Source organism: Euleptes europaea, chromosome 18, assembly GCF_029931775.1.
Source record: "Euleptes europaea isolate rEulEur1 chromosome 18, rEulEur1.hap1, whole genome shotgun sequence".
Lineage (NCBI taxonomy): Eukaryota > Metazoa > Chordata > Lepidosauria > Squamata > Sphaerodactylidae > Euleptes > Euleptes europaea.
Window position 1 is genome coordinate 5,478,331 of NC_079329.1, and position 71,185 is coordinate 5,549,515.

A 71,185-nucleotide genomic window follows, 5' to 3' on the forward strand; every position below is an offset into this window, starting at 1 on the left:
ACTTCTATTGGCCCAAGTTTTATAGAGAGCTAAGATTCCCCGCTTGAAAGAGTTGACACAATTTGAAACATCAGGAATTTTCTGGGGTTATAATCAAGGGAGCCTTTGGCCTTTACATATATGCAGGAAAGGAGAAAATACTATGAGGTGCCGCCAATGCTGCTAATTTGAGGGCTTGTGATTGTTTTGGGAGACAAGCTCAATGTGCTATTTTTTCCTGACTATTTTCACCTCTCAGCAAAAGAACAGCTAGGTAAGTATCCTTATGACCTCATTTGTTTTAAAGGAGCAATCCAATGTCATTATAGAACAAGCATTCAGTGAATGTTTATGTTTCTGATAAGGGCAGCTTTGATATCAGTGAGTTTGGCTAAATCCAAATGGATATAAAAATCTGCTAACCTATTTTTATGCCGAGAGCCAGTGTGGTGTCATGGTTAAGAGTGGTGGACTCTAATCTGTAGAAATGGGTTTGATTCCCCACTCCTCCACATGAAGCCTGCTGGGTGAGTTTGGGCCAGTCATGGTTCTCTCAGAACTCTCTCAGCCCATGGGGAGGTAGGCAATGGCAAACCCTGTCTGAAGGTCTCTTGCCTCGAAAATCCTACGGAGTCGCCATAAGTTAGCTGTGACTAGATGGCACACACAAACCATTTTATGCTAGACTTTACCAGTAAACTCAAATCAAAACAGTGTTTTTTCCCAAACCTATAGCAGAGCACTCTAGATTGACTACCAATTGATCCTGGAAACAGTTCATGAAGTTTGCCATGCAACAAGGATTAAATTTTCAACCCAAAGTTTAATTAAATGAAATGTAACCTTATTTTGACATTCAAGGCTAACTACGTACATAGTTACGTGCCTTCAAGTTGCAACTGATTTATGGTGACCCCAGCAAGGATCTTTCAAGGCAAGTGAGAAGAGAGGTGGGTTCTCAATGCCTTCCTTTTCATACTCTTCCTGGGTGATCTCTCATCCAAGCACCAACCCTACTTAGCTTCTAAGTCATGACAAGATCAGTCTGCACCATTCCACGGCCCCATACAAATCCCGCTAGACAATTTGAGCCACTGTGGTGTAGTGGAGAACTGGGTTTCATTCTCCTCTCCTACTCATGGAGCCTGCTGGGTGACCTTGGGCTAGTCATAGTTCTCTCAAAACTCACTCAACCTCACCTGCCTCACAAGGTGCCTGTTGTGAGGGGGAAGGGAAGGCGATTGTAAGCTGCTTTGAGACTCCTTATGGTACAGAAAAGCAGGGTCTAAAAAGCAACTCTTTTTGTTCTTGTCCTTCTTCTTCTTGTTCTTCTTCCTCTTGATAAATATTTAAAAAACCCAACTGATCAGCCCTGTATTTTGAAACTTCAACACATTAAATCCTCGAGACAACAATACCATGAGGGTTGGACCAGGAGATTCACTAGTCATGATTTGGGCATCTCTTGGATTGTGTTGATTGACATAATGAAATGATTGATAGTGCTGACTGACATAATGAAATCCTATGAACAGGGTCATGCAAATTATCAGGTTTCCATACTCTCAAAGAAGTTTATGGTCATAACCTAGCTTTTTGCATTGCTTTGGCTTATTATTCCCCTTCTTTTTCAAGTCCTGAGGATGACCAATGAAACATCGGTGAGCAACTTCATCCTTCTGGGATTCCCAACTCTTCGGAGATGGCGTCTGTCCCTGTTTATACTCATCCTTGTCATCTACATCCTCACAGTGGCAGAAAACAGCTTCATCATCATCATTGTGAGGGTCAGCCAGCAGCTCCAGACCCCAATGTATTTCTTCCTTAGCAACCTGTCATTCCTTGAGATCTGGTACACAACTGCTGTCATCCCTAAGATGTTGGAGACCTTTCTGACAACCAGGACAACCATTTGTCTTCACTGTTGCCTGGTGCAATCCTTCTTTCACTTCTTCCTTGGCATCACTGAATTCCTGATCCTCACTGCCATGTCCTTCGACAGATACATTGCCATCTGCAAACCTTTGCATTACACAACCATTATGACCAGGAAACTCTGCTCTTTACTGGCTTTAGGATCTTGGTCACTGGGGTTTGTTGTTATCTTCACCCAGACTGTTTTGCTCTTGAAGCTGCCATTTTGTGCTGGTAACATCATCGACCATTACTACTGTGACATAGGACCCATTTTGAAATTGGCTTGCTCTGACACCAACCTAGTTGAATTCCTGGGCTTGCTTGGAACAGTCACCATAATTCCCAGTTCTTTTCTCCTCACAGTGGTTTCTTATATCTATATAATCTCAACCATCCTGAGAATCCCCTCCAGCAAGGGACGACAAAAAGCTTTCTCCACTTGCGCTTCCCATCTCACGGTGGTCACCCTTTTTTACGGAGCCGTTCTCTTCATGTATTCGAAACCCACCGCCCACTCCTCCTTCAGCCTCAACAAAGTTGTCTCGGTTCTCAACACTGTGGTGACCCCACTGCTGAACCCTTTCATTTATACGATACGGAACAAAGAAGTGAAAGCAGCTCTGAAGAAAGCTATAACCAAGTGAAGTGGTGTTAAGAGACGTTCGTGCGGCAACAGGAAAGCAGAAGGGGAGCTCATCTCGCTTCTGTTTCCACCCACATTGCAGTGGGGATTGTGCTAACCCTTTTTCTGTGCTGAGAAGATTACTGTGGCTCTCCTATATTCTCTATGTTCTCCTATGTTCAAGGCAGTGCTTGGCTCACATGGCCCTTTCTTACATGCCCAGAATAATGCCAATCACCACTTTGGGGTCAGGAAGCAATTTTCCTCCCCCCCGAACTGGCCAGGGATCCTGGAGGGTTTTTTTATTATTATTTCATTTATTTATTTTTGCCATTTTTGGGGCATAGAGTAGGGGCCACCAGGGGCGTGGGGGGCAAGGCAGGTAGTTGTGAACTTCCTACATTGTGCAGGGGGTTGGACTTGATGGCTCTGGTGGTCCCTTCCCACTCTATGATTCCATGATTCTTCCCTGAGCAGCCTACTGACTTGGAACTGACTGTTCTACCAAACTGTAGAACTCCTGAACCAATAGCACAGCTCCCTTTGTTACAACTGTAGCTGGGCTGGATGTTCTACTATCAAACTATAATAGTAGAATCCGTTCCAGTTATACATGATGGGGGCCCCATAAGAACTTGTGAGACTCATTTCCCTCTCCTTCCAGTTGCCTATGGCTTCTTCCCTTTTCTCACAACCTAACTTCCTGGTTTGCCATTTGTTGATGGTTGTGCTTTAATGGGTTGGTTTAATTGTTTTAATTGTAAGCCATCTAATGCAGGTTTCCAGAAGTGACATATACATTTTCCAAAGGAAGGAAGGAAGGAAGGAAGGAAGGAAGGAAGGAAGGAAGGAAGGAAGGAAGGAAGGAAGGAAGGAAGGAAGGAAGGAAGGAAGGAAGGAAATTTGAAAACTGTAACAATTTAATCCAATTTCAAAACAAATAAAACACCCATAACTGCTGGAAAAGCTCAACCCAGCTAACTAGGACCCACTTTAGAATTTCAGTCTTATACTGCTTCCAAAAACTTGAGAGCAAGAATGCCTTCCTGACACATTCATGAAAGCCATTGAAGCCTGCGGCATTTACAACTAAATAGTAAGCAATGGAAGATTCCCTGGAAGGGGGAAGAATAAGATGATGTGCATATTTTAATAAACTGGTTTTGATTTGATATGTAAGACGTGTGTACTTGTTCTGTAATTTCTCCTACGGATGCCACAATTTTCATATCGGACACATTTGACCATTCAAATTATACACACATTATTCCACGTTCAAAAGTGTCAGTCAGACATGAGAAGACCATCTCCTCTTTTTGGTTGCAGAATGGCTGTGGATGCCTGCCAAACAAATTAACTCCCCAAACTGTGCCTGTATGAAAACTGTGCTGATTTAAAGAAAACAGCTATTTTGGGTTTATGTGAATTTAAGAGACCCATGATAATTTAAAGAACTTGTATCTGATCAAATAAATTACATAAAATAAAATAATTTTATAAATTCTGCCCAGCAGTTCAGCATGGTTAGCTCACGGCTTATTGGCCAGGAGCTGTATCATTAAAGAAAGGAAAGAAAACAGCAGCCGTTAACATAGGACTATGTATTTATTTGCGTATGTATGTATGTTTCTATATTTATGTATGTATGTTTTATGTAAGTTGGGTATGATTCATCTTTAATCCTTTATGGCTGAATCCACACAGTAAGCCACCATTTTCTGTGGCTGAGTTATAAGGGAAAACGTACTGCCTGATGATTCGAGTAGATGGGATATGCAATATGATGGCATTGATGGAAATTATCAATACAAAGTCAGAGGCCAACATAAACCTGGTAATGAGTTTATTGTTATAGGAAGCTTCAGTTCTGTAAAATGTCAACAATCTGACAAAAAAATAGGTAAATATGGCTTTACAGGGTAAATATGTTTTTTTTTCCATATTTTACCATACCAACTCATAATTAATATCTGGGATTCATTTAGGGGTGCCCCCCCCCAGCTCCTGCAGCCCACAACCATACCAAGAGCTGGAGGGATTGGCGGAAAACACATTAGTGTTGCAGACAGGATGGTAAAATCATAGAGCTACCCACTGTCACTTCTGTTTCTCCCAAGAAGTGACATCATCACATCTAAGACACTGCTGCCCCCCACCCCTCCTGCCAATTACAAAGTTTGGCCTGGCAACCCTAGATTCATTGCACAACACAAAACTGAGTGGAAACATAAAACATCTCAAAAGAGTCTAAGGCCACAGTTACATTACGATGTGGCCTACTCGGATGGACAGCACAAACACCCCTATGAAAGTGAGCATGCTGTGGTACATAGTAGCACGCATTCCCCCCCCCCCCATAGAGCTGAGCATTTATATATGACCAAGTAAGGTAATAAACAGTTATTTCGTATAATCTGCCTCTGGTTACAAACATGTCAAGATACATAGATTGCAGTGAACTACACAAGGGATAGGGGTCACTGGAGGTCACTGCGGGTGTGCGGGGGTTGGACCAGATGACCCTGGTGGTCCCTTCCAACTCTATGATTCTAAGCTGGCTGCTTGAAGAGTTAAACCATGTCTTGAATGCTCTTTTTTTTTTCTTAATTGGTATTGGGAGAGTGATGAAATCTTTCGAGGAATTCCTCAGAGAAGCCCTTAAGTGGATGGCAATAAAAATATGGTAATGAAGGGAAGATGACTGGGAAGGCACTGGCAAACAACCCGGTAAACAAAGTCTGTCTAGTAAATGTTGGGATGTGACGTCACCCCATGGGTCAGGAATGACCCGGTGCTTGCACAGGGGACCTTTACCTTTTTAGTGAAAAGAAAAAGTCTGAAATAGAAGAGAATTAATATATAGGACTTTTGCAAGCCAGCATTATATCCAGAATATAATTGAAAGCTGCTAAGAAGGTATGCGGACATTTACTTAATTATGAATGGCTTGTGTTGATGAACAACGAATGCCTTTAGCTAAGTTCTCAAGATCCTATGATGCTACAGCTATGTTTAAAATCCCATTTCCTCAGCCATGTCTAACTCAATGTGACCCTCCACTTTTAAGAATGAGGGAGACATTTGGATTAAGGACATGGAACTCTCCTTCTTCCTCCACTATACTTGCCCCTTTCCTCTCAGCCCAGATCCAACACCAGAAGAGAATGAAGATGGAAGAAAAAAAATGCCTCAAACAACAGAAACCATGAAGGACGTGCAGGAGAGAGTGGAGAGATCGGCTCCCCTTAGTGGATTCAATCATGCTTTCTGAAGAGAAGTAAGCCAGTGCAGCATGGAAAGGTTGGTGAACTTTAGTGAGAGAGGGGGGAAGGTTGACATCCCAATCAGCACCGAGATATGCCTGACATGGCATCCCAGACTATGTAAGATAATTGTCTTTACTTAAGACAATGGCTGATTGTCTAGCTAAAAGGCACTCCCATTCCCACTGTTATACAATATAACATTTCATTGTTGCTGAATACCCATACTGGTAAAGGGGCATTTTGGCTTTATTTCTGGGTTTACCCCCCGCCCCCAAAAAATCAGTGCATTATACTGTATGGAATTTATTTTCAAGGTTCGGGAGGGGTTTCAAGGCAGAAACACCAAATTTGCACCGTAGCTGCAATCAGCTCTCCTTAGATGGACAGCAAAGTCTAGTGACGTCTGGGAGACAGGGTCCAATTTTATGGGCCCGCAAAGAGGTCGCTCCCATCCTCCAGGCATTTGTGAGCCTAGCTATCAATTGGTTTTCAGGTTCAGAAAGTCAGCATTGCTGAGGACTGGTGAAAACAGCCGATAGGAAGGCTGGTGCCTCAAAATCAGGGGCTGCCCTCATATCTGGGGCTCATAGCATGATGTCCATGCAAATTAGATTCATACTGAGGGAAATGGCTTAAATGCAAGAAAAATGAGGCACAGAAAACATTTCTTTGGGTGGCAAATGTGTGAACAGTCCTTTATTACAGTCATCAAAAATATGATTTCAAGAGATGGTTACGGTGTGAGGAAATGAAGCCACTACTCGGGGTGACCTTCAGTTTGACAGCAGGTTTTCATGGGGGTGGGGGGTGATATTGGAGCCAGCCGAAGTCATGACCAAGGCAGCTCTTCTGAAGGAGATTGCTCATCTGCGTGGGTGAGGAGTCTTTTTCAGAAGCCGGATCAGCAGCTGTTGAAGTTGCTGCTTCTTAGTTGGAGGGTATATCCTTCCCAACAGACTGGATGAGCCCCATCTTTTAAAATGACCTCTGTCATCCAGGTTAATCCACTGAAGGATGATGAATACTTTGGTCTGACCAAGTTGGCACCAATTACACAACCCCTACCTCAAAAGGCCCCCAACCATGGATAGAACTATATCTATTCGGCTTTTCAGGAATTGCCTGTTCTGCTTTGAGCAGATCCCCAGGTTTGGGTATTTGGCTGAAACTAAACCTTAATATTGTTGAAATGGCTAATTTCAGGTTTATTTTTGGGTTTGGTTTTATCGATATGCACAGCCCTTATCAGCATATCTCAAATTGTTAATTTTCTAAATCTAATCCAGCTTTTAAAAAGGTGTATTGCTAGTTTTTTTTTTTTTCTTAATTGGCATGGGAAGAGCTCCTGGGAATGCATGGAGCTGTTAACACTGAAACACAAAAGAGATAGATATAGATACAGATATAGATTTAGTCACACACACACACACACACAGAGAGAGAGAGAGAGAGAGAGAGAGAGAGGGAGGGAGGGAGGGAGGGGGGGAAATTTGGAAAATTTTTATAGAAGGTTATGTGTAGGCCAGCCACAATTGTCACATTTTTACCTCTATTCTAGATGAGGCTTTAATGTTGAATTTAAATAAATAAACAAATTATTCTTCCCTCACCTGTTACTGCCTCTCATGAGCAGTTCTGTTGACATATACTATTGCTTCGGTTTCAGAAAAGAAGAAAGTAAGGAGATGGCCAATGTTACATCAGTCACAGAGTTCATTCTTCTGGGATTTCCTGAACTTCATGAAAGGAAGACAGCATTTTTCACCATATTTCTGTTGATGTATCTATTATCCCTGACAGGACATAGCATGATCATCATAGTTGTCCTCAAAGAACCCATGCTCCATACGCCAATGTACTTCTTCCTCGTTAATTTCTCCATGGCTGAGATCTGTTCCACAACAGCTGAGGTTCCCAAGATGTTGGACAATGTACTGTCTGGAAAAAAGACCATCTGCTTTGCCTGTTGCATGACACAAGGTTTCATTGTCTTCTCAATGGGGGCTGTTGAATTCATCACCCTTACGGTCATGTCTTTTGACCGCTATGTGGCCATTTGCAAACCTTTGTTTTATAATACCATAATGACCAATGAACTATGCCTCCGCCTGGCCTTCCTGGCTTGGGTTGGAGGGTTTGTGATCATCATTTCACAATCAGCAGTGGTATGGAGCTATCCGTACTGTGGGCAGAATGTAATCGACCACTTCTTCTGTGATGTTGGACCTGTCTTGAGATTGGCTTGTGCTGACACAGCTTTGATGGAGTTGATCGGTCTCTTATATGGTGCTACCATAATGTGGGGTTCATTTGGCTTTTCGCTGATTTCTTATGCATGCATTATAGCCACAATCATGGGGATCCCCTCTGCTGATGGCCGATCCAAAGCCTTTTTAACGTGCGCCTCCCATCTTACAGTTGTTATCATCTTTTATCTAGCAGATATGTTTATGTACTTGAGGCCTTCAACCCAAGGAGATACACGAGTCAACAAAGTGGTGTCTCTTGTGCGCACAAGTTTCATACCCATGTTAAACCCTTTCATCTACACCATCCGCAACAAAGACTTCAAAGCAGCTGTGCGGAAAATATTGAGAAGGAAGTTTCTCAATATTTGACTGATGAAAGGAGCTTTGACTCACAAAATATTATGTCCTGAAACTCTTGTTGGTCTCTATGTTGCATCTAGACTCAAATGTCATTGAAAAGACAGTTGCTTTTCTAGCATTTCCTCCAGTTCTCCCACAGAAGATTGCTATTTACTATATGACATCACTAACTTCTCCCATTAATTCAAAGTCATTCAAGAGGCCTCCATAATTACAGACTTTTAGTACCAAATTGAAAGTTTTGATATACTTTAAAGCTTCTGCCCTTTCTACATGGTATGGTATAGTTCAACAGTTGTGCTTGGTTATTGCCTCTTCGAAGTACCATGTGTGAATCTGTCAATTTTAACAGAACCTTGGGAAAATACTTTGAACATGTATATAATGGTACCATCACTGTGCCAAATCAGGATTGCAACTAAACATCAAGATGGCAAAAATAATTGCGATTGAGAAATTACACAACTTTAAGATTGGCAACTAAGAAGTTGATTTTTTTCATTTATTTACATTATTGAGAGTCTGTCTTTCTTGTTAGGACTCGAGGGTGGTTGTTGGTGGAAAAGGCTTTCGAGTCATAGCCGATTTATGGTGACCTACTAGGGTTCTCAAAACGAGAGTCAAACAGAGGTGGTTTGCCATTCCATGTCTCGGTATGAGAGCAAGAATGCTTTCCTGGCGCATTCAGGAAAGCCTGTGGCATTTACAGCTAAAGAGTAAGCAATGGAAGATTCCCTGGGAGTGGGAAGAATGAGATGACGTGCATATTTTCATAAACTGGTTTTTGTGGAATATGTAAGACGTGTGTACTTGTTCTGCAATTTCTTCTAGGGATGTCACAAATTTCGTATCGGATATATTTGACAGTCATAGTTATACCATTTTCAAAAGTGTCATTCAGACACTAGATGATCACCTGGTCTTTTTGGTTGGTGCAGAATGGCTGTGGATTCCTGCCGAACAGATCTACCCCCAAACTGTACCTGCACCAAAACATTGCTTTTTTTAAGAAAACAGCAGCCATTACCTAAGGACTGTGTATTTATTTATTTACGCATGTTTGTATATGTATGCATGTATGTATGCTTGTTTGTTTTACCTAATTTGGGACCGATTCATCTTTAATCTATAGCTGAATATACACAGCAAGCCACCATTTTCTGTTGCAGAGTTATAAGGGGAAATGTGCTGCCTGAACATTTGACTATGCAATATGGTGGCATTGATAAAAACATATTAGTGTTGCAGACATGATGGTAAAACTATAGAACTACCCATTATCAGTTTTGGTCTTTCCCCAGAAGGGATGTAGAATCATAGACCTTGAAGGGACCACCAGGGTCATCTAGTCCAACCCCCTGCACAATGCAGGAAATTCACAACTACTCCCCCCACACACACCCAGTGACTTTTATTACATGCCCAGAAGATGGCCAAGATGACCTCCCTCTCATGATCTGCTTAAGGTCATAGAATCAGCATTGCTGACAGATGGCCATCTAACCTCTTCTTTAAAACCTCCAGGGAAGGAGAGCTCACCGCCTCCCGAGGAAGCCTGTTCCACTGAGGAACTGCTTTGTTAGAAAATGCTTCCTAATGTCTAGACATCATTACATCTGAGACACTACCACCCCCCACACACACACACACACACCTCCTGCCAATTACCAGGCTTGGCCTGGCAACCCTAGATTCATTTCATAACACAAAATTGAGTGAACACTCAAATGAGTCTGAGGCCACCATTACATTATTGTGTGGTCTACACTGATGGACAGCACAAACACCCCTATGAAAGCGAGCATACTATGGTACATAGTAGCACACATTTTCCCCCATTGAGCTGAGCATTTACATATGATCAAGTAAGGTAATGAACAGGTATTTCAGGTATCCTGGATCTGATTACAAATGTATCAGGAGACATTTCCTAGATTACAATGAATTATATGAGTTGGCTGCTTGAAGAGTTAAGCCATGTCTTGGGAAAAAACAAAACACTCGATGTTGTTGTTTTTTAATTGGCATGGGGAGAGTGATGAAATTTTTTGAGGAATTCCTCAGAGAAGCCCTTAAGTGAATGGCAATAAAGATATGGAAATGGAAAGAAAAAGGCTGACATAGAAGAGAATTAAGATCTAGGAAGTTTGCAAGCCAGTGTTAACCCCAGAAAACATTTGAAAGCTGCTAAGAAGGTATGGGGATATTTACTTTTTATGAATGGCTTGCGTTGATGAACAGCAAATGTGTTAGCTAAGTTCTCAGGATCCTGTGATGATACCAGCCATGTTTATAGTTACCTCTCGTCGGCCATGTCTAAAGCAATGAGGGGCTCCACATTTAAGAATGAGACATTTGGATTAAGGACTTGGAACTCTCCTTCCTTCCTCACCATACTTTTCCATTTGCTCTCAGCCCAGCTCCAACACGAGAAGCGAATGAAGCTGAGCCTGGGAGAAAAATGCCTCAAACAACAGAAACTATGAAGGTTATGCAGGAGAGTTTGGAGAGATTGGCTCCCCTTAGTGGATTCAGTCATGTTTTGGGAGAGAATTAAGCTGGCATCACATGGAAAGGTTGGTGAACTTTAGTGAGGTGTGTGTGTGGGGGGGTTCATATTCTGATCAGTACCATGATATGTCTGACTTGGCATCCCAGAGTATGTAAGATAATTGTCTTTACTTAAGACAATGGCTGATTGTCTAGCCAAGAGGCTCTCCCATTCCCATAAAGGAAAGTTTCAGGTGGGTAGCCCTGTCAGTCTGTAGTAGAAGAGCAAGGCTTGAGTCTAGTGGCACAAGATTTCCAGGGTATACTCTTGCAAGAGTCAAAGCTGCCCTCATCCCCGGAGGCTCAGAGATCTCCCAAGTATTATAGCCTCAAAATATTGTCGAAGGCTTTCACGGTCAGAGTTCATTGGTTCTTGTAGGTTATCCGGGTTGTGTAACCGTGGTCTTGGAATTTTCTTTCCTGACGTTTCGCCAGCAACTGTGGCAGGCATCTTCAGAGGATTAACACTGAAGGACAGTGTCTCTTAGTGTCAAGTGTGTAGGAAGAGTAATATATAGTCAGAAAGGGGTTGGGTTTGAGCTGAGTCAGGAAAGAAAATTCCAAGACCACGGTTACACAGCCCGGATAACCTACAAGAACCAATTATAGCCTCAGTTTAGTCATTTTAGCTTCTAGGGACAGTTCAGGCTTGAATTGATCTAGAACCCAATTATTTGTCTTTTTGGGGGTCCATGGCACCCATAAATCTCTCCTCCAACACCACAGTTCAAAGGAATCTGTTTTCTTCCTGTCAGCTTTCTTCATTTTCCAAATTTCACACCCATACATAGTAATATGGAATACAATAGCATGAATTAACTTGATCTTTGTTGCCAGTGACATATACTTAAGACTCTTTTCTATCTCCTTCATGGCTGCCCTTCTCAGTCCTTCACGGCATAGTGTGTTACCAACAATCTCAATCTCTTTCTGATTGGTTGCAGTATTCTTGTTGGTTGATGATGGCACCAAGGAATAGAAAGTCTTGAACAATTTCTATTTCCTCATAGTCAACCTTAAAGTTGAGTAATTCCCCAGTAGTCATTACAGTGAGGGGAAAAGTATTTGATCCCCTGTTAAATTTACCCATTTGCCCTCTGACAAAGAAATGACCAGTCCATAATTTTAATGGTAGGTTTATTGGAGCTGTGAGAGACAAAATAACAACAAGAAAAACCCCAGAAACCCAGAAGGCAAAAGTCAGAGATTGATGTGCGCCTCCCCGTGCGCCTTCAGGGAAGCCCGTGAAGGCGTGGGGGGGGGGAGGGGTTTAAAGACCCCACCCCTCTTCCCGGGACTCCTGGGAAGAGGGGCAGTGGGTTGTCAAGCCCCTCTGCACTGTCTGCGCAGGCAGGGCAGAGGGGTTTAAAGACCCCCACCCCTCTTCCCAGGACTTCCCTGAAGGCGCACGGGGGGCCCTTTAAATAGATTTGTGCCTCCCAGCCGGGAGGCACAGATCTCCCCCCCCCCACCATACGCGTTCAGGGGAGTCCCCTGAAGGTGCGCGGGCGGTCTTTAAACAGATCTGCTCCTCCTGGCGGGAGGCGCAGATCTGTTTAAAGGGCCCGAATTCACCAAATTTATTCGGGAACACCCCAAACTCGCTGAATTTGGCTCCCCGTTTCCCCCTTTTTTTAGTTCGGTTCAATCCAAACCGAAAAACTGCCAAATCGGGGAAAATTCGGCTGTTTTTCGGTTCAGGCTGAACCGAATCGACAGCCCTACTAATGTGTGCCAACCCTAGTTAGCTTCTGAGATCTGATGAGATTGGGCTAGCCTGGGCCATCCAGGTCAGGTTCAAACTAGAAAACACAGAATAAATCAATTTGATAACCAGAGTGGAACATCCAATAGACAATGCAATAGGATTTGGCTTGTAGAAATCTGGAAACTGATCAGCACAATGTTTAACATGTCGCATTGAACAAAAGTAAAAATTACATAGTAGGAACCTACTTACAGCAACAGACACTAAGAACAATGCATAGTCTCCATCCCTAACCCTTTACCCCTATCATACTATATGAAACTTGTGAGCCACAATTCATGTTCTTTCCATATGCCCATCATCTGACACAAGGTACAGAATTGTGCCTTTGAGCCAGTGAAATGATAGGACATTTCGGAAGTCAGAAATTCACAGGGTCACCATACGTTGGAAATGACTTGATGGCCCATAACACATACTGTACATCCAATGAAATTAAATCCAATAATTTGTGCTGCAGTTTTAAATTTGCCACAGTAGCTCCTTTTCCATATTACGCAGACAGGATGATCTGAACATAAATCAGGACCTCAGAGGGACCATGGCTCAGTGTTAGAGCATCTGCTTCGCATCCCAGGTTCAATCTCTGGCATCTCCAATAAAAAAACATAAGGTGACATGAAAGACTTTAAGCTGAGACCATGGAGAGCCAATGCCAGTCTGTGTAGACAATACTGACCTTGATGGTCTGATTTGGTATAAGGCGGCTTCATGTGTGTCTTTCTTTAAAACATGTACAGTAGGAGAATTGAGTGTCTTTGAGTTACCATTTAGCTTGAATGTACTGTACATCTTCAAATGACTTGGGCTTGAAGCTATTTGTCTTGCAACTTTTAGTTCCATTTCATTTGCTTTATGAAATGTGACATCTCCATCAAAACTTGTGACCACCCCAGGGTTTCATCCGGTCCTACTTGGGTGTTGTGCTGGTGGATGGATGCGGAAGGGTACCCATAATTTGTCTGCAACCTGACGACACTTTCCACCGAAGGAGAAAGCGTGGTATACGATTTCCCAGTCAACTAGTTAATATCTTTATCCAAAAGAGCTCTCTATTTTATTTAGAGAATATCCAGAATATCTCTACTGTATGCCAACAGGGCACCGCAATAAACAGGAGAGTTTGGCTTTACAGCTCATTGTCACCACTGAAATAGATGAGAAGCGACAGCAAGGACACCATGACACACCAAGACACACCATGACACTGCTGAGTTACAAAAGCCCAGGGCTTCACCAGCTGCTCTCATCTAAACTCTGTTCAAATTAGGAACTGAAAGAACTGAAAGGAAGAAGAAGAAAAATAGGGAAGTACAGTGACTGAGATGGTTCTGATACCCTGGAGGATATTGTACGGAGAAGACCCCATCTTATCTCAACGTGTACCCATCTAGCACAGTAGTACATGGAAGTATCTTCAGCTCTCAGAGAGTCTATTTTCAGCTTGGCTGTGAAGCCACTAGTGGAGGGGGTCACACGGCCCTTAAATTCGTTGGCAATGTATGTGGCTTGTCCAGTCCTGAAAGCTGCTATGAAAACCAGGCCTTTCTGCTTGGCTTCCCGGACCCAGCTCATGTGGTGATCATTGATATTGTAACCCGCTACCACACAGTCCAGAGTCACGGAGCTTCCAGGCAAAGTTGTGACCATTGCAGACTGAATCAACATGACTGATCCAGAAGAACCTGGTTCTAAAAAGAAAAAGAGCAGTATTAGAACTCTGGATGGGAAGCGTTTGAAGCAGAACCATACGCCACATATCCTTCCCCATTCACAATTAGAATTTTTATCAATTTTTAAAAATTATTTATTGGATTTTATTCTGCCCTTTCCCAACCAAGGTTGGATTCAGGATGGCTCACATCCAAAACAACAATATTCCAATTAAAATACAGTACATCATAATAACACAATAACTGTAGTCACAACATGACCCAGAATTTGATCTTTGGGTCATGGAAAACAATGAATGTTGCAATATCAAAGCCTGCCATTACTCACCTAGGAACGACAGCCAGAGAACCAAGCAAAAGTTATTGAAAAGCCACATGACACCAACTTGATCTTTGCCTTAGGTTCAACAGAATTTGTTTTTGATATTTGCAGTGGACTAGGATGCCAATAAGCTGCAAGTCCTTATATAATCCAAGACAAGCATATTCGTTTGCATTTCAGTAGTGCCCCTTCTCCCGTCATTTGTTTCTTCTCATCTACTTCTGACAGCCAGTCGGGTTATTGAAGCAACGCCTTGGGTTTTCTTTGTGATTCGAAAAAGTCCAGTTTCTAATATCCGTCGTCTCTGATCAGGGTGAATCTACCTTCGTCTTTTGTCCAATCACGCTTACAAAATTTGCTAGAAAAAAACAACAGAATGTCGTTTTTTAAAGGCAGGGAGTTGCTGGTGGTGTTTGCAACATGGAACAAAGGGATGCAATGGCCTTGCTCTCTCCTGCACGGAGCACCTGATGGGGGTTTCATTTCATTCCCACATCCAAAGCCTCCCTAGTATAGCACCATGGCTCCAATAGTACTTCCCATACAATGCATATAGAAGGTTTTTAAGTTAGATCTTTAATATTTCCAGCTAGAAGAGCCAGTGATAGCAGAGTGGGGACAAATCTCCATCCAAAACCTTAGACTGTCACGGATAGACTGCATAGACAATCCTGGAATGGATGGACCAATAATTCTGAGAGCCAGTGTAGTATTTGAGGTCAGAGCACTGGACTGGGAGAACAAGGTTAAAACGCGTAGGGCTGTTTAGCTTGGAAAGAAAGCGGTTAAGGGGATACATGATAGAGGTCTATAAAATTATGCATGGTATGGAGAGAGTGGACAGGGAGAAGCTTTTCTCCCTCATATAAGTAGAATGTGGGGTCATCTGCTCAAGTTGGAGGCTGAGAGATTAAAAACAGTTAAAAGGAAGCATTTCTTCATACAACACATAGTTCAATTGTGGATCTCCTTGCCCCAGGATGTTGCTGCCAACTTGGAAATCTTTAAGAGGGGAGTGGATTTGTTCATGGAGGATAGGGCTATCCATTGCTACTAGTAAAAATGGATACTAGTCATGATGCAGACCTCTTCTCTCCAGGATCATAAAACCCTGCCTGTTATATTAGGTGCTGTGGAACACAGACAGGACAACGCTGATGCAGTTGTCTTGTTTGTGGGCTTCTAAGAGGCCCCTGGTTGGCCACTCTGTGAACAGACTGCTGGACTTGATGGGCCTCGGTCTGATCCAGCATGGCCTTTCTTATGTTCTTATGAGGTCTGAATCCCTACTCTTCCATGGAAGCTTGCTGGGTGACCTTGGGCCAGACACATGTTCAGCCTAACCTACCTTACAGAGTTGTTGCGAGGATAAAATGGCGGACAGGCACAAATAATGCAACCTGCTTTGCAGCACCATTGGGGAGAAAGGTGAGGCATAACTGGGTTAGGCAGAGACAGACAGACAGACAGATAGATAGATTTTTGATGGTTTTTAATTGGGTTTTATTGCTTAATTTTAGAATTATTACTTTTACTGTTAATATTATATGTGTGATGTTTCCCGCCCTGAGCCTGGTCTTGGGCGGGGGGAGGGGGGTTATAAATTTAATAGATAGATAGATAGACAGACAGACAGACAGACAGACAGACAGACAGACAGACAGACAGACAGACAGACAGACAGACAGACAGACAGATAGATAGATAGATAGATAGATAGATAGATAGATAGATAGATAGATAGATAGATAGATAGATAGATAGATAGATAATTTGACTCAAGGTCAAAATACACATCACATTTTTGGGTTTGTTGGGCCTAGGCTCCCCTGAACTTGCTTTCCTTACAGCAGGGGTGGGAAACATTTTTCCTGCCAAGGGCAATTTGCACATTTATAACATCATTCGGGGGCCATACCAGGTGTAGATCTCCCCGTGGGGGGGGAGAGGCTAGGGTTGCCAGGTCTCTGGCCACCACCTGGAGGTTGGCAACCCCAGGGGAGGCCACACAGAGAAGGCCTGGAGGGCTCCCCCGGTCCTCCCCCCCTCCCAGGCAGGCAGGCAGCCAGCGGTGGGCCTGAGCAAACAAGGCGCCAGGGAGGCGCAGCCCGTGGTCGATTGGCAAGGAAGGAAGGAAGGAAAACAGAGAAAGAGGAAAAGGGAGAGAGGGAGAAAGAAATGGAAAGAGGGGGAGAAAGAAAAGGACGGAGGGAGACAGACAAAGAAAGAGACAGAAAGAGAGGGGGAGAGAAAAGCCTTCCCCCACACACACACACACACCCGCCGGCCCCAAGCGACCTGGACCCAGGCTCCATGCCCTCTCCGCCCCAGAGTCCACAAAAGGCCCCCTGAAGCCCGATCGGCTCCTGCGTGCATGCTCTGCCACCGGGCCTCTTCCCCCCCTCGCTGCTCAACAGCCGACAGACAGCAAGAGGGGCTTACAGTGTGCCCCTGCGTTCCTGCACGCTGCAGCTATAGGGGGCAACCTTGGGGGAAGCGTCCCTCTCCCTCCTCTCTCCGGCCAACAGCCATCAGTCGGTGAGAGGAGGTCCAAAGGGCACCACAGCACCCCTGCAAGCCATGGCCCCAGGAACACCCTCAGGGAGGACCGCCCTATGCCAAGCCTCCGCGGCGGGGCCCCGGAGCTCCCGAGGGCCACAAAAATGTCCTTGGGGGACGCATACAGCCCCCAGGCCTGAGGTTCCCCATCCCGGCCTTACAGTCATACAACAGATGCAGGAATGTCATTTTAAAGATCAGGAGGAGCATATTTTTGGTTGGGAATTGCACCAAGGGGAGGAGGGGTTCATACTGTAAACATTTTCCCCTAATATCCAGCCGGTACCTTTCCACTCATAATTTAACCCATTCTTGTGAGTCCTATCCTCTTCTACCAACAGGAACAGCCCCCTGACCTCCTCTAAGTGACAGCCCTTCAAATGCATCATGTCCCCCCTCAACCCCCTCTTCTCCAGATTAAACAATCCCAAATCCCTCAGCCTTTCCTCATGCGATTTGGTCTCCAGGCCCCTGATCAGCCATGTTGCTCTCCTGTGTTCCTGCTCCATTCTGTCCACATCCTTTCTGAAGTGAAGCCAGCTAAAAAGGATCAGGTTATAGGTGATGTGAAAGATCTCAGCCTGAGACCCTGGAGAGCTGCTGCCAGTATGAGCAGACAATACTAAACTGGTGGGCCAAGAGTCTGATTCAGTATAAGACAGCTTCCTGGGACCCTACATTCTCAGTGCCCTGACCTGAATGGCCCAGGCTAGCCTGATCTTGTTAGAACTCAGTACAGATAGGAGGCCACCAAGGATTACCACGGTCACTATGAAGAGGCAGGCAGTGGCAACCACCTCTGTTAACCTAGAAAACCCTACAGGGTCGCCATAAGTAATCTGTGGCTAGAGGGCACTTTACATACACACAGTCTCAGTACAATATGAACTGAACTTCAACAAAGGGGGTCTGGAGGTATTCAGTTCAGGAGATCTGAAACCCAAATCTACCTTTTAAAATGTCGAATAATGGACTTTCAATCCACTTTGCAGTTGAACTTTACTGTGTGAAATGGCAAAGTCCACTCACAAACCATCATTAAAGTGCATTGAAAGTGCACTATGCAGTAGGTGTGAAAGTGCCCTCAGTGTGCTTGCCATGGTACCACAGCACCACCTGCAGCATAGCACACAAGTGACATGCCCATCCCCATAAAAATAACAGAAAACCACTTCTTGTTTATCAGCGTCAAGACCACAGCTGCAACAATAGAAGTTTAATTTCAGCCAGCAGTGCAATAATGAAATTTCCTGTGGTTTTCACAGAGTGACTGGGGAAGAAAATTGCTTCTTCTTCTGGGATGCATAGATCTTTCCTGCCACCACACGATGAGCAGTCATAAAAACATAAGAAAAACCATGCTGGATCAGACCAAGGCTTGTCGAGTCCAGCAGTCTGTTCACACAGTGGCCAACAGGTGCCTCTAGGAAGCCCACAAACAAGACGACTGCAGCAGCATTGTCCTGCCTGTGTTCCACAGCACCTGATATAATAGGCATGCTCCTCTGATCCCTGAGAGAACAGGTCTGCATCATGAATAGTATCAATTTTTACTAGTGGCCATGAACATGTCCACTCCCCTCTTAAAGCCTTCCAAGTTGGCAGCCATCACCACAATGTGATCCTCCTTCTTTGTTACCTTTCTCTCATTATTATTTTTTCCAATGCACATTTAAAAAAAAAATTCTTTGCAAAGGCAGCTGATCCTTCATGAGAAATAACAGTAGGGCAGAGCAAATGCATGAACCGGACTCCATAGAAGAAGCCTAACCTGACGCTGTACTTAGTGTTTTTACTTTTTCCACTTTCCCCTGCATTCAGAGTGTTTCTCTACTGATCAATCACAACTCTAGAACCACTGATGCTAAGCCCCTTCACAGGGGGACTCATTCAGACCACAGATTTTGACTGTTATGCATCACTGTTGAATATCTCTGACGGTATGAGATGACAAAGATATGGACCAGGTTCTCTTGGAGCTTTGCACGACAGAGAAGGACATTTTCAGTTGTGTTGTCTGTCAATGATTATAGCCTCCCCCCCAAAAAAAATCACAGGTGCATCCTAGATTTTCTCCAAAGATCATAGGGGTGGCTTGTGTGACTTGCAAAAGCCCAGGGCTGCCCCAGCTGCTCTCATCTAAACTATCTTCAAATCAGGAACTGAAAGAACTGAAAGGAAGAAGAAGGAAAAAATCAGTGAAGTACAGTGGCTGAGATGTTCCTGGTCCCCTGGAGGATATTGTATGGAGAAGAGCCCATCTTGTGTCAATGTGCCCCCCTCTAGCACAGTAGTACATGGAAGTATCTTCAGCTCTCAGAGAGTCTATTTTCAGCTTGGCCGTGGAACCACTCGTGGAGGGGGTCACACGGCCCTTAAATTCGTTGGCAATGTACGTGGTGTCTCCAGTCTTGAAGGCTGCTATGAAAACCAGGCCTTTCTGCTTGGCTTCCCGGATCCAGTGGATGTGGTGATCATTGATGTTGTATCCCGTTACCACACAGTCCAGAGTCACAGAGCTTCCAGGCAAAGCTATAACCTTTGCAGGCTGAGTCAAAGTGATTGATCCAGAACCTGGTTCTAAAAAGAAAAAGAGCAGTATTAGAACTGTGGATGGGAAGCGTTCGAAGCAGAACCATGTGCCACATATCCTTCCACATTCACAATTAGAATTTTTATCAATTTTAAAACAATATTGATTAGATTTTATTCTGCCCTTTCCTAACCAAGGTCTGGTTCAGGACGGCTCACATCCAAAACAACAACAGCAACAACATTCCAATTAAAATACAGTACATCATAATAACAGAATAACTGTAGTCACAAATGACCCAGTATTTAATCTCACATGAACGAACCCCATTCTGTGACCTGGAAATTAGTGACCCTGAAGCAAGATGGCAATCTCTCATTGACCATATAGTTAATATGGGGAAAGATCTTTGGGTCATGGAAAACAATGAAGTTAAAGACATGATGCCACCATTAAATCAGACACCAAAGGAGAACAATTTGAATTTAGAAACTGTGAGTTCGAACTATAATTTTCACTTGGTTGCTGTAAATGCACATCAATTCATTTAAAAATATTTATATTTTCCAATGTTATTTGAAAACCCAGATTTCAGTTGTCCAAGTGGATGTACATATATATTGAAACCTTCTCATTTCATTGCAGAAGCTTGAAAATAAGTTAAAATAAGCTTCTAAAAATTATTTTCATTTAAAACTTTTTAACAGAGTGCTTTGCATGATGCTATTACTCACCTAGGAATGACAGCCAGAGAACCAAGCAAAGGTTATTGAAAAACCACATGACACCAACTTGATCTTTGCCTTAAGTTCAGCAGAATGTGTTTTTGATATTTGCAGTGGACTAGGATGCCAATAAGCCACAAGTCCTTATATAATCCAAGACAAGCACATTACTTTGCATTTCAGTAGTGCCCCTTCTCCCGTCATTTGTTTCTTCTCCTTCTGACAGCCAGTCGGGTTATTAAAGCAATGCCTTGGGTTTTCCAGTTTTCTTTCATGTTCCAGGAGGGGAGGAGGAGAATTTCACGAACACACCCTTTTGATTAGAAAAAGTCCACTTTCTAATATCAGTCATCTCTGATCAGGGTGAATCTGCCTTTGTCCTTTGTCCAATAATACTTACAAAAATTGCTAGAAAGAAACAGAATGTCATTTTTTAAAGGCAGGGAGTCGCTGGTGGTGTTTGGAACATGGAACAAAGGGATGTGATGGCCTTTGCTCTCTCCTGCATGGAGTACCTGATGGGGGTTGCCCAAAGCAGCTTGCTTCTTCTCATTTCCACATCCATAGCCTCCCTAGTATGGCACCATGGCTCCAATGGTACTTCCCAGACAATGCATATAGAAGGTTTTTTTAAGTTAAATCCTTAGTATTTCCAGCTAGATAGCAGAGTGGGGAGAGATGTCTGTCCAGCACCTTGGACTGTCACTGATAGATTGCGTAGACAATCCTGGAATGGATGGACCAATAATTCTGAGAGACAGTGTAGTACTTGAGGTTAGAGCATTGGTTTAGGATCTGGGGGAATGAGGTATGAACCTGTACTCTTCCATGGAAGCTTGCTGAGTGACCTTGGGCCAGTTAGCCTAACCTACCTCACAGTATTGTTGTGAGGATAAAATGGCAGACAGGCACAAATGATGCAATCAGCTTTGCAGCACCATTGGGGAGAAAGATGAGGCATAACTGAGGTAGACAGACAGAGACAGAGACAGAGACAGAGACAGAGAGAGAGAAAGAGAGAGAGAGAGAGAGAGAGAGAGAGAGAGAGAGAGAGAGAGAGAGAGAGAGAGAGAGAACTACACATTACATTTTTGGGTTAGTTGGGCCTAGGCTCCCCTGACCTAACTTGCTTTCCTTACAGTCATACATCACATGCAGGAATGTCCTTTTAAAGATCAGGAGGGCCATATTTTGGGCTGGAAATTACACCAAGTGGAGGAGGGATACGTACTGTACTTTTCCTAATATCCAGCCGGTACCTTTCCATTCATAATTTCAACCCATTCTTGCCAACAGGAACAGCCCCCTGACCTCCTCTAAGTGACAGCCCTTCAAATTAGGGCTGTCGATTCAGTTCATCCTGAACCGAAAAACAGCCGAATTTCTCCCGATTAGGCGGTTTTTAGTTCAGATGGAGCCGAATTCAAAAAAGGCGGGAAGTTCGGGGAGCCGAATTCAGTGAGTTCAGGTGTTCGGTGAATAAATTCAGCAAATTTGGGGTTCGGCACAGCAGCATAACCGTCAGTTAGTAAGCAGCATTCTCCTGCAGCCAATCAGTGGCCAAGCAGGGTCTTCTTCTGGCCAATCAGTCGCGATTGAGCACGTGAGCCCAGCTGCTGCGCGGCCTGGGGAGAGAAAGAGAGAGTATCTGTATGTGTGAGAGAGAAATCCCCGTGGGGGGGGGTTCGTGTGCACATTCGCTCCTTTCCATGACTGCAGGTGCACGTTTTTGGGGGTAGAAGTCTCAAACTTTCAGGGTAGCTTCAGAGGAGCCTTCTTGGAGGAACCCCCAAGTTTTGTAAAGATGGGATCAGGGGATCCCGAGATATGGGGTCCCCCCTTTTCCCTATTGGGATGAATGGGATCAGCAGATCCTGTGTGCATCTCAAGAGCAGCAAATCCAAGGCAAAACCTCCTGTGCTTAAATGGAATCATATTGGATTACCCAGTCCTCCCAGACCCTCCTGATGGAACAGAAGACATCCACAGTAAGACCCCTTTTGGGGCTTTAATCTATAATTTTTTCCCGTGTGTATATGGGGGGGGGATGCAGAGTCTGTGGAGGGCAGTTTCTGTGGGGGGGGGAGCCAAAGGAGGCTTTCGCCCATTCTGCTGAGGGGTGTGTGACCGCTCACCTCTGTGGGAGTGTGTGTACTGCTTTTAAAGTTTTAAAGTTTAAAGTTGAGTCTGTGCGGCAGCTAGTGAGTCTCTCTCCGCTCGGCACCCAGGCCGTGCCTCCTCCTTGGTGTTTTTCCCTGTTTTTGTCCCTAGCCTGGGGTTGAATGCAATGGGGCAGCTTGCGTGAGATCCCCTGCGTCTTGGATTTTTTCCCCGTTTGGGGGGTGCACCGTGGCACCGTATTGGTTGGAGAGGTGGGGGTGGTGGTGCTGGTGAGACTTGCTTGAGTTTGGTGGGGTCGTTTGCATAAGGGGGGAGTGTCCCTCCACTATGAGAAGAAGGAGCAGGGCAGAAAACACAAACTCTGGGGGTTTTTTTGCACGGTGTGTTTTGCTGCTCACTCAAAAATGTTTTTGCAAAATCTGACTTTCACAATACATTTGCACGGTCCAAGTCACCTTCTCCTTTTTTCCTTTTTACTATAGCTAGCCTAGTACACCTCTGTTCCTTTCCATGGTCGCTCGCGTGTTGCTTTGCATTGCAATGGTTAGCACGGGAGCTTTTGCCTTGGATTTGCTGCTCTTGAGAGGCACAGGATCGGTTGATCCCATTCATCCCAATAGGGAAAAGGGGGGAGCCCATATCTCGGGACCCCCTGATCCCATCTTTACAAAACTTGGGGGTTCTTCCAAGAAGGCTCCTCTGAAGCTACCCTGAAAGTTTGAGACCTCTACCCCCAGAAATGCCCCCCCCCGGAGCCACAGAAAAGCGCCAATGTGCTTTAAGTGGCTTTATTCCTGTGGGCGATTTGGGGGGGCAACCTCTTCCAGGCCCCACATCTCGTGATCCCCTGACCCTATCTTTACAAAACTTGGGGGTTCTTGCAAGAAGCATCCACTCAAGCTACCCTGAATGTTTGAGACCTCTACCCCCCAAAATGCCCCCCTGGAGCTGCGGAAAGGCGCAAATGCATTTTTAATGACTTTATTCGGCCAAATTTTTCCTCGAACTAGGCACCGAATTTCACAGATCAGAAGCGGGGGGAGTTCGGACTTTGGCACATCCCGAATTAAAAAGGGCCGAATTTCGCCGAAGCCGAACTTTACCGATTTTTTTTCAACAGCCCTACTTCAAATACATCATCTCCCCTCTCAACCTCCTCTTCTCCAGATTAAACATTCCCAAGTCCCTCAGCCTTTCCTCGTAGGATTTGGTCTCCAGGTCCCTGATCAGCCATGTTGCTCTCCTGTGTACCTGCTCCATTCTGTCCACATCCTTTTTGAAGTGAGGGCAGCTAAAAAGGATCCGGTTATAGGTGATGTGAAAGATCTCAGCCTGAAACCCTGGAGAGCTGCTGCCAGTCTGAGTAAACAATAGTAAACTTGGTGAGCCAAGAGTCTGATTCAGTATAAGACAGCTTCCTGAGACCCTAGTGCCCTGACCAGGATGGGCCGGGCTAGCCTGCAACAATAGAAGTTTAATTACAGCTAGAGGTGCAATAATGACATTTCCTGTGGTTTTCACAGAGTGACTGGGGAAGAAAGCTACTTCTTCTCCTGGGATGTGTAGATCTTTGCTGCAACCACATGATGGGCAGTCAGTGTGATCCTCTTTGCTTTGTTTCCTTCCTCTCATTATTTTTTCCCTATGCACCTTTAAAATTATGTTTTTCTGTGCAAAGACATCTGATCCTTCATGAGAAAGGACAGTAGAGCAGAGCAAATGCGTGAACCGGATTCTGCAGAAGAAACCTAACCTAACGCTGTACTTAGTATTTTATTTTTTTCTGCTTTCCCCTGCATTCAGAGTGTCTCTCTACTGATCAGTCGTAACTCTTTTCCCATGCCTCTAGAACCACTGATGCTAAGCCTCTTCACAGTGGGACTCATTCAGACCACAGATTTTGACTGTTATGCATCACTGCTGAATATCTCCGAAGGTATTTGATGACAAGCCCTGACCTGGATGGCCCAGGCTAGCCTGATCTCGTCAGATCTCAGAAGCTAAGCAGGGTCAGCCCTGGTTAGTATTTGGATGGGAGACCACCAAGGAATACCAGGGTTGCTGTGCAGAGGAAGGCACTGGCAAACCACCTCTGTTAGTCTCTTGCCATGAAAACCCCAAAAGGGGTCGCCATAAGTCGACTTGAAGGCACTTTACACACACACACACACACACACACACACATGAGATGACAAAGAGATAGACCAAGTTCTCTTGGAGCTTTGCATGACAGAGAAGGACATTTTCAGTTGTGTTGTCTGTCAATGACTATAGCAATATATATACGTATATATATCTCACAGGTGCATCCTAGATTTTCTCCAAAGATCTTAGGGGTGGCTCATGTGAGTTCCAAAAGCCCAGGGCTGCCCCAGTTGCTCTCATCTAAACTCTGTTTAAATCAGGAACTTAAAGAACTGAAAGGAAGAAGAAGGGGAGGAAATCAGGAAGTACAGTGGCTAAGATGTTCCTGGTCCCCTGGAGGATATTGTATGGAGAAGACCCCATCTTGGGTCAATGTGGGTTCTCGAGCACAGTAGTACGTGGAAGTATCTTCAGCTCTCAGAGAGTCTATTTTCAGCTTGGCTGTGGAGCCACTTGTGGAGGGGGTCACACGGCCCTTAAATTCATTGCCAATGGGTGTGGTGTATCCAGTCCTGAAACCTGCTATGTATACCAAGCTTTTCTGCTTGGCTTCCCGGACCCAGTGCATGTGGTGATCATTGATATTGAATCCCGATACCACACAGTCCAGAGTCACGGAGCTTCCAGGTGAAGCTTCAGCTTTTGCAGGCTGAGTCAAAGTGACTGATTCAGAAGAACCTGATTTTAAAAAGAAAAAGAGCAGTATTAGAATTGCGGATGGGAAGCGTTCGAAGCAGAACCATATGCCACATATCCTCAAATTCACAATTAGAATGTTGATCCATTCATTTATTCAATTTATTTATTAGATTTTTATCCTGCCCTTTCCCAACCAAAGTCGGGCTCAGGGCAGCTCACGTCCAAAACAACAAAATCAACAATATTCCAAATAAAACACAGTACATCATAAAAACACAATATCTGTAGTCACAAGATGATCCCGTATTTGATCTCACATGAACAAACCCCATTCTGTGACCTGAAAATTAGTGACCCTGAAGCAGGATGGCAATCTCTCATTGACCATATAGTTAATATGGGGAAAGATCTTTGGGTCATGGAAGACAATGACGGCATCATTAAATCTGATACCAAACTAGAACAATTTGAATTTTAAAAATGTGAGTTTGAATTCTACTTTTCACTTGGTTGCTGTAAATGCACATTAATTCGTTAAAAAATGCTGAATGTTATTAAAAAACCCAGATTCCAGTTTTCAGTGTGGATTTACATTTACTGACACCTTCACACTTCATCAAGGAAGCTTAAAAATAAGTTAAAATAAGCTTTAGAAATATTTTCATTAAAAAAAATTAAATAGTTTTGTATGATGCTGGGGAATTGAACTCGTAACATCCGGGAATCAGATCCATCAATCAATGTAATGTCAGAACCTGTGCTGCTGTTACTCACCTAAGAATGACAGCCAGAGAACCAAGCAAAAGTTATTGAAAAACCGCATGACACCACTAGATCTTTGCCTTAGGTTCAGCAGAATTCGTTTTTGATATTTGCAGCGGACAAGGCAGTTAATAAGCCACAAGTTCTTAAATAATCCAAGACAAGCACTCTAGTTTGCATTTCAGTATTGCCCCTTCTCCCATCATTTGTTTCTTCCCATCTGTCCTTCTGACAGCTAGTTGGGTTATTTCTGCAATACCTTTGGCTTTCCAGTAGTAGAAAAGAGCAAGAGTCCAGTAGCACCTTAAAGACTAACAAAAATATTTTCTGGCAGGGTATGAGCTTTCGTGAGCCACAGCTCACTTCTTCAGATACAGATACCAGCTACCCACTGTGAATTATTTGGCTTTCCAGTTTTGTTTCATGTTCCAGGTTGGGAACAGGAGAATTTAATGAACACACTCTTTTGATTTGAAAAGTCCTGTTTCTAATATAAATTGTCTCTGGTCAAGGTGAATCTGCATTTGTCCTTTGTCCAATCCTACTTTAAATATGCTAGAAAAAAGCCATAATGTTGAATTATATCATCAAAGGTCTTGACTAGGGGTGTGAATATTAGAAACCCTGAACCAAAAATGAACCCCAAAAAGCCCTTTTTGGGTTTTTTCGGGTTTAATTTAAACCAAATATTGAAGCTGGGAATCAAGTCTAAGCTGGATAGCGGGTCACTAAAAAGCTGTATAGGTATTCGGCTTTTTTTGGCTTTGGCTTTCCCCAGGCTTTTCCCTATGGAAATTTTTTGATGAGCTCTTGGGGGGGGGGGCATTTTTCGAGGTAGAGTCACCAAATTAACAGCATAACTGCAAGGGAATCTCTTTGCATGAACCCCAAAGTTTTGGAAAGTTTAGGACAGGGGGTCCAATTTTGTGGTCCCCCAAATGGGTCGCCCCCTCTTCCATCGAAAAGCATGGTAAAGCCTGAGACCCTGGACAGCTGCTGTGAGTCTAAGCAGACAATACAAAACTTATATTTAGTATAAGGCAGCTTCATGGGACCCTACACTCTCAATTTCCTTACCTGGATGGGCCAGGCTAGCCTGTTCTTATCAGAACTCAGAAGCTAAGCAGGGTCGCCCCTGGTTAGTACAGATGGGAGACCACCAAGGAGTACCAGGGTCGCTATGAAGAGGCAGGCAATGGCAACCACCTCTGTTAGTCTCTTGCCTTGAAAATCCTACTGGGTCATGATAAATCGGCTGTGGCTTAAGGGCACTTTACATACACAGTCTCAGTACAATATGAACTGAACTTCAGCATTGGGGGTCTGGAGGTATTCAGCTCACAAGATCTGAAACCCAGATCCACCTTCTCCTGAAACAACCTGATTTTATTCCTCTCCCCCATTCTCCCCATTAAGATAAGGTCACCCACACTGAACCCAGCATTTGATTAAATGAATCAAGGTGCTCTCACACATGCTGAATCATGCACTTTCAATCCACTTTGCAGCTGGATTTTACTGTGTGAAAAAGCAACTCGCAAACAATCATTATTAAACTGCATGGAAAGTGCATTGAAAGTGCGCTATTCAGTATGTGCGAAAGCGCCCTCAATGTGCTTGCCATGGTACCACATTGCCACCTGCAGCATAGCACACAAGTAATATTCCCATCCTCATAAAAAATAACAGAAAACCACTTTATCAAACTCGAGACCACAGAGGCAACAATAGAAGTTCAATTTCAGCCAACAGTGCAATAATGAAACTTCCTGTGGGTTTTCACAGTGACTGGAGAAGAAAACTTCTTCTTCTGGGATGCGTAGACCTTTGCTGCCACCCCATGGTGGGCAGTCAACGTGATCCTCCTTGCTTTGTTTCCTTTCGCTCATTATTTTTCCAGTCTCTATTTAATTTTTTTTTTGAATTTGCAAAGGCAGTGGCCAGGATTGCTTTTTCTAGGAGGAGAATGCTGGTGTGTGTGTGAGTGTGTGTGTAATCTTTTCTTCTCTCTCTCTCCCCCACCCCCAACTTCTACAAGAGGAAATATGCACTTTATAGGTTATGGGCGGGATCCAACCAACTTTTTTACTGGTACAAAAAGAAGGACCAGTCGAAAGGTTTCTCCTGGGAAGCATGGGCCTTGGAGGTAAACAAACTGCGGAATGGGGGCTGTAGTCGGTAATAGAATTGGACAAGATGAATGAAAAAAAATCAGCTAGATCTAACCCAGGGTTTGGATAACATGATATCATTTTTATTGGTAAACAGCACCACTGTTTGGCCTGCCAAGGAATGGAGCTTTTGATAGATTATTTGTAGTGAAATGAAATAAAATAAAACTGGGAAAGAACTAAGAACATACCACCACTACCCCATACTGGCCATACACATTAGCCTGTGGTCTGTGCTAGGGTTGCCAATCTCCAAATGAGGGCTGGAGATCTCCCAGAATTACAGCTATTCTCCAGACTGCAGAGATCAGTTCACCTGGAGAAAAATGGGTGATTTGGAAGGCGGGGTCTATTGCATTACACCATGCTGAGGTCCCTGTCCTTCCCAAATCCTGCCGTTCTGAGGCCCACCTTCAAATATCCACAAATTACCCAACCCAGGTTGATAACCCTAGTGGCTTCACCTATGTGTGAGTGTCGTGACTACATTTTCCAAGACCTGCTATCATCTTGATGTCCTGTACTCTAAAGTCCATTCACCACTGTACTTTAGTTACCAACCCAAAGGAGCCCCTGTTTTCTCCTGAAGATTTAAAGAATGGGAGAGAAAATGACCCGGGACGAATCAATTGGTAAATACTTAGAAGTGTTTTTCCCCACTGCAATTAGAAATTTTCTTGTGAGTTGAAGTAGCCCTAACAGTCTACAAGGTTGGTTCTTGAGACCTCCAAAGGCAATCCACAGTTGCCAAATGGGGACAGGCTAAATTTAATCCAGCTATGATGTGAAATGAAAGTGATATCGCTGGGGTTTTCCCATGTATGTAGAGATCACAGCTTAAAAAATCTGTCTGTGTTCCTCACTTTACCTAAGGCTCCAGTGCCATCTACTGTCCATTTTCTAGTAGAGCCTCCTTGTCTGATATCTTTCCATTCTACTGACATCATACGGCAAGTTCAATGTCTGACTCTTCATCTAAAACATTTTAAAATTAGGACAGTCTTTTACTTAAAAAATCGGAGCCACTTATGAATCTGATTTCCCCCTCTTTCTCCGAAGTCAAACAAAAGGCACTAGATAGTGAGAGTCACTTGTTGCTATTTCTCAGGCTGACAATTTCCTCTAATGTGTAATATTCATTTCCAGGTTTGGCCAGCAGGTGCCTCCGCAGAGGTTACAGCATCTCGGCAACTTCAAACTATTACAACACCAATTTTGGTGGCGTAAGTTGACACCGGCAAAAGGAGGCGCTCCTAAGGCGAAGGAGCTCAGGGAGATGAGTATTGTCAGCCTCGCCCCCAGGAATGCCCTGTTTGGTACCAGCACAAGCCCCTGCACCACAGATGTGCTGCTGCTGTGGCTGCACCAGCCCCCCTGCCTGGAGCTGACACACTGCTCCCTGGTGCTGGCATAAGTGCCCGTTTTGACGATGCAAGTAGCATTGACACCAGCACTGGGGTCATGCTGCCTCTTAAGCCCATTCACACATGCCCTTAGGATTGCATTGATCATCACTCATTGGTTTGTATTTCTTTAAGACATGAAGATTTCCATTCTCCATTTCCAGTCATATGAATTAGTCACTCATTGGTTTGTGTTTCTTTGAGATCAGTATGTAGTCTGGATTGAAGTGGAGCCCATGTTGACTCCTAGAAAAAGCCCACAGTCTTCATTCAATAGACACCGCAGAGGACTAATTGTGTCTCCTCATTAGCTGTTCCTTGTTATTCAGATGAGGATTCAGCAAAATTATGTAACATTTGGGGGGAAAGATAAAGCCTAGTAACCCAGTACTGGAGGCCAAGATGGAGAAGATCTGCACGGCTACCATGTATTTGCCTTTGGTGCTCAGGTAGGTCGGAACAAAAGACAACCAAACACTGAAAAACATCAGCATGCTGAAGGTGATGAACTTGGCCTCATTGAAACTGTCTGGCAAATTCCGGCCAAGGAATGCCACCATCAAGCTTACTGTGGACAGAAGTCCCATGTAGCCCAGGACAATGTAGAACATTGTGATGGAGCCTGCATTGCATTGTATCACTATCTCTTCAGTCAATGATTGCATATCAACATCTGGGAAAGGGGGGAAAGTTCCCAGCCACACCACACAAATACTGGCTTGAATAAGGGAGCAGGAAAGGATAATGAAGTTGGCCAATCTTTTCCCTACCCACTTCCTCAGTCTGCTCCCTGGTTTGGTGGCCATGAAAGCTACCACCAAGGTGATAGTTTTGGCCAACACACAAGAAACAGCCATTGAGAAGACGATGCCAAAAGTGGATTGCTGGAGCAAGCAGGTTAACTTGCTTGGTTTTCCAAGGAATAGCAGAGAACAGAGGAAACAGAACAGAAGGGAGATCAGAAGTGTGTAGCTGATATCCCGGTTGTTGGCTTTGACGATGGGGGTATCTTTGTGCTTAATAAAAATTCCTAGAACCAAGAGTGTGATTACGGATAAGGAAACAGCAATGCAAGTCAAAGAGATGCCTAAGGGTTCTTCATAAGATAGGAAGTTTGCCATTTTGGAAAGGCACTGATCTTGATCCTTGTTTGGGTACTGAATTTCCTGACATAGGACGCAGTCATCCATATCTGGAAAAAAAAAAGAAAGAAAGAAAGTGGCCAGACCAGTGTTAATTCACATATGACTTATTCACCTACTGTTCTTGTGATCACCTTTCTTGGGAGAAGTTCTTTTTGCTGACTCCTCAAATAGAGTTGCCAGGTCCTACCTGGCCTCCAGCATGAACTTCATATCCATGTCAACATGGGGCAGCAATCTGCGCATGTGTGTTCAGGGGCGCACAATTCCCTCATTTCTGGGTTTACCCCAGAAATGCCATGCGCACCATGCTCTATCTTTGAAAACTTGATGGAAATCATAGAGTTTGGGGGGACATTGCTAGAGTGTCATCAGGATTTCTAGGATACCCCGGAAGTGCAGGAAGTAAAGTGCACGCACCTGGCGCACTCAGATCACCATGCCCCCAGCTGGACTACTTCCACCCACCGGCCAGGTGAGGGGCAGCAGACAGTCCTGTGAGTTGGCAGGCAATTGCCAGCCCAAACCAGGCACTTGGGAACCCTATCCTCAATGCATGTTCCATATAAGGAGATGGTCATCTGAATATGCAGTTTTATATTCTCTCATTATTTAATATTCTTGTGGTTATAAGCAAGGGACCTACAAAATTCCATCTCCATCCTCTCCTGTAAATTCCTGGGCCCATGATGTGTGAGCCTGCTATCCAGGTGATTACCAATGCTTGCAAGAAGGACATGAGGGGACAGGCAGACCTGGAAGGTAAGGTATTCAGTTGTAGAATGGAGCTGAAAGCTGTCCCACATGCTTTCATCTTTAATCTACCATTTAAGTCATTATCAACCTAGTCCTTTTGTATGTTCTTCCCTGCAAGATTGCTCCATTTCATCCAATTTCCCCAATCTCCCTGTTTCCTTCTCCATTCCGCAAACTGCCCAATTGGCCATGTACCCATGGTTACTTACCCCCAGAGATCCCTCCCTCTCTCCCTTTTGCATGGCATAGTAGGTTGGTAGACAACCCAAGGTATCATGTGGAGGTCTCTCCCATGACCAAACCAAGACCATGTCCTGCCACACATTTAGGACGGACTGTTATTCTCTTGCTTTGTGATTTTTGTTGTTGTTGTTGTGTAATAAATCTTCCCTTCTACATGCTGTAGCCTTTTCACACAGTGTTTGTAAGATGTAGCCCTGACAACACCTGGCAGAAATCAGTTTGATTTATAATCACATCAAAATGAAATTTAAAAAGGTGGTTTGATATTGCCTCTGCATAGCAACCCTGGTGTTCCTAGGAGGTCTCCCATCCAAATACTAACCAGGGCTGACCCTGCTTAGGTTCTGAGATTTGATGAGATCTGGCTATCCTGGGCCACCCAAGTCAGGGCAAAGGAATCCATACATCTTGCTAAATGGTTGCATCTGAATCCACACAGAATGCCTGTGTACTCTATCACTTACCCACATGATTTGAAATCTTCCCTTGTGGACATGTAACACAATCATAGCAGCAAAATTTCTCCCCTTCCTTCTTCCTCTTGTGATAGCCAGGCTGGCAGTAATCATTGCACAATGAGAGGGGCAGCCCCTAACCTCCCCCAAGGGGGAAAACACATGAAACAAAGTTTGGGCAGAAGAAATTAATTTCTTGCTCATTAATTGATACAGAAATAAACATGTAGACAGCTTAATTAAAAGGACAGAAGGGTTCAGAACATCTGGCAAGCCCTTTTCCTGTCTCAACAGACATAATTTTTGCATGCTGGTGTTTAGTTGAAGAAAAGTGAATGGGAGTAAAAAAACTGAAGGCTCTACAATTAAAAAGATGTTTTTAAAAATGTTTTTGTATCCCAAAGCTGTTAATGATACACATCCTAATCAAAGATAGAAAAAGGTCAAGATACAGAGCAAAGGAAACTCCCAGCACCCAAATCACCCATCCGAAGAGTGGAGTAGCCCACCAAAATACCCTTTTACCCATACTTGGTTCACACTTCTGGGCCATGAAATCAAATCTTCTTGAATGATGAATGCTTTTCCTTCTCGAGCACTGGGATCCACCCTTCCAACTTTCACTCTGAGGAAGGATTTGTTTGGGAACGCAATGAAGTTTGTAATGTCAAACCCAGCTCCCATTTCTCTCTTGGTATTAAAAGATATGGTTTCTCCCACTGAGTTATTAAACAAAATGCCTTGAAGAATTGGATGGAGCTAGTCGAAAAAGAGAAGGAGAATAATGACATTTGTAGATTAGATAGATAGAGACCCGGTTCTCCAGATCAGGCTTCACCACTCCAAACCACTGCTCTAAACCACTACGCGACACTGGATAGATATATTTCTATTCAGACAGAGAATTTAGAAAGAAGTGAAACTCCCTTCCCCCCAAACGCCAAGGAATAATTACAGCAACATTTGGTCAGCAGTAGTTCTGGCTGGACCAAGCTGGATATTGTCTTCCAGCTGCTGATGGAAACAGCAGCATTTTTATGGTGAAGAGATTACCTGCCAAGGTTGAAGATCTTGAAAGTCAACCTTTTTCCTCCCCAGCATTGCTCCGTAGTTGGATCTCGATGAGTACATGGCATCTAATGCATGTGCCACAGCATAGATGGCATTGTAGATGCTATAGCTATGACCACTCATGCACATTTCAAACATAGCCCCAAGGAGATTCTCTAGCCTTTCCTCCCCAGTACATGTATCCATGATCTCCATTGCCTCCTGGGGATTTGTACAATCAAATGCTTGTTCCCAAAAGAGCTGGAGAAAATGATCTTTTTTCCAAGTAGGGTTTATGCCCTGAAGAAATTTCTGAAATCCAGCTACCTCATTCGAGTGAGCTGTGAAGGAAATTGCACCATGGAAATATTGGAAATCCCAATACTTTTGGCCACCCACTAATGCGAAATCAACCTGGCTTGTCAAAATCCACACTTTGCTGTAGGCGGCATTTTCTTTATATTGCAAATCTCCTAGGAACATATGAGTGATGAATATTAGCAAGGTGTTGGACTCTCCATAGAAGATATATATATTGGCTGTGCTCTCTCTGAAAGGTCGATATACATTTGAGATGTGCTGATTAAGACTACCAACTATGTTGTACCAGCCAAGACTGCTTGGGCATCGCTCAGTGAAGGCTGAACAGATGCCATTTTTGGAAAGCAATTGCTCCAGGACGGTCAAAAAATGTTCTCCATTGTCATCATCCACAGCAAACACTCCGACCCAAATCCAGTTGAAATGCTGAAGTAGCCGGATAATCCCCATATACTGGTGTTCCTCATTTGAGACCATGCGGTAAAAGGCAGGGCAATGTTTTGTATCCCTCCTCACTGGGGCAAATGAGCCATATGTAAGCTGAAAGGAAGGTAGAGATACTCTAGGATAAAGTGGAAGGAGGGTTGCCATGCTTGGGCCTCTTTGCGCAATGAATAGTTGCTGAAGGAGGTGGATAATTTCATCAAGTATTGAGTTACAAAAAAATAAAACTGTAGCCGGAAATATGTTGTTGTTTCTACCAGCCCCCCTTCCCCAATTGAAGATAAAAGATAACAACATAGGAGGAGTTGGTTTTTATATGCCAACTTTCTCTACCACTTAAGGGAGACTCAAACTAGCTTACAATCACCTTCCCTTCCCCCTTCATAAACCAGTTTGAGGAGATCCAACATATTCCTGCTCAGCCCCTAACAGTGAGCAGCAGGTCCTGACAGATCTCATTCTCAGCACATCTCAGCAGGGTGTGTTTCCCTCATACAGAAAAGGCAAAACTCATTTGTAAGTCTCACCCCTGGGCACCGGCCAACTTCACCCGTGAGTTCTCATGCCTCGTTTGAAGCAGAGGAACCGGCACAACAGCATGAGCTTATCAGAAATGGTTACAGGGAAGAAATCTCCTAGAAGCACCTTATTCTGACTTGTACTTCCTGATACTTCTTGCCTGTCTGAAGTAAACCTGACTAATTTTTGTACTTCTTCAAATCACACAAACTTCATTTTGCAACTTGTTATACCTCTCTCTCCTTCACAAAACAACTCATTGAATCCGGGGGGGGGGGGGGAGTGATATTCCACACAGCAGTATATTAATCCTACCTGTGGAATCTTATATAGACCTAAGATGTCTGCCATTTGAAAAGAAGTATCAGAGGAAAGCCCCCCAACAAAAGCCATCAGGTTTTTATCAGCGTCACACTTATAATTTGGGAAATTTCTACGAATCTTGAAGATGAGCTCCAGAGTGCTACGGTAGGTCACTCTTGCATCATTGTAGCTGTCAGAGATGTGGAAGCCGAGCGTCACATTGGGTAAGATCCTTGAATTCTCATTGATCTCACTGATGGCGAATTCCAAGGCCAGGACGTGTTGGTAGAACTTTGTCATGACACTATAGACACAGAAGTATTACTTTATCAGAGAATTCTGTAAAGCCCCCTATTTTATCACACCATTGCTCATTTTGTCTCAGACTGAATTAATTCAATATAAGGATATATTTCAATATTTTATCTATATGTATTAATAATGTATACTGATATTTATATAGACAATCCTTTGAGTTTTATTTCTGGTTCATTAAGAAAGCCTTTTCAAAGAATACAATGATTCCATTTATGCCGATTTAATTTCTATAAAACATCTCATTTCAAGTCATTGATATTCCAGAAGATAAATCTTGCTTGCTTTCTATATAGCTTCCATGTATATCAAAGTCCTTTGATCTTTAATAAAATCTACCAGTCTTATTAACCACAGATCTATCCAAGGTCTAGGCACTCCCAAAATCGAAGGTCTGCACAAATGCTTTCACTGACAGAACTAGCACACCTACTGGATGCTTTAAATCTACATTGCATTCAATCTGGAGGCATACCAGTATTTTTCAACATTGGATACTGCTATTTCTCTTTTTGGGCAAGATTGTTGAGTTATCCTACATTGCGTTCTACGTTTCTTATTATTCCAAATGAACTTATTAAATAAATACCGTGTCCTACAAAGCAAAGGTTGGCTTACTAGTAACAGAAGGGCCATGAATCCAAAAATGTGAGATACAAATCTTCATTTTTAGGGTGGCTATGTCTCCTAATCAAGCTGGCTTTTGAACAAGTCCCCCCCCCCTTAATCAGTGTGTGTGGATGTCTGTGAGTTACATTACATAATTGAAAATGGTTCCAACTTCCACTGTATAGAAATGGCACATAAACTATCCAGTTTTGGTGCTTTTCATATATTTATTTGTTCATTCATTTATTCATCTATTCATGCAACCATGCATTCATTCATTCTACTGGCCCTGCTATCCAAAATGTTCCATTGTGGGAGAAGAAAGTCAATATACTTTACAACACACAACAGTGCACAAAAGCCACAGAATGACTGGATGAGTGTTGGGGAGGGAAAGGGATGCAAATTTGGGAGCACTTTCTTTGAGTATCCTGACTATAGTGTATAAATGACTCTTGGGGGTTGTGAACTGAGCACAAAGAAAGACTGGAGGATATAATGCCTTACTTGGGCACCTCAAACAAGTCTGGTGAAGGATTCTTCTTGAAGTCAAGGTCAGAATAGACATAAGCAATCTGAGAAACAATCCCACCGATGAGGAAGTTCCCTGGTTGGTACAACTCATGTAGATCAGGAAGGGCACTTTTCAGAGGGCACTTGTCTGGTTTGACTGCCGTGGGGGTCAATAGAAGTGGCAAGATCATGAACACCACCATCTGATGACAAAATTTCTCTGCGGATGCCAATCCTCCTGGGCTCATCCCCAGAACTCTTGCCAATACTTTTCGTACTAAGAAATGCATCCACCTTCCTTGCAGCATCAACAGGTAACAAAGGCAAGCCATGAGCACCGACTGAGTTTGCAAATGCTCGGGTTTCTCTTCTGCCTTATCAAAGCCAAATTGGAACGTTCAAACCAACACAGCCCTGCCTCCACCTAGCCTTTTCCCCGAGATGTTATTGGCACAGGGTTTTTTTTTTTTTTAGCAACCACTGTCATGCTTGATTACTTATTCTTTCCTAGATTCTTTAGGAAATCATTGGAGCTTTGGCCGCAGGAACAGATTATGGTAATTTGGATAATTCAAGGGGGAATAATTGCGGCAGTGGGCTCTGAGGCCTCAGAGGTACCACAATTCAACATTAACTTGTTTTAATTGATTGTTCCAGATTTGACCACAAGTCTCTTGTGCTCTTCAATGGAATAACAAATGGGAGATGGTTTCAAGATATCCATGGTGACCAAACACCACCAAGAAAGTTAAGTCCTAAATCCATCTTTGACAGATGTTCCAATATCATATGCATACTACCAGAGGAATTTGATTCCTTTGCAGTTTAAAACAAAAACAACAACTTTACTTAATCCATTAATATATACATCCCAGAATGAGAAAATGAAGGGGGCCATTGAAAGGTACTCTAAAATGTATCCTAACAATTTTGTCAAAAGGAAAGTAGTGAAAAATGTGGATAGCATGACAGACATTTCTATACATACATTACATACACACTCAAACCTTGTTTGGTTAATGAACTTTCTCATAACTTTGCCAGGTTTTTTCCCCCAAAATCAACTTCTTTTATCTCAAAAGAGCAAGCCACATTTAGACTCTTGCAGACATCTGCAGGGGGGGGGGGGTGGATTTCATGAATTTTACCTGTTTGGTTCTCCCAATCTTTTCTGAGCATTCAGTCAAAACCAACTGTGTGCTTAGGTTACATGTTTTTATTTATTTATTTATTACTTTAAAACATTTTGAAAATATTTTATGCCACCTTTCCACCCAATCTGTTGTGGGGAGAGGAAAGGGAAGTGTTTGTAAGCCAGTTTGAGTCTCCCTTAACTGGTAGAGAAAGTCGGCATATAAAAACCAACTCTTCTTCTCCTCCTCCTCCTCCTTCTTCTTCTTCCATGATGCAGATGCATTCTGGGGCTTTGGGGTATCTAGACTAGTTGTGGACAGTCTCTGTGTTTACAAGGTTAACAGTAGTACTTTTATCTTTGTGAGAGGACACATTCAGTACTGGTTGTGTGGCCCTGTGTTTATTCACACAGTTGAGATGCCTTTCCTCCAAGGGAGTCAAGGCAGCAGATGTAGTCTGCCCTTCCCGATATTCTTCTGTATACCTACCCATTGAGATAGGCTAGATTAAGAATATGAATGGCTCAAGGTAACCCAGAGAGAGGATTTGAACCTGGCACTCTTTAGTTGGAGTTTAGATGTCTAACCAGTACCACCCAGTGTCCTTATGTTCGATATTTTCAGAAGCTGGCCATATTGGTCTGTAGTAGACCAGCTAAATTTGAGTCCAGAAGCACCTTAGAGACCAACCAGATTTGGGGAGTATAGGCAATTGAGAGTCAAAGGCTTAGCTCCCTTCAAGTATCTGATAAAGGGAGCTTTGCTTCTAGAAAGCATACCCACAGATCTTGTTGGACTATTAAGGTGCCTCTGGACTTGAATCTTCATGTTTTATGTTTCGGTTTGGCTTTGCACCTGGAACAAAGTTTCACATTCTATGTCTCTTTTGGTTCACCAGATTAGAGTCCACCACTCATGTGGAGGAGTGGGGAAACAAGCCCAGTTCTCCAGATTAGAGTCTGCTGCTCTTAACCACTACACCATGCTGGCTTCATTCAACAGACACCATGGAGGACTAATTGTGTCTCCTCATTAGATGTTCTTTGCTATTCATATGAGGTTTCAGCACAATTATGAAACATTTGGGGAAAAAGATAAAGCATAGTAACCCAGTACTGGAGGCCAAGATGGAGAAGATCTCCACGGCTACCATGTATTTGCCTTTGGTGCTCAGGTTGGTTGGAATGAAAGACAACCATACACTGAAAAACATCAGCATGCTGAAGGTGATGAACTTGGCCTCATTGAAACTGTCTGGCAAATTCCGGGCAAGGAATGCCACCGTTAAGCTTACTGTGGACAGAAGTCCCATGTAGCCCAGGACAATGTAGAACATTGTGATGGAGCCTGCATTGCATTGTATCACTAACTCTTCAGTCAATGATTGCATATCAACATCTGGGAAAGGGGGGAAAGTTCCCAGCCACACCACACAAATACCGGCTTGAATAAGGGAGCAGGAAAGGATAATGAAGTTGGCCAATCTTTTCCCCACCCCCATTCTCATGCTGGTCCCTGGTTTGGTGGCCATGAAAGCTACCACCACGGTGATGGTTTTGGCCAACACACAAGAAACAGCCATTGAGAAGACGATGCCAAAAGTGGATTGCTGCAGCAAGCAGGTTAACTTGCTTGGTTTTCCAAGGAATAGCAGAGAACAGAGGAAACAGAACAGAAGGGAGATCAGAAGTGTGTAGCTGATATCTCGGTTGTTGGCTTTGACGATGGGGGTATCTTTGTGCTTAATAAAAATTCCTAGAACCAAGAGTGTGATTACGGATAAGGAAACAGCAATGCAAGTCAAAGAGATGCTAAGGGTTCTTCATAAGATAGGAAGTTTGCCATTTTGGAAAGGCACTGATCTTGATCCTTGTTTGGGTACTGAATTTCCTGACATAGGACGCAGTCATCCATATCTGGGGGGGGAAAAAACAAGAAAGAAAGAGGGGCCAGGCCAGTGTTTATTCACATATGACTTTGCATCAACTTCTCAGGATCACCTTTCTTGGGAGAAGTTCTTTATGTTCCCAGAGATTCATCCATCCATCCATCCATCCATCCATCCATCCATTCATTCATTCATTTTGCATGGCATAGTAGGTTGGCAGGCAACCCAAGATATCAGGTGGAGGTCTCTTTCATAACTGAACCAAGACCATGACCTGTCACACGTTTAGAAGAAGAAGATTTGGTTTTTATATGCCGACTTTCTCTACCACTTAAGGGAGACTCAAACAGGCTTACAATCACTTCCCTTCCCCCTCCCCACAACAGACACCCTGTGAGGCAGGTGGGGCTGAGAGAGCTCTAACAGAGCTGTATCTTGCCCAAGGTTGCCCAGCTGACTTCATGTGTAGGAGTGGGGAAACAAATCCAGTTCACCAGATTAGCCTTCGCCAGTCATGTGAAGGAGTGGGGAATGAAACCCCGTTCTCCAGATCAGACTCCACTGCTCCAGACCACCGCTCTTAACCACTACACCATGGTGGTTCCCTGACTGACTGTAATTCTCTTGCTTTGTGACTTGTTTTTGTTGTTGTGTATTGAATCTTCCCTTCTTCAAGCTGCAGTCTTCTCTCACACGGTTTGTAAGATGTGGTCCCGGCAACAGATTAGAAGTCTGTTTGACTTCTAATCACATCAGCATGCAATTAAAAAAGAGCATACATAAAGATTGGAATATGCTGCATGTTCTTCTACTCTGTGGGGAACCCCCCCCCATCATTACTTTTAAAAGAACATCCAGTTCCAAAGACAGATTGGTACGCAGCAATACTTTATCTCTAGAACATAAAAGACATCAATCATTAAAGACAGGAGCACCGTACATCACAGAGTAGCTGGTGCCCCTTTGGTACAACATTTGTTTGAGAACGAAAATTGTCCCACTGGTTTCATTTGGGGAGGGGGGAAGTTATATAAATCATATCATCATAATGAAAAACATCTTGTTAAAAAAAAGGAGATTGAGTGGATTTTAAGGGTGCATACCTTGATTGCTCATGAGTTAAATTCTGATCTGGGATTTATGACTTTGCTCAGCTCATTTCTCTCTTTTAAAAAGAATGTTGCATCATTCTCCACTCAATGACAGAAATCAGTTGCTATGTTAATTGCCTGTTAATTGGCATCGATTGCCCGCCAATTAACAGTCCTACCCATTGCCCCTCAGCAATCTGGTAGGGGAAGCAGGCCAGCTGGGGGGGGGATGAACCCCACATTATTGCACCGCCATGTGGCACAATAATGCCCCTGGTCAGGAACTCTGGTCAGTATTTCTTTTATATATTTATATGTTTGTAGGCTTTTGCTTCATATCTAATGTCTCCATTATCTTATTCTGTAGTCTGATGAATATGTCTGACGTGGAAGCAGGCGGATTAGCAGTTATCCAGGACACACCACCAGAACTCCTTGCTTTATAGAAAACAGTGTTGTTTAATTTACAGTGCACAGACACAAAAGACAAACCTTCATGTACGCTTCTCTCCACCAAACTTCCCAACACAGAGTTACAGTTACATAGGCTTATATACGTTTCAGCACCTGAAACCAATAAGGCCACCTGCAGACCTGGCCACAGTAATACATCATCCTTACTGCTTCAAACCGGTTAGTTGCAGTTCACCCTAGAACCTGCAAGGCTATTGCTGCCTCTTGCATCATCCTAGATGCCGCTGATCTGACAGCTACCTGTCAGCTGTCTCTGTCAGATTATTATTGGCAACTTGTTACTCTGACACGCCTTCTCAAGTTGTCATAATAATTTTACCAATTGTTGAAATCTGTTACTATCTACTGTCTTAGTGAACAGATCAGCTATGTTTTCTTCACCTGCACACTTTTCAATATATACTCGATTTCTGGTTATAGCATCCGCCACATTCTGATATCTAATCCGGATATGTCTGCTTTTGCTTCTGAAACATTGCTCGTTTCCCAATTGCATTGCTGCAGCATTGTCAGTATATATCTTTACAGGTACAGGTACAGTTACATTCAGTTCTTTTAACAAATACATGAACCATTCCAACTGTATTATTGTTTCATTTATTGCACTGTACTCAGCTCCACAAGTACTCATTGCAACAAATGATTGAGTAACTGATTTCCAGTGAATGAGGCCCAAATATAGCGTATACCCTGTGGTAGACCGTGCTTTTCCCTGATCCGCCCACGATGCATCAGAATAGGCAACCAGCTCCCTATCACGAACTCTCAGGCACAGCTTCCTGTGCATAGATTCTTTCAGGTATCTTAGCACCCTCTTTGCTGCCTTCCAATCAGTTACTGTTGGGGACACACATTTCTTACTCAGGCAATGCCCAGTCCGATGAATGTCTGGTCTAGACCAGGTTGTGAGATACAGCAGGCTTCCCACCAAAGACTGATACATAGTCTTGTCACATTCTGCCTGTGCTTCTGTTTCACCACTCACATATCCTGTTTGCATCTACCATTGTAAACTTCTCCAGTAGCTGTTGTATCTTGTCAGGCTGAGACAAATAAAACATCCCATCTTCATCTCTGCTTATTTTTACTCCTAGGTAATTACTGATTTTGCCTAGACATTTCAGTTTAAAGTGTTCTCCTAATTGCTTTTCAAACTGTTCTATGTCACCTTTATTATTAGCCATTATTATTATTATTACTTTTATTATTAGCCATCAGACACAAGTCATCAACATACGACATCACAAAGACCTCCTTCTGTCCTGAGCATTTAGAAAACAAACACTAATCTGTTTGAATCCTAATTGAATCCCCCCTTTTTTTAGGTTTGGTGGAAAGTTATATGCAAAGGTAACTCTCTGTGTGTGTGTGTGTGTGTGTATGTGTGTGTGTGTGCAAACTGCTATCAAGTCACAGTCGATTTATGGTGATCCCGCAGGGTTCTCTAGGCAAGACTCGAACAGAGGTGGTTTGCCATTGCTTTCCTCAGCATAGCAACCGTGTCTTCCTTGGTGGTCTCCCATCCAAATACTAACCAGGACTGACCCTGCTTAGCAGCTGAGATTTGACAAGATCAAACTACTCTGGGCCACCCAGGTCAGGGCAAAGATACATTTTGCTAAACTGTTCCATCTGAATCCACACAGAATGCCTGTGTACTCTATCACTTACCCACATGATTTGAAATCTTCCCTTGTGGACACGGAACACAATCATAGCAGCAAAATTTCTCCCCTTCCTTCTTCCTCTTGTGATAGCCAGGCTGGCAGTAATCATTGCACAATGAGAGGGGCAGCCCCTAACCTCCCCCAAGGGGGAAAACACATGAAACAAAGTTTGGGCAGAAGAAATTAGTTTCTTGCTCATTAATTGATACAGAAATAAACATGTAGACAGCTTAATTAAAAGGACAGAAGGATTCAGAACATCTCGCAAGCCCATTTCCTGTCTCAACAGACATAATTTTTGCATGCTGATGTTTAGTTGAAGAAAAGTGAATGGCAGTAAAGAAACTGAAGGCTCTACCATTGAAAAGATGTTTTTAAAAATGTTTTTGTATCCCAAAGCTGTTAATGATACACATCCTAATCAAAGATAGAAAAAGGTCAAGATACAGAGCAAAGGAAACTCCCAGCACCCAAATCACCCATCCGAAGAGTGGAGTAGCCCACCAAAATACCCTTTTACCCATACTTGGTTCACACTTCTGGGCCATGAAATCAAATCTTCTTGAATGATGAATGCTTTTCCTTCTCGAGCACTGGGATCCACCCTTCCAACTTTCACTCTGAGGAAGGATTTGTTTGGGAACGCAATGAAGTTTGTAATGTCAAACCCAGCTCCCATTTCTCTCTTGGTATTAAAAGATATGGTTTCTCCCACTGAGTTATTAAACAAAATGCCTTGAAGAATTGGATGGAGCTAGTCAAAAAAGAGAAGGAGAATAATGACATTTGTAGATTAGATAGATAAATAGAGACCCGGTTCTCCAGATCAGACTTCACCACTCCAAACCACTGCTCTTAACCGCTACACCACACTGGATAGATAGATATATTTCTAAATATTGTCGAAGGCTTTCACGGTCAGAGTTCATTGGTTCTTGTAGGTTATCCGGGCTGTGTAACCGTGGTCTTGGAATTTACTTTCCTGACGTTTCGCCAGCAACTGTGGCAGGCATCTTCAGAGTAGTAACACTGAGAGACACTGACCTTCAGTGTTACTACTCTGAAGATGCCTGCCACAGTTGCTGGCGAAACGTCAGGAAAGAAAATTCCAAGACCATGGTTACACAGCCCGGATAACCTACAAGAACCAGATATATTTCTATTCAGACAGAAAATTTAGAAATAAGTGAAACTCCCTTCCCCACAAACGCCAAGGAATAATTACAGCAACATTTGGTCAGCAGTAGTTCTGGCTGGACCAAGCTGGATATTGTCTTCCAGCTGCTGATGGAAACAGCAGCATTTTTATGGTGAAGAGATTACCTGCCAAGGTTGAAGATCTTGAAAGTCAACCTTTTTCCTCCCCAGCATTGCTCCGTAGTTGGATCTCGATGAGTACATGGCATCTAATGCATGTGCCACAGCATAGATGGCGTTGTAGATGCTATAGCTATGACCACTCATGCACATTTCAAACATGGCCCCAGGGAGATTCTCTAGCCTTTCCTCCCCAGTACATGTATCCATGATCTCCATTGCCTCCTGGGGATTTGTACAATCAAATGCTTGTTCCCAAAAGAGCTGGAGAAAATGATCTTTTTTCCAAGTAGGGTTTATGCCCTGAAGAAATTTCTGAAATCCAGCTACCTCATTCGAGTGAGCTGTGAAGGAAATTGCACCATGGAAATATTGGAAATCCCAATACTTTTGGCTACCCACTAATGCAAAATCAACCTGGCTTGTCAAAATCCACACTTTGCTGTAGGCGGCATTTTCTTGATATTGCAAATCTCCTAGGAACATATGAGTGATGAATATTAGCAAGGTATTGGATTCTCCATAGAAGATATATATATTGGCTGTGCTCTCTCTGAAAGGTCGATATACATTTGAGATATGCTGATTAATACTGCCAACTATGTTGTACCAGCCGAGACTGCTTGGGCATCGCTCAGTGAAGGCTGAACAGATGCCATTTTTGGAAAGCAATTGCTCCAGGACGGTCAAAAAATGTTCTCCATTGTCATCATCCACAGCAAACACTCCGACCCAAATCCAGTTGAAATGCTGAAGTAGCCGGATAATCCCCATATACTGGTGTTCCTCATTTGAGACCATGCGGTAAAAGGAAGGGCAATGTTTTGTATCCCTCTTCACTGGGGCAAATGAGCCATATGTGAGCTGAAAGTAAGGTAGAGATACTCTAGGATAAAGAGGAAGGAGGGTTGGCTTGCTTGGGCCTCCTTGTGCAATGAATAGTCACTGAAGGAGGTGGATAATTTCATAAAGCATTGAGTTGTGTGTGTGTGTAAAGTGCCGTCAAGTCGCAGCTGACTTATGGTGACCCCTTTTTGGGGTTTTCATGGCAAGAGACAAACAGAGGTGGTTTGCCAGTGCCTTCCTCTGCACAGCAACCCTGGTATTCCTCAGTGGTCTCCCATCCAAATACTAACCAGGGCTGACCCTGCTTAGCTTCTGAGATCTGACGAGATCAGGCTAGCCTGGGCCATCCAGGTCAGGGCAAGTATTGAGTTACAAAGAGTTAAAATTGTAGCTGGAAATATGTTCTTTTTCCTACCAGCCCCCCTTCCCCAATTGAGGACAAAAGATAACAACATACAAAGAAGAAGAAGAAGAAGAAGAAGAAGAAGAAGAAGAAGAAGAAGAAGAAGAAGAAGAAGAAGAAGAAGAAGAAGAGGAGGAGGAGGAGGAGGAGGAGGAGGAGGAGGAGGAGGAGGAGGAGGAGGAGGGATGGAGGAGGAGGAGGAGGAGTTGGTTTTTATATGCCAACTTTCTCTACCACTTAAGGGAGACTCAAACTGGCTTATAATCACCTTCCCTTCCCCCTTCATAAACCAGTTTGAGGAGATCCAACATATTCCTGCTCAGCCCCTAACAGTGAGCAGCAGGTCCTGACAGATCTCATTCTCAGCACATCTCAGCAGGGTGTGTTTCCCTCATACAGAAGGCAAAACTCGTTTGTAAGTCTCTCCCCTGGGCACCAGCCAACTTCACCCGTGAGTTCTCATGCCTCGTTTGAAGCAGAGGAACCGGCACAAGAGCATCCCTGTTTTCATTGGACCCATGAATGAGCTTATCAGAAATGGTTACAGGGAAGAAATCTCCTAGAAGCACCTTATTCTGACTTGTACTTCCTGATACTTCTTGCCTGTCTGAAGTAAACCTGACTAATTTTTGTACTTCTTCAAATCACACAAACTTCATTTTGCAACTTGTTATACCTCTCTCTCCTTCACAAAACAACTCATTGAATCCGGGGGTGGGGGGGGGAGTGAAATTTCACACAGCAGTATATTAATCCTACCTGTGGAATTTTATATAGACCTAAGATGTCTGCCATTTGAAAAGAAGTATCAGAGGAAAGCCCCCCAACAAAAGCCATCAGGTTTTTATCAGTGTCACACTTATAATTTGGGAAATTTCTACGAATCTTGAAGATGAGCTCCAGAGTGCTACGGTAGGTCACTCTTGCATCATTGTAGCTGTCAGAGATGTGGAAGCCGAGCGTCACATTGGGTAAGATCCTTGAATTCTCATTGATCTCACTGATGGCAAATTCCAAGGCCAGGATATGTTGGTAGAACTTTGTCATGACACTATAGACACAAAAGTATTACTTTATCAGAGAATTCTGTAAAGCCCCATATTTTATCACACCATTGCTCATTTTGTCTCGGATTGAATTAATTCAATATAAGGATATATTTCAATATTTTATCGATATGTATTAATAATGTATACTGATATTTATATAGATATAGACAATCCTTTGAGTTTTATTTCTGGTTCATTAAGAAAGCCTTTTCAAAAACTGCAATGATTCCATTTATGCCGATTTAATTTCTATAAAACATCTCATTTCAAGTCATTGATATTCCAGAAGATACATCTTGCTTGCTTTTTATATAGCTTCCATGTATATCAAAGTCCTTTGATCTTTAATAAAATCTACCAGTCTTATTAACCACAGATCTATCCAAGGTCTAGGCACTCCCAAATCGAAGGTCTGCACAAATGCTTTCACTGACAGAACTAGCACACCTACTGGATGCTTTAAATCTACATTGCATTCAGTCTGGAGGCATACCAGTATTTTTCAACATTGGATACTGCTATTTCGCTTTTTGGGCAAGATTGTTGTGTTATCCTCCATTGCGTTCTACGTTTCTTATTACTCCAAATGAACTTATTAAATAAATACTGTATCCTACAAAGCAAAGGTTGGCTTACTAGTAACAGAAGGGCCATGAATCCAAAAATGCGAGATACAAATCTTCATTTTTAGGGTGGCTATCTGTCCTAATCAACCTGGCTTTTGAACAAGTTCCCCCCCTTAATCAGTGCGTGTGGATGCCTGTGAGTTGTGTGTGTGTGAGTTAAGTGCCGTCAAGTCGCTTCCGACTCATGGTGACCCTATGAATGAAAGTCCTCCAAAATGTCCTATCTTTGACTGTGAGTTACACAATTGAAAATGGTTTCAACTTCCACTGTATAGAAATGGCACATAAACTGTATTCAGTTTTTAATATATTTATTTATTCATTCATTTATTCATCTATTCATGCAGCCATGCATTCATTCATTCTACTGGCCCTGCTATCCAAAATGTTCCATCGTGGGAGAAGAAAGTCAATATACTTTACAACATACAACAGTGCACAAAAGCCACAGAATGACTGGATGAGTGTTGGGGAGGGAAAGGGAGGCAAATTTGGGAGCACTTTATTTGAGTATCCTGACTATAGTGTATAAATGACTCTTGGGGGTTCTGAACTGAGCACACAGAAAGACTGGAGGATATAATGCCTTACTTGGGCACCTCAAACAAGTCTGGCGAAGGATTCTTCTTGAAGTCAAGGTCAGAATAGACATAAGCAATCTGAGAAACAATCCCACCGATGAGGAAGTTCCCTGGTTGGTACAACTCATGTAGATCAGGAAGGGCACTTTTCAGAGGGCACTTGTCTGGTTTGACTGCTGTGGGGGTCAATAGAAGTGGCAAGATCATGAACACCAATTTCTCTGCGGATGCCAATCCTCCTGGGCTCATCCCCAGAACTCTTGCCAATACTTTTCGTACTAAGAAATGCATCCACCTTCCTTGCAGCATCAACAGGTAACGAAGGCAAGCCATGAGCACCGACTGAGTTTGCAAATGCTCGGGTTTCTCTTCTGCCTTATCAAAGCCAAATTGGAACGTTCAAACCAACACAGCCCTGCCTCCACCTAGCCTTTTCTCCGAGATTTTATTGGCACAGGGTTGTTGTTTTTTTTTAACAACCACTGTCATGCTTGATTACTGATTCTTTCCTAGATTCTTTAGGAAATCATTGGAGTTTTGGCCGCAGGAACAAATTATGGTAATTTGGATAATTCAAGGGGGAATAATTGCAGCAGTGGGCTCTGAGGCCTCAGAGGTACCACAATTCAACATTAACTTGTTTTAATTGATTGTTCCAGATTTGACCACAAGTCTCTTATGCTCTTCAATGGAATAACAAATGGGAGATGGTTTCAAGATATCCATGGTGACCAAACCATACCAAGAAAGTTAAGCCCTAAATCCATCTTTGACAGGTGTTCCAATATCATGTGCATCGCATCCTACCACAGGAACTTGATTTCTTGGCAGCTTAACAACTACAACTTTACTTAAATCCATTAATATATACATCCCAGAATAAGAAAATTAAGGGGGCCTTGAAACATACTCAAAAATGTATCTTAAATAACTTTGTCAAATTGAAAGCAGTGACAAATGTGGATACCATGACAGACATATGCATACATACATTACATACACACTCAAACCTTGTTTGGTTAATGAACTTTCTCATAACTTTGCCAGGTTTTTTCCCCCAAAATCAACTTCTTTTGTCTCAAAAGTGCAAGCCATATTTAGACTCTTGCAGACATCTGGGGGGGGGGGGGCATTTCATGAATTTTACCTGTTTGGTTCTCCCAATCTTTTTTGAGCATTTAGTCAAAAACAACTCTATTTTTAGGTTACATTCTGTTATTTATTAATTACTTTAAAACATTTTAAAAATATTTTATGCCACCTTTCCACCCAATCAGGGTGTCTGTTGGGAGAGGAAAGGGAAGCGTTTGTAAGCCCGTTTGAGTCTCCCTTAACTGGTAGAGAAAGTTGGCATATAAAAGCCAACTCTTCTCCTCCTCCTCCTCCTCCTCCTTCTTCTTCCATGATGCAGATGCATTCTGGGGCTTTGGGGTATCTAGACTAGTTGTGGACAGTCTCTGTGTTTACAAGGTTAACAGTAGTACTTTTATCTTTGTGAGAGGACACATTCAGTACTGGTTGTGTGGCCCTGTGTTTATTCATACAGTTGAGATGCCTTTCCTCCAAGGGAGTCAAGGCAGCAGATGTAGTCTGCCCTTCCTGATTTTCTTCCGTATACCTACCCATTGAGATAGGCTAGATTAAGAATATGAATGGCTCAAGATAACCCAGAGAGAGGATCTGAACCTGGCACTCCCTAGTTGGAGTTTAGATGTCTAACCAATACCCCCCAGTGTCTTTATGTTCGATATTTTCAGCAGCTCTCCAAGATCTCAGGCAGAGGTCTTTCACCCCACCTACTTGCCTAGTCCCTTTAACTGGAGATTCCGGCTGGAATTGAACCTGGGACCTTCTGCATGCCAAGCAGATGCTCTACCACTGAGCCATGGCCTGTCCTTCAGAATGTCTCAAACTTTTCATACCAAATAGCTTCTTCTGGTGATTGTTTCAGAGGGTAGCCAGTAGTAGACCAGCTAGATTTGAATCCAGAAGCACCTTAGAGACCAACCAGATTTGGGGGGTAATGGCTATTGAGAGCCAAAGGCTTAGCTCACTTCGTCAAATATCTGATAAAGGGAGCTTTGCCTCTAGAAAGCATATACCCACAGATCTTGTTGTTAAGGTGCCTTCGTGTTTTATGTTTCGGTTTGGGTTTGCACCTGGAACAAAGTTTCACATTCTATGTCTCTTTTGGTTCACCAGATTAGAGTCCACCACTCATGTGGAGGAGTGGGGAAACAAACCCAGTTCTCCAGATTAGAGTCTGCTGCTCTTAACCACTACACCATGCTGGCTTCATTCAACAGACACCATGGAGGACTAGTTGTTTCTCCTAATTAGATGTTCTTTGCTATTCATATGAGGTTTCAGCACAATTATGAAACATTTGGGGAAAAAGATAAAGCATAGTAACCCAGTACTGGAGGCCAAGATGGAGAAGACCTCCACGGCTACCACGTATTTGCCTTTGGTGCTCAGGTAGGTTGGAATGAAAGACAACCATACACTGAAAAACATCAGCATGCTGAAGGTGATGAACTTGGCCTCATTGAAACTGTCTGGCAAATTCCGGGCAAGGAATGCCACCGTTAAGCTTACTGTGGACAGAAGTCCCATGTAGCCCAGGACAATGTAGAACATTGTGATGGAGCCTGCATTGCATTGTATCACTATCTCTTCAGTCAATGATTGCATATCAACATCTGGGAAAGGGGGGAAAGTTCCCAGCCACACCACACAAATACTGGCTTGAATAAGGGAGCAGGAAAGGATAATGAAGTTGGCCAATCTTTTCCCCACCCCCATTCTCATGCTGGTCCCTGGTTTGGTGGCCATGAAAGCTACCACCACGGTGATGGTTTTGGCCAACACACAAGAAACAGCCATTGAGAAGACGATGCCAAAAGTGGATTGCTGGAGCAAGCAGGTTAACTTGCTTGGTTTTCCAAGAAATAGTAGCGAACAGAGGAAACAGAACAGAAGGGAGATCAGAAGTGTATAGCTGATATCTCGGTTGTTGGCTTTGACGATGGGGGTATCTTTGTGCTTAATAAAAATTCCTAGAACCAAGAGTGTGATTACGGATAAGGAAACAGCAATGCAAGTCAAAGAGATGCCTAAGGGTTCTTCATAAGATAGGAAGTTTGCCATTTTGGAAAGGCACTGATCTTGATCCTTGTTTGGGTACTGAATTTCCTGACATAGGACGCAGTCATCCATATCTGGGGGGGGGGGGGAAACAAGAAAGAAAGAGGGGCCAGGCCAGTGTTTATTCACATATGACTTCGCATCAACTTCTCATGATCACCTTCCTTGGGAGAAATTCTTTATGTTCCCAGAGATCCATCTATCCATCCATCCATCCATCTATTCATCCATCCCTCCATTCATTCATTCATTCATTCATTCATTTTGCATGGCATGGTATGTTGGCAGGCAACCCAAGATATCAGGTGGAGGTCTCTTTCATAACTAAACCAAGACCATGACATTTAGAAGAAGAAGAGTTGGTTTTTATATGCCGATTTTCTCTACCATTTAAGGGAGACTCAAACCAGCTTACAATCACTTCCCTTTTCCCTCCCCACAACAGACACCCTGTTAGACACCTCTATCACTTACCCACATGATTTGAAATCTTCCCTTGTGGACATGCAGCACAACCATAGCAACAAAATTTCTCCCCTTCCTTCTTCCTCTTGTGATAGCCAGGCTGGCAGTAATCACTGCACAAGGAAAGGGGCAGCCCCTATTCCTCCCCCAAGAAAAAAATGAAATAAATCTCAGTCTACCACACTGGTTTTGATAGGGTGGTTTCTTTTGAACAGTAGACTTAAGCATCCATAGATTTGGCCATGTTAAGGATTAGACATATTGATGATAGAGAAATTTAATAATGTTAGACCTCTCCTTAGTTTTTGGATTACAAAGCTGTTAATGATACACTTCCTAAACAAAGACAGACAAAGGACAATATATGGAGCAAAGGAAACTCCCAGTACCCAAATCACCCATCCGAAGAATCGAGTAGCCCCCCAAAATACCCTTTAATCCATACTTTTTTCAGACTTGTGGGCCACAAAATCAAATCTTCTTGAATGCTGAATGTTTTTCCTTCTCGAGCACTGGGATCCACCCTTCCAACTTTCACTCTGAGGAAGGATTTGTTTGGGAACGCGATGAAGTTTGTAATGTCAAACCCAGCTCCCATTTCTCTCTTGGTATTAAAAGATATGGTTTCTCCTGCTGAGTTATTAAACAAAAGGCCTTGAAGAATTGGATGAAGCTAGTTGGAAAGAAGGGAGAGAATTATGACATTTATATATAGAGAGATTTTATTCAGACAGAATATTTAGAAGGAAATGCAACTCCCTTCCTTCCAATTTCCAAGGAATAATTACAACAACATCTGAGCAGCAATGGTTCAGGTTGGACTAAGTTGGGTATTGTTTTCCATCAGTTGATGGAAACAGAGGCATTTTTATGGTGAATAGATTACCTGCCAAGGTTGAAGATCTTGAAAGTCAACCTTTTTCCTACCCGGCATTGCTTTGTAGTTGGATTGCGATGAGTACATGGCATCTAATGAGTGTGCCACAGCATAGACAGCATTGTAGATGCTATAGCTATGACCACTCATACGCATTTCAAAAACGGCACTAGGGAGATTCTCTAGCCTCTCCTCCCCAGTACATGTATCCATGATCTCCTTTGCCTTCTGGGGATTTGGAAGTGTACAATCAAATGCTTGTTCCCAAAAGAGCTGGAGAAAACAATCTCTTTTCCAAGTGGGGTTTATGTCCTGAAGAAATTTCTGAAATCCAGCTACTTTATTTGAGTGAGCTGTTAAAGAAATTGCACCGTGGAAATATTGGAAATCCCAATACTTTTGGCTACCCACTAATGCGAAATCAACCTGGCTTGTCAGAATCCACACCTTGCTATAGGAAGCATTTTCCTTATATTCAGGATCTCCTAGGAACATATGAGTGATAAATATTAGAAAGGTGTTGGACTCTCCATAGAAGATATATGTATTGGCTTTGCTCTCTGTGAAATGTCGATATATATTTGAGATGAGTTTATTAATGTCAACCATTTCTTTCCAGCCGAGATTGTTTGGGCATCTTTCTGTAAAGGCTGAACAGATTCCGTTTTTGGAAAGCAGTGGCTCCAGGATGGTCAAGAAATGTTCTCCATTGTCATCATCCACAGCAAACACTCCGACCCAAATCCAGTTGAAATGCTGAAGTAGGCAGATAATCCCCATGTACTGATGTTCTTCATTTGAGACCATGCGGTAAAAGGAAAGGAAATGTTTTGTCTCCCTCTTCTCTGGGGCAAATGAGCCATATGTGAGCTGAAAGGAAGGCAGAGATACTCTAGGATTAAGGGAAAGAAGTGTTGGCATGCTTGTGGCTCTTTGTGAAATAAATAGTTGCTGAAGGAAGTGGATGATTTCATCAAGTATTGACTCACAAAGGGTTGAAATTTTAGTTGGAAATATGTTGTTGTTTGTACCAGCCCCCCTTCCCCAAATGAAGACAAAAGATATCAACACAGGTTTTGTTAAACAACAAATAACAACAGGTTTTGTTAAATAAATGGCTGGTCTCATCATCAAGGTATTCCTTGAACTTTGAAGAACAGAATAATAGAATCATAAGAAGAAGAAGAAGAAGAGCTGGTTTTTTATATCCTGCTTTACTCTACCATAATGGCTCTCAAAGCAGCTTATAATTGCCTTCCTTTCTCCCCTCATAACAGACACCTTGTGAGGTAGGGGAGGCTGAGAGACTTCTGAGAGAACTGTTGACTCGCCCAAGGTCATCCGGCAGGCTGCATGTGGAGAAGTGGGGAATCAATCCTGGAATCAAACTTCATTTTGGTATTTCTTATACCTCACCCTTCTTCACAAAACAAGTCACCGAAAGGGGGGGGAGTGAAATTTCATCCTACCTGTGGAATTTTATATAGACCTAAGATGTCTGCCATTTGAAAAGAAGTATCAGAGGAAAGCCCCCCAACAAAAGCCATCAGGTTTTTATGAGCGTCACACTTATAATTTGGGACATTTCTACGTATCTTGAAGATGAGTTCCAGAGTGCTACGGTAGGTCACTCTTGCATCATAGTAGCTGTCAGAGATGTGGAAGCCTAGCGTCACATTGGGTAAGATCCTGGAATTCTCATTGATCTCACTGATAGCAAATTCCATGGCCAGGACGTGTTGGTAGAACTTAGTCACGACACTACGGACACATAAGTATTATTTTATCAGTTAATTCTGTAAAGCCCCCTATTTTATCACACCATTGCGCATTTTGTCTCGGACTGAATTAATTCAATACAAGGATATATTTCAATATTTTACTGATTTTTTCCCTAGGATGTTAAACACCTCTCTGTTTACCTGAAATGGCATTTGCCCTTTTTAGAACTGACTACTTGGCAAAGGAAACAAAAAGAGGAGAAACCGTCTGCTGCCAACCCGAAGCAAAGAAAGAGAGAGGGAGAAAGGAAGGAAAAAGATGAACTGGTGGAAAGGTAGAGCCAAAATAGTAGAACAGGTGCATGATATAATCTTACAACAAAGGCTACCATTATACAAAAGGATTCTTATTTTTAATTCAGTAAAGAAATTATGCATCCAATATTAACTTTATTTAACACAGGTTATTAGCAGTTTGGATTCTCTGCAAACAAACCAAGAGGGTCACTTTCAGCCCATCTCCAGGCTATAAACATTGTTTGCGTAACAGCTACCGACCACTCATGACAGCATTAGCATAGAGGGCCAAACTACACAATCATTTTTTTGTTTTTTAACCAGCTAGATTTGGCACATAACCTGTATGCAATTTTGGTGCTTTTACTATGGCTACTGGCCCTGCTTATCCAAGTAGAGTTTTCGTTGTGGGAGAAGAAAGTCAATATACTTTATAACAGACAACAGTGCACAAAAGCCACAAAATGACTGGATAAGAGCAGTGTTGGAGAGGGAAAGGGAGGCAAATTTGGGAGCATTTTCTTTGAGCGTCCTGATTATCTTGTATAAATGACTCTAGAGAGTTGTGATCTGAGCTCAAAGAAAGAAAGGGGGATGTAATGCCTTACTTGGGGACCTCAAACAAGTCTGGCGAAGGATTCCTCTTGAAATCTAGGTCACAAAAAACGTAACCAATCTGAGAAACAATCCCACCAATAAGGAAGTTCCCTGGTTGGTACAACTCATGTAGATCAGGAAGGGCGCTTCTCAGAGGGCACATGTCTGGTTCGATTGCTGTAGGTGTCAATAGAAGTGGCAAGATCATGAACACCACCACCTGATGGCAAAATTTCTCTGTGGATGCCAGTCCTTCTGGGCTCATCCCCAGTACCCTTGGCAATACTTTTCGTATGAAGAAATGCATCCACCTTCCTTGCAGCATCACCAGGTAACAAAGGCAAGCCATGAGCGCTGACTGAGTTTGCAAATGCTCGGGTTTCTCTTCCACCTTATCAAAGCCAAATTGTAACTTTCAAACCAACTCAGCCCTGCCTTCGCCTAGCCTTTTCTCTGAGATGTTATTGGCAAAGGTTTTTTTTTAACAACCACTGTCATGCTTGATTACTGATTCTTTCTTAGATTCTTTGGCCACAGGAACAAATTATGGTGATTTGGATAATTCAAGGGGGAATAATTGCAGCAGTGGGCTCTGGGGCCTCAGAGGTATCACAATTCATCATTAACTTGTTTTAATTGATTGTTCCAGATTTGACCACAAGTCTCTTGTGCTCTTCAAGGGAATAACAAATGGGAGATGGTTTCAAGATATCCATGGTGACCAAACACCACCAAGAAAGTTAAGCCCTAAAGCCATCTTCGACAAGTGTTCCAATATTATGTGCACCCTAACAGAGGAATTTGATTCCTTGGCAGCTTAAAACAACAACAACTTTACTTAATCCATTAATATATACATCCCAGAATAAGAAAATGAAGGGGGCCTTGAAATATACTCTAAAATATATCTGAAATAACTTTGTCAAATTGAAAGTAGTGACAAATGTGGGTACTATAATAGACATATACATACATACATTACATACAAGTGCTGGAAGCAAATCCAGTTCACCAGATTAGCCTCCGCCACTCATGTGGAGGAGTGGGGAATCAAACCCGGTTCTCCAGATCAGACTCCACTGCTCCAAACCATTGCTCTTAACCACTACACCACACTGGCTCTGATGGCAAGGGTTGCTCTGCAGTGTCTCGCAACTCAGACCACCATTGGGACATGAGGAAAACTCCAAGTCTTCTTTATTAAGGATTTCCGTAATGCTTCTTTGACTTCATTGTTCCTGATGGTGTATATGAAAGGGTTGAGCACTGGGGTGACCACAGTGTTGAGCATGGAGACGGCTTTGTTGAGGCTAAAAGACGAGTGCATGGCACTAGGTCTTAAGTAGATGAAAAGAACTGCCCCATACAAGATGCGGACCAGGGTCAGATGAGAGGCACAAGTGGAGAAGGCCCTCTGCTGACCACTAGCAGAAGGGATGCGAAGAATGGTGGAGATGATGAAGATGTATGATACCACGGTCAACAGCAGAGAGGTCAGTATCACCGCCACAGCAATGAAGAAGCCAATCGCTTCAATGAGATGTGTGTCGCCACCGGCAATCTTCAACATTGGACCGATGTCGCAGTAGAAATGGTTGACAATGTTGGAGCCACAATAAGGAAGCCTCACCACTAAGATCGTCTGCAAAAGGATGGTGAAAAAGCCACCAAACCAAGCCGCCAGGGCAAGCTGAAGGCAAAGACTGGAGGTCATGATGGTGGAATATCTCAGCGGCTGGCAGATGGCTACATACCTGTCAAAGGACATGACAGTCAAGATGTAAAACTCTGTGATGCCGAAGAGGAAATGGAAGTAGGACTGTGCCATGCAGCAGTAGAAGCAGATGGTGGTCTTGTCTGCAACAAGGTTGGCCAGCATCTTAGGGAGGACGGCAGTGGTGTACCACATCTCAAGGAAAGAAAGGTTGCTGAGGAAGAAGTACATCAGCTTCTGGAGCCGGCGGTCAACTCTCACCATGACAATGATCAGACCGTTCCCTGCAATTGACAGCATGTATAGTAGGAGGACAATTGTAAATAAAGTTATATTTATTCCCCACATGTGCGGGAATCCAAGAAGTATGAATTCTTTCACCCTTGAACAATTCATTTGCACAGATCTTACATTACACCGATCATGCATTTATTCAGCTCTGTACTCTTTCCCATAAGAGGCTGGGGGAGATCTTACAGCATTTCCATTTACATTCTGCAGAGGGGCAAACTGAGGGAAAAAGCAATTTCTAGAATTTTGACTAATTCTATAGGCAAAATGTGAACTGCGTTAATTTCCAAGCCATTGGCTACAATTCTATACACTTCTGCAATTCTATACACTTCTACACACAATTCTATACATCCTGATGAATGCAGTGTGAATTATTTCTGAGTAGTCTTGCTCAGAATTATGCTGTGTTTGTATTTACAGATGATCACACATTCATACATATTAAATATTAAATCAATTATAGAATCATAGAGTTGGAAGGGACCACCAGGGTCATCTAGTCTAACCCCCTGCACAATGCAGGAATTTCACAACTACCCCCCCCACACACACACACAGTGACCCCTACTCCATGCCCAGAAGATGACCAAGATGCCCTCCCTCTCATGAACTGCCTACGGTCATAGAATCAGCATTTCTGACAGATGGCCATCTAAGGTAAAGGTAAAGGTCCCCTGTGCAAGCACCGGGTCATTCCTGACCCACGGGTGAAGACACATCTTGACATTTACTAGCAGACTTTGTTTACGGGGTAGTTTGCCAATGCCTTCCCCAGTCATCTTCCTTTTACCCCCAGCAAGCTGGGTACTCATTTTACCGACCTCAGAAGGCTGGAAGGCTGAGTCAACCTTGAGCCGGCTACCTGAAACCGACTTCCGTAGGGATCGAACTCAGGTTGTGAGCAGAGCTTTTGACTGCAGTACTGCAGCATACCACTCTGTGCCACAGGGCTCTTTGATGGCCATCTAGCCTCTGCTTACCACCTCCTGAGGAAGCCTGTTCCACTGAGAAACCGCTCTAACTGTTAGAAAATTCTTCCTAGTATCTAGATGGAAACTCTTTTGATTTAATTTCAACTCGTCAGTTCTGGACTGACCTTCTAGGGCAACAGAAAACAACTCAGCACCATCCTCTATATGACAGCCCTTCAAGTGCTTGAAGATGGTTATCATATCCCCTCTCAGTCTACTCCCCTTCAGGCCAAACATACCCAGCTCTTTCAACCTTTACTCATAGGACTTGGTCTACACATTTATTACGATCCAATTTCAGCCAACTCACAGCTGAGTATAAATGCATGGATTCATTGGCTATATAAAATAGAAGTATGTAGGATGATGGATGAAAGCATAGATGCATGCAAAGAGAAAATCAGAGAGATGACTGGTGATGGAAGATGGACAGGGAAGAGAAAAAAACATAGTATGGAAATCAATAGAATTGCATATGGAAAAATGCATACATACAACAGACAAGAAAATATATAGTGTAAACCCTACCAGATGAATGAATGAAAAGAAAGAGGGAAGGCAGGACAAAGGAAACAATCAAATAAAATAAAGTTTTAAAAAACAATACACAATACAATGTATGTTATAATGTATATCTACTTTCATAGTTTAGACAGGCAGGAAGATAGCTATTTCTAAAGAAAGATATTTCTGAACATAACAGCAGATGTATCACTTTCAGTTCCAGGCACCTGTTCTGAGGGGAGGGGGATGTTGTGAAATGAGACAACAAGATTGATACTAATTCCTATGAAGAGTTTATGGCTAGAAAAATGTTTTTTACCCTTCAAGTGCCAAAACAAGACTTTAAAGACTGGTCATGTTCTAATTGATACAACATCTCGAAATATCTAATTGATATTTTATTCTCCATTTTTAAAACCATCATTCCAAAGAGACATGTTTGGAAAGCTTCCCATTTCTCCATGAGAATCCAACAGCTCTCCTTCTCATTTCTCATCAATCTCTCTTCGACCCCACTACTTCTAGACTATTTTTCTTCTTCCTTGGCCTACCCAAACAAATCAGAAGTTATGATAATGTGAATTTGTCCAGCCAAACCTACTTTAGAAATTTGTGCTCCTCTTTCCTGCAAAGGATGTCTCCCAGAAGCAAGTAGAAATATATAACATATGAGTGAGAGAGCTGGTTTATCTGTCGTGATTATTCTTTTGCTGGCCCTATACCAAGTCATTGTTGTAAATAAATTGAGAATGTATCTAACTAACTTCTATAGAACTAGAGGGATCTTCTCTCCAAGGATTTCCCATTTGCAACATCCCCAAGCTATGTCAGGTAGTAGGCTGCTTTTAATCAGCAGAATTCAATATTTACAAGGTTCCCCCCCCATTCATGTGATTTGATGGAGAGACTTTTGTTGCTGTGAGCAACAATCAGGTTGCCTACAGTGCCCTCCTGCTTTTGTCTGTAGTCAGAAACTGTCTTGGTTTGCTTAACTCAGCATTGTAAGGACCCCTGCAAAAAAGAAAACACAGGCAGAGGGCTTTCCTCCCTTCCCATATAAACCAGGATCATCCACTAGGGTTGCCAACCTCCGGGTAATAGCTGGAGATCTCCTGATGTTACAACTGATCTCCAGCCGATAGAATTCAGTTCACCTGGGGAAAATGGCCACTTTGGCCATTGGACTCTGTGGCACTGAAGTCCCTCCACAAACCCCACCCTCCTCAGGCTCTGCCCCAAAAACCTCCCGCTGGTGGCGAAGAGGGACCTGGCAACCCTATTCATCCACACAAGGACAACAATCCAGTGGGAATTGGTAGGTCCTTATACCTCACTCTGAATTCTTAAGTATCCATTGTGCAGTCATGCTAATCTTCCTTCCATACCCAGGGACATTCTCATACCAGAATCCTAATTTGGCTATTGTAGGGTTTTCTGAGGGCTGGCCTCCCCTGGGAGCATGCAAGAGGGCAGAAGCGGTAGAATCTATAAAATCACATCTCTATTAAGCTCCCTCCCATCCCCCAACTCTGTCCTTGTCAGTCTCTGCCCCCAAATCTCCTGGAATTTCCCAAGCTGGAGTCGGCAACCCTACAGCCAGCTGAGCACACAACAAATAACAAGTTTGATTGAGGATACTGAAGCATGGAGCTTTCTCCACTTGGTTCTTGTAGGTTATCCGGGCTGTGTAACCGTGGTCTTGGTATTTTCTTACACAGCCCGGATAACCTACAAGAACCAATGAACTCTGACCGTGAAAGCCTTCGACAATATTTCTCCACTTGGTTTGTGAAGAAGTCCTGTGCATAACTATTTCCCTCAGATGATGATATCATTGAAACACTTTTGAAAAACTAAACTTTGTGGTCATCTTGTGTGCGTAAAGTGTCATTAAGTTGCAGCCAACTTATGGGAACCCAGTAGAGTTTTCATGGCAAGAGCCTTCAGAGGTAGTTTGCCATTGCCTTCCTCTGCATAGTGATCCTGGTATTCCTTTGTGGTCTCCCATCCAAGTACCAACCAAGGCCGACCCTGCTTAGTTTTTGAAATCTGACATGATCAGACTAGCCTGGGCCATCCAGGTCAGAGCTAGGGTCATCTTACTAGGAGGGGATATGGTGCAAGGAAGCAGAAATTGAAGAATGGGAGCTCATTTTCCAGCATGGTGTACTGGTTAAGAGTGGTTTGGAGCGGTGGACTCTGATCTGGAGAACCGGGTTTGATTCTCCACTCCTACTTACACATGAAGCTAGTTGGGTGACCTTGGGCTAGTCACAGTCCTCTTGGAGCTCTCTCAGGCCCACCTACCACACAGGGTGTCTGTTGTGGGGAGAGGAAGGGATGGTGATTGTAAGCTGGTTTGATTCTTCCTTAAGTGATAGAGAAAGTCAGCATATAAAAAATACCTCCTCCTTCTTCTTCTTCTTCTTCTTCATATCTGGTTAAACATTAGCAGTCAATCTTCAGCAAGTAGGATGAGTGTGGCATGGGGCTAAGATGGGAGAAGGAACCAGGGAAAACTTTGTTCCTTGACTGAATTAGCCAGCACACACAAATGGGAAGTAAGGAGGAAAAAAGACAGACAGAAAGAAAATGTTTGTGGAAAAACTAAGGAACTTCAGAGCATTTGTGATAAGTATGTAGAGTTAAGCAGATATGATAAACACATGGGATTGGAGCCATACAGGGCCATGCAGTTCTACAGTGAGATTTTGCACACGTACTGGAGGGTATAATTTGTTTCCCTAGCAGCCATGTTCAATTCTACTTCTGAGGATTATTTTGATGTTATTTTATTTTATTTATACCCTGCCCTTTCCCAATCTAGTCAGGCTCAGGGCAGCTTCCAACAGTAGATATATAAATAAAATATAGAATAAATTAGAACATCGGAATTAAAAATGTTTCACAAGTCGGGAAAAAAGATGGCAATCGAACTCCAACCTACTGCTGATACTAATGTTTTCCTGATGGTGAGGTGGTCCATAACGGTCATAAACAAAAGATCAACAGTGATCTGGATAAGAATCCTCAGGGGGTGGATTATTTGGAGAGCTGGTTGACGGATGGGGAGGGGGACCTGGAAAGATCTCCTTGTACAAATGGGACAATTTTGATCATGTTCCATTTTAAATATGTTTAATTCTCTTGATCAAACATTTGCAGTTACGGGCTCAGTTGGTTCAAAACAAGATGTTCCTCACACAGCATGAGGATTTTGCTCATGGGAAATCACAAGGACTTTCCTTGGAGAACAGATCCCACAGCTTCTGTACGAGGGAGATAGATAACTTGTCATTGGCTGTGTATCTCTTAGAAGAAGGATTTTCAATTATGCAGAGAGAAGAAAGCAAGTGAAGGTAAGGCATTCCTCGAAAAGACAGCGTGGCTTCCAATTATGACTTTGACACCCCAAATCCTTTGCAGGATGCCGCAGCGTTAGTCTCTAGATAAAGTTTTAATAGAAGGACAATAGATAACAAAAATGGACCAAGAATACAATAAAGCAGATGGGAGCTTGGGCAGATATCCAGCGTCCTTGAAAGAAATAGCTGGAATTTAATTTTACAGAAACGATGTGATCGAACAGTAGCTTGAATATATTAAGATAGTTTCACAGGGTAGCCATGCTGGTCTGCATTACAGCAGCTAGATTCCAGTCCAGTAGGACCTTAGACAAACAAGATTTTTGGGGTATAAGGTTTTAAGAGTGAAAGCTCCCTTCAATCAGATCAAGGGAGCTTTGACTCTCCAAAGCTTATACTCTGACAATCTTTGTTGGTCTCTAAGTTGTTACTGGATTCGAATCTAGCTGTTCAAAATATTTAAAATTAATTCAGAATTCTACTTCTTGGCTTACATTTTCACTCCTGGCCACTTTGGAAGGTATTCTCAGATAGAACACGAACATAAATTTTCATGATCTCCTTTTGGTACATGAACCTAAAATCGCTTTCAGCCTTGACTATTTCCTAAAATAAAACATCCAACCTTGTGTCTTGATTTACTTTATTGCCCTAATTCAGATGGCTAGAACTGAAACATGCATATGTGCTGAGAGGGGTGTTATTTTAAAAGAATGTATCTAGTCACCTACCCACCTGCCTAAAAACCTACCAGGGTTTTAATGTTAGAGGGGAAATAATTTGTGTCTTAGAATCATACTTCTTTTAATGTTTTCAGTGCCTTAGAATCATACTTCTTTTAATGCACCAATTCTTCTCTTCCTTTTACCTTATCCATTACTACTGGCTAAGAAAGAGGAAAAGATGATGCCAAAAAAATGAACTTTTCATGGGTTATCAATCTACTTAACTATCCTCATACAGTTTCCCTATCTACCGCTTTCTATTTTGATACACCACATTTGTTGTAAATATTTAATTAATTCATTAATTCATACTCTGCCTTTCTCCCCAGTACTGACCCAAGGCAGCTGACATCATACTCCTCACCTCTATTTTTCCTCACAACAACCCTGTGAGGTAGGTTAGGCTGAGAGACTGTGACTGGCCCAAGATCACCCAGTGAGCATCCATGGCACAAGTGAGGATTTAAAGCATTCTCCCAGTCTGACACTTGGAACTACTACACCACACTGGCTCTCAGTCCCTTCTGTTGAAATAGTTTCCCTTGACCATCCAAACTGTGGCCCTCCAGTTGACCATCCCTGTCTTTCTCTTTCCATCTACAAGAGGAGGGCAACAAAGATGGTGAGAAGTCTGGAGACCAAGTCCTATGAGGAAAGGTTGAAGGAGCTGGGGATGTTTAACCTGAAGAGGAGAAGGCTGAGAGGGGACATGATAGCCATCTTCAAGTAATTGAAGGGATGTCACATAGAGGACATAGAGTTATTTTCTGTTGCCCCAGAAGGTCGGACCAAAACCAGCGGGTTGAAATTAAATCAAAAGAGTTTCCATCTAGACATTAGGATGAATTTTCTGTTAGAGCAGTTCCTCAGTGGAACAGGCTTCTTCGGGAGGTGGTGAGAGCTCCTTCTCTGGGGGTTTTAAAAAGAGGTTGGATAGCTATCTGTCATCAATGCTGATTCTATAACCTTAGGCAGATGATGAGAGGGAGGGAATCTTGGCCATCTTCTGTACATGGAGTGGGGGTTACTGGGGGTGTAGGGGGGAGGTAGTTGTGAAATTCCTGCATTGTGCAGGGGGTTGGACTAGATGACCCTGGTGGTCCCTTCCAACTCTATGATTTTATGTCAGTCAAGGTACAACTATCTTATTCATCCATATTAACTCTTCATTCATCTTTAAGATAATTTCATTCCTCTCTTCAGCTAATTCCATTCATTTCTCAGATCACAGTGGTTTCTCTCATTCTCTCTCTCAATTATCTAAATGTATTTATGCATGAAGTGAACTATCTCTAGAATGTGGAGTTGTATCAGTCTTCCAAGCACAGATTGGTGCACATTAGTGTGTGTGTGAAAGTAGATTCCTTTGAAATGTGGTGTTGGAGGATCGTGTTACGGATACCATGGACTGCAAAAAAACCCAAAAAACAAATCAGTGGGTTATAGATCAAATCAAGTCTGAACTGACCCTAGAAGCTAAAATAACTAACCTGAGGCTATCGTATTTTGGTCACATTATGAGAAGGCAAGAGTCACTAGAAAAGAGAGTCATGCTAGGAAAAGTTGAGGGCAGCAGGAAAAGAGGAAGACCCAACAAGAGATGGATTGACTCAATAAAGAAAGCCACAACCCTCAATTTACAAGACCTGAGCAAGGCTGTCAAAGACAGGACATTTTGGAGGACATTGATTCATAGGGTCGCCATGAGTCAGAAGTGACTTGATTTGATGTGTGCGTACAAACAGTTCTTGAAATTACATAGACCATGGTTTTTTATTTTTTGTTTTCCCCTAGAGAACATGATTACAATCATGGTTCCAAATTCCATCCTTAGAATTATTGAGTGAACGGTCTCTGGAAATTCTTTTTTTTTCTCCTCATGTGGGAGACAAATTGTGTGTTAGGCGCTATCAAGTCACTTTATGAATTAATGACCTCCAAAATATCCTATCATTAACAACCTGCTCAAGTGTCTGAAGCTGAGGGAGGTAAATTATGTAAGAATTATTTGCATTCTGCTCTGAAGTTTTATACTATAGTGAAATATACATCTTAATAAATAATGTCTCCATATCTTTTTTTCCCCCTTACAGTCCCATAGAAATGAAGTTATGGATTTAGTCAACTGTACAAGGGTGGAGAAGTTCATACTTCTTGGTTTCCCACATGTTAGGGGAATCAATGGCAGTTTCTTTGTGGTTGTCCTCATTCTCTACATACTGTCCATTGGAGGGAACGGTCTCATCATAGTCATTGTGAGAATCAACCACCACCTCCAGAAGCCAATGTACTTCTTCCTCAGCAACCTCTCTTTCCTTGAAATGTGGTACACCACCACCGTTGTCCCCAAAATGTTGGCCAATCTCCTCTTGGCGAGGACAACAATATGCTTCTACTGCTGCATGGCGCAGCTGTACTTCCACTTCCTCTTTGGTGTGACGGAGTTTTTCATCCTGACTGTGATGTCTTTTGATAGGTACTTGGCAATCTGTAACCCACTGAGATACACCACCATCATGACCTCCAGCGTCTGCCTTCAGCTTGCTCTGGTTGCCTGGTTTGGGGGCTTCTTTTCCATCCTTTTTCAAATATTAATGGTTGTGAGGCTTCCCTTCTGTGGGACCAATATTGTCAACCACTTTTACTGTGACATAGGACCACTGTTGACTATTGCAGGTGGGGACACACATTTGATAGAAGCCTTCAATTTCCTGATTGCTGTGGCTGTAATCGTGACATCTTTACTTCTGACGGTCATCTCTTACATCTTCATCATCTCCACCATTCTCCGCATCCCTTCAACTAGTGGGCAGAAGAAGGCCTTCTCCACCTGTGCCTCTCATCTGACTGTGGTCAGCATCTTGTACGGGGCAGTCCTGTTTGTTTACTTAAGACCTAGTGCCACAAAGTCATCTTTCAGCCACAACAAAGCCATCTCCGTGCTCAACACAGTGGTCACCCCAGTGCTCAATCCTTTCATATACACCATCAGGAACAATGAAGTCAAAGCAGCTTTATGGAAACTCTTTGGAAGGAAGGCATCAACTTTGCGAAACGTGTGAGCATTGGTGCCCATTGCCAGCAACTGCTCAACCCCCGCAGTACTGGCACAGTCTGAAATCTCAAGCTATAAAGCTGCCACACTTTCCCCAACTTTAAACACAGTCCTGGTCCTAATTTGGAATGGTTTCATTTGGAACGGATTCCATGGACTGCCAAAAAAACAACTCAGTGGGTTATAGGTCAAATCAAGCCTGAACTGACCCTAGAAGCTAAAATGACTAAACTGAGGCTATCGTATTTTGGTCATGTCATGAGACGACAAGAGTCACTGGAAAAGACAGTCACGCTAGGAAAAGTTGAGGGCAGCAGGAAAAGAGGAAGACCCAACAAGAGATGGACTGACTCAATAAAGGAAGCCACAGCCTTCAATTTGCAAGATCTGAGCAAGGCTGTCAAAGATAGGACATTTTGGAGGACTTTCATTCATAGGGTCGCCATGAGTCGGAAGCGACTTGATGGCACTAAACACACACACACACATCATTTGAAATCACTTTCCTATTGATAAGAAGTTTAGACAAATATATTCACTTATGTATGCAGCAGAAAGTAATTGTTATGGGATAGAGAGTTATTTACGCCATGGAGCTAAAAGATGCTGATTTCAGAGATATTAAAATAGTGTCAGTTCCTTCCTTTTCTGTCATATTGGGTTGGGGGTTTGGAAAACAGGGGGTGGTTTTGGAAACGGGGGGTGAAGGAGTGCAGTACTTGGTATTTGATCAAGGGAGCTTTGACTCTTGAAAGCTCATACCCCAAATATCTTGTTGGTCCCTAAGATGCTATGGGACTTGAATGTAGTAGTGCTTCTCCAGTGGAGCATGTGGTGGGTTTGGACCCTGAAAAATGGGGCGCAGGTCTGCTGGAATTCCTGGAGGTTTTCCTGGACTGGAAGGGGTTAGGAAGCTGACTAAAGTCAGCTCCACATGAGGAACACCCTGGGAATGCCCCCCCCCCCCACGTACACTCCGGCACTGCTATTCTCTTCCAGGATTTAGTTCCTGGACAGGCTGCGTCGGCAGAGGAGCCTCAACAGGAATGCCCCCCGTGCCTGCGTAAGTGTCGTTTAGTCCGTGATAAGAGGGTACTTATGCTGGTGCGGGGTCACACTGCCTCCACACCATTTTCGGCCCCCAAACTCATGAATGGGCTGTTATCCAGATATATCTGCTTACAGGGGTGGCTAGGGTTGCCGACATCCAGGCGGGCCCTGGAGATCTAGCAGCATTCTCATTCATGCATATACAATACTCACACATATCGACCTTTGGGTAGGAGCCATAACGTTTGTCTTTTGAAGTTATATTGCAATACAATTTGCTTTTTGGATGTTCTGGCTTCCAAATTAACCAGTGCAAGGTCGTCCCTGAGCGATGACAATTCATACATCGAAACAGGAATTTAGCCGGCATCCTGTCTTTTGTTGTGTGCTCTTCTCCAGCTTTTTTTGAGTCTTGTTTCTTCACTTCCAGAGTGCAGGTCAATAATTGTTAAAACTGTCTGGTAAATTCCCATGATTCCATCTGCTTTTTTCCCTGGCTTCTATGCCCACTTTCTAACACCTGACACTACTGTAACTGATTCAAAGAATCCGTATTTGTTCTGGTTCTCAGTTTCGTATTTCATGTGTTCAGATTGAAACCCCAGTTTTAAAGTCCTGGTCCTGTCCCCACTGTAACTGAAAGAGCCACCTGCTCTTTCCATGGCCATATGGTAGGTCACACCGAATAATCCAATTCTTACAACTTCCCTCGGGGAACAGAACATTCATTTTTCTACGAATGAGTCAGATCCAAACCATGGGGCACCTTTGTCCAAACAGCACCTTTGCCCTGTTAGTAGAAACCTTTAACCACAATGTGATGTTCATTCTGACCCTATGGTCAATCCAATATGTTTTTACTGTCACAGGTATTTTCTATCCAGGAACAGATGTGAGTGTTTGCGTTTTTAAAAATTCCTTTGGTCCCAATGGCATCAGCTTCTCAACTAGGTGTGATTCCTAACCTTTCTGAAGCAAAGCCAAACTCCTTCTATTCATCTTTTGTGTAGCTATGAATCATATTTCCGCTTTCACATCTCCTCAATATAGTAACTAGGACTTCTTTTTTTCTCAAGGGAGCTTCCAAAGGTGTTCTGAAAGACTACTGAAAGATTCAGGTGCCAAAGTTCTGAGAAACACCCAGACTAAAATATCTCAGAGTTGGCAGTTTAGTAGAAACTATCAACAGCCATCCAGCATTGTGCAAATGTAGAGTTTATTTTTGGGAATCATTTAAACCATTGTGTGAAAATATGATGATTAAACTTCAAATGAAGCTTTGCACAATACCTCAGTGTTTCAATTTTCATGATTACAAAAATGTTTTCTGGTCACAACGAACGAGACAGTTTGTTCTGGTTGAACTGTCACCTCAGGAGCAGAAAAGTTAGTAATTATGTTTTATCCCTCCAGAGACATCATTAAACTTCACCCTTTTCAAGAATAATTAATATCTTCTTCATCTTAGTTGGCAAAGACCAAATAATATTTGAAAATTAATCAGCTGACCATATGCCTCGCATCACAACATCCACTTTTCCTTCTGACATCCATGGTTCAATCCTTCCACTGTGTTTTGTAACAGACTATTAGCCATCTCAAAAACATGGCAGCATATAAATAGATAATTCAGTACTGTCTCTCATTCTTTTGCTTCATCCTTCCACAATCTGTATCTATATGAATGTGTGAATGCACCTCTGGGGACAGAACCAAGATCTGTAGGCCTAGCATCCTCATTCCAAGAGTGACCATTCAGATGACTCCAGAAAATTCACAGGTGAACCTACAGCCCCTACCCCTTTTGACCTCAGTATCTGGACTTCAGATGCCTGCTGAGTTCGAATGTGCAGGTTCCATGTAGCTATCAGGGTTAACCATCACTGAACTTCCATGAATTCAGTGAAGACCCGCATAAACCATATAAGCCCCATTTTATGAGAGTGAATCCCATGAATTAATTGTGCAGTGTATGGATAAGTCTTTCTTTTTGACTGTCCTGAATCTTCTGCCCACCAACCTCATGGGTGACCTCTAGTTCTGGTATTATTGGAGAAGGAATAAAAAGGATTCATTGTGGCATCATGGTTTGAGTGTCAGATAAACTAGGATTGGGGAGCCCAGATTCTAATCCCAATGTTCCTTCAAATTTATTGGGTGGCCTTGGTCCAGTCATTTTCTCTCAGCCTCACCTTCCTCACAGGATTGTAGTGATAATAAAATAGAGGAAGGGAGAAGAATGTACAACCAACCTGCGTTCCCTGGGGGAATAAATTACTCAAGTGCCATCAAGTCACAACCAACTCATGGCAACCCCACCTTCAGGGTGTTCAAGGTAGGGTTGCCAACCTCCAGGTGGTAGCTGGAGATCTCCTGCTATTCCAACTGATCTCCGAGCGACAGAGATCAGTTCCCCTGGAGAAAATGGCTGCTTTGGCAATTGGACCCTATGGCATTGAAGTTCCTCCCCTCTTCAAACCCCGCCCTTTTCAGGCTCCACCCCCAAAATCTCCAGGTATTTCCCATCCTGGAGCTGGCAACCCTAATTCAAGGCAAGAGATGAGCAGAGGTAGTTTGCCATTGCCTGCCTCTGCATAGCAGTCCTGAACTTCCTTGGTGGTCTCCCATCCGAGTACTAGCCAGGGCCAACCATGCTTAGCTTCCCAGCTCTGACTAGCTCAGGTAATTTTCCCTCCTTCACATGAAGACATTCCAACAATTTTGTCCCTTGGAAACTTGGAATGTTTCTGAACCAGTTCAGCCCACCCCCAAAGGTATTACTTGTGTCTGATAGGGGAGGATATTCATTTATCAGGGTACCACCTACGGTTGCCAGATGCCAGGTAATGGCAGGCAATTGCCCGCCAATTAAGGGGGCTGCCCACTGCTCCTCAGCTGGCCGGCAGGGGGAAGCCGGCCAGCTGAAGGGGGGCAATTAACATCACTTCCAGGTTTTTGGAGGAATGTGCTAGAACGTTCTGGGTAAACCCAAAAGTGACATTACACACAGATCGCCCCCCCCCCCAGCTCCACCACAATGAAGCTCCCCCTGGTGGCAAGGTGTACCTGGCAACCCTAGTACCACCACTGAAAAGGCTCTGCCTAATCTTCTCACCAATTGAACCTCTGCCAGTATGTACCACCAAAAAGACAAATAAGGAGGTTCCAGATTAGATCAAGCTTGGATTCTCCTTAGACGTTAGAATGACTAAACTGGGGCTCTTGTACTTTGATCATATTATGGTAAGATAGTGCTCAGTGGAAAAGACAATAATGCTAGGAAAAGCTGATGGGAATAGCAAAAGAGGAAGGCCCAACGTGAGAAGGGTTGACTCAATAAATGCAGCCATGCCTTCAGTTTGCAAGAACTGAGCAATGATATGATGTTTTGGGATTCACAGGGTTGCCATAAGCCAGAAGCAACATGACAGCACATAAAACACACAGTGTGGCACACAAAATAGGGCCTTCCCAGGTGAACTTGGCAGTTGGGTATGTTTATATTACAGAAGGCGGCCTTTCACGTGTCCTGGTTAGGGTTGCCAACAGGCCGGAAGAATGCCCTGTCCCTTTTGTAGAGACTTAATGTGTAGAAATGACCAGCTGAAACTTTTCTTGGCATGGAGGGAAACAAGGGACAGCTAGAGGGACCCGTTTCAAAGTTGGCAACCCTAATGCTGGTCCTGTCCGCAGCCTTGGAATGTCAAAAGTGGCACTCTAAATTGGGCCTGGAAACAAGTTGCCAGTCCAATTGAATTAGGGTTGATTACCCAGTGATTACCCCCCTTCAACAATTGGTGGGGCACATTTTGAATGAATGTTGATGGTGGAAAGAGCTATAAAGTTGCACCTTATGGTGAGTTTTCCAAGACGAGAGAGGTTAAGAGGTGGTTCGCCATTGCCTAGCTCTCAGGTGTGACCCCGGACTTCCTCGGTGGTCTCCCATCCAAACGCTAACTAGGGCTGACCCTGGGACACATTGGTGGTTCAGTGGTAGAATTCTCGCCTGCCACGTGGGAGGCCCGGGTTCGATTCCTGGCCAGTGCAACTATTCTTTAGGGGAGGGGCTCAGTGGCTCAGTGGTAGAGCATCTCCTTGGCATGCAGAAGGTCCCAGGTTCAATCCCCAACATCTCCAGTTAAAGGGACTAGGCAGGTAGGTGATGTAAAAGACCTCTGTCTGAGACCCTGGAAAGCCACTGCCAGTCTGAGTAGACAATACTGACTTTGATGGACATAAGGTCTGATTTAGTATAAGGCAACTTCATGTGTTCATGTGTTCTTCTTAGCTTCCGTGATCTAACAAGATTGAGCTAGTCTGGGCCATACAGATCAGGGAGAACAAATGTTTGATTGTGTAAAAATTTAAAAGGGAGCCCATGTAGACTGTGTAACATAGGATTTTCACTCCATTTATTTATTAAAAAACTTTCTGACGGCAATTAGTGTTTTGACCATTTCCCCCCTCTGTTTCCAGCCTCAAAGATCAGCTGAATAACCTGCAACAGGAAGTCAACACACAAGTCACCCCTCTGCACATGACTCGCTTTGGTTTCCTGTGCGCCAAAAACATCTGGTGATCGGGGCAACACTTGAAAGCAGAGACCAAGAAATGAAAAGACAATTTTTAGTAGTTCTTTGCAAATTAGTTTGAAAAAAAAAGGGGGGAAAGCAATTACCCAGGGAAGAATTTTTTTAAAAAATGTTAGGCTGTGTTATCTAAAAGCCATTATTTTAAGATGATACAGTTTATTGTTTGTGGCCAAAGGCCATCACAATCTATCATAGAAAACATTAAAATAAGATTAAAATAACATGAAGCAACACTGAAATAACTTTAAAACAGTCTGATCCCCAAGAATCTAGTAATTAAATATGTTAAATTCCCTGATTAA

The 71,185-nt window shown here is 43.1% G+C and overlaps 6 protein-coding genes, 1 non-coding gene and 1 pseudogene across 7 annotated transcripts; 4 read left to right on the plus strand and 4 right to left on the minus strand.

Moving 5' to 3' along the window:
* Positions 1-1,616: 1,616 nt before the first annotated feature.
* LOC130490219 (olfactory receptor 6X1-like) lies at positions 1,617-2,540 on the plus strand. Its single transcript, XM_056864044.1, has one exon. The coding sequence runs from the start codon at positions 1,623-1,625 to the stop codon at positions 2,538-2,540; it is 918 nt and encodes a 305-aa protein (XP_056720022.1). The 5' UTR covers positions 1,617-1,622.
* A 4,926-nt stretch (positions 2,541-7,466) lies between these two features.
* On the plus strand, positions 7,467-8,402 carry LOC130490220 (olfactory receptor 6X1-like). Its single transcript, XM_056864045.1, has one exon. It carries the CDS (start codon positions 7,470-7,472, stop codon positions 8,400-8,402), a length of 933 nt encoding a protein of 310 aa, XP_056720023.1. The 5' UTR covers positions 7,467-7,469.
* Positions 8,403-30,054: 21,652 nt separating this feature from the next.
* Positions 30,055-36,682, minus strand: LOC130490221 (vomeronasal type-2 receptor 26-like). The gene is made up of 5 exons (XM_056864046.1): positions 36,429-36,682; positions 35,010-35,301; positions 32,892-33,119; positions 32,370-32,496; positions 30,055-30,956 (listed from the first exon to the last, which is right to left on the minus strand). Exons 1-5 carry the CDS (start codon positions 36,680-36,682, stop codon positions 30,055-30,057), a joined length of 1,803 nt encoding a protein of 600 aa, XP_056720024.1.
* A 1,900-nt stretch (positions 36,683-38,582) lies between these two features.
* LOC130490222 (vomeronasal type-2 receptor 26-like) lies at positions 38,583-47,758 on the minus strand (annotated as a pseudogene).
* A 2,070-nt stretch (positions 47,759-49,828) lies between these two features.
* Positions 49,829-54,776, minus strand: LOC130490223 (vomeronasal type-2 receptor 116-like). The gene is made up of 5 exons (XM_056864048.1): positions 54,625-54,776; positions 53,468-53,759; positions 52,008-52,868; positions 51,131-51,257; positions 49,829-50,730 (listed from the first exon to the last, which is right to left on the minus strand). The coding sequence occupies exons 1-5, from the start codon at positions 54,774-54,776 to the stop codon at positions 49,829-49,831; spliced, it is 2,334 nt and encodes a 777-aa protein (XP_056720026.1).
* Positions 54,777-55,769: 993 nt separating this feature from the next.
* LOC130490224 (olfactory receptor 6X1-like) lies at positions 55,770-56,723 on the minus strand. Its single transcript, XM_056864049.1, has one exon. It carries the CDS (start codon positions 56,721-56,723, stop codon positions 55,770-55,772), a length of 954 nt encoding a protein of 317 aa, XP_056720027.1.
* A 7,574-nt stretch (positions 56,724-64,297) lies between these two features.
* LOC130490225 (olfactory receptor 6X1-like) lies at positions 64,298-65,248 on the plus strand. Its single transcript, XM_056864050.1, has one exon. The coding sequence runs from the start codon at positions 64,298-64,300 to the stop codon at positions 65,246-65,248; it is 951 nt and encodes a 316-aa protein (XP_056720028.1).
* A 5,019-nt stretch (positions 65,249-70,267) lies between these two features.
* TRNAG-GCC (transfer RNA glycine (anticodon GCC)) lies at positions 70,268-70,338 on the plus strand. Its single transcript has one exon. It is a non-coding gene; the product is annotated as a tRNA-Gly (tRNA).
* The last annotated feature ends 847 nt before the right edge of the window (positions 70,339-71,185 follow it).

Excerpts from the sequence above, each read along its gene's own strand:
- LOC130490223 (XM_056864048.1), bottom strand. The coding sequence starts at position 54,776 with ATGTGCCCTCTGAGAAGCGCCCTTCCTGATCTACATGAGTTGTACCAA. Across the intron at positions 52,869-53,467 it reads GTCTATATAAAATTCCACAG|CTCACATATGGCTCATTTGC; the intron begins GTAGGATGAAAT and ends CCTTCCTTTCAG. Across the intron at positions 50,731-51,130 it reads GAAGATTTCAAATCATGTGG|ATATGGATGACTGCGTCCTA; the intron begins GTAAGTGATAGA and ends CCCCCCCCCCAG.
- LOC130490219 (XM_056864044.1), top strand. The coding sequence starts at position 1,623 with ATGACCAATGAAACATCGGTGAGCAACTTCATCCTTCTGGGATTCCCA.
- LOC130490225 (XM_056864050.1), top strand. The coding sequence starts at position 64,298 with ATGGATTTAGTCAACTGTACAAGGGTGGAGAAGTTCATACTTCTTGGT.
- LOC130490220 (XM_056864045.1), top strand. The coding sequence starts at position 7,470 with ATGGCCAATGTTACATCAGTCACAGAGTTCATTCTTCTGGGATTTCCT.
- LOC130490224 (XM_056864049.1), bottom strand. The coding sequence starts at position 56,723 with ATGAATTGTTCAAGGGTGAAAGAATTCATACTTCTTGGATTCCCGCAC.
- LOC130490221 (XM_056864046.1), bottom strand. The coding sequence starts at position 36,682 with ATGAGCCCAGGAGGATTGGCATCCGCAGAGAAATTTTGTCATCAGATG. Across the intron at positions 35,302-36,428 it reads GACTTGTTTGAGGTGCCCAA|TGTCATGACAAAGTTCTACC; the intron begins GTAAGGCATTAT and ends CTGTGTCTATAG. Across the intron at positions 33,120-35,009 it reads GTCTATATAAGATTCCACAG|CTCCATCCAATTCTTCAAGG; the intron begins GTAGGATTAATA and ends TTTTTCGACTAG.